The 72089-nt window shown below is 44.7% G+C and overlaps 1 long non-coding RNA gene across 1 annotated transcript; it reads right to left on the reverse strand.

Annotated features, from left to right (window-relative positions):
- Positions 1–8236: 8236 nt before the first annotated feature.
- On the reverse strand, positions 8237–16031 carry LOC116974973. The gene is made up of 3 exons (XR_004412496.1): positions 16021–16031; positions 12999–13000; positions 8237–8274 (listed from the first exon to the last, which is right to left on the reverse strand). It is a non-coding gene; the product is annotated as an uncharacterized LOC116974973 (long non-coding RNA).
- Between the last annotated feature and the right edge of the window lie 56058 nt (positions 16032–72089).

Genomic DNA, 72089 nt, shown 5'->3' on the forward strand with positions numbered 1-72089 from the left:
CAAGAAATCAAATTAAAATAGACAATAAAACACAGCATTTTTAATTTATATTTGGTCAATGCAAAGTTCCATTGATTATGCTGTTAATCAAATCTTGCCTGGTTTCCCTTGAAAACTGACTGTAATTTGAGGAAAAAATACAATATACCACATACAGAAAGGACAACCTAGATACCGTTATTGACTTTTTCAGCAGAAACACATGGCATACAGGAGAAAATAAACCACCTTCCTGTGCTGCAGCTAACCAAAAATATCTACTTAATTTAAACTAATTTTTCTGAATTTGAGAATGCTTTTTTGAATAAATGTGTTGAACAGGCAACAGTATAATTCAACTACAATGCAAATAGACAATAGACAATGGGTGCAGGAACAGGCCATTTGGCCCTTCGAGCCAGCACCGCCATTCAATGTGATCATGGCTGATCATCCACAATCAGTACCCCGTTCCTGTCTACTCCGCTATTTTTAAGAGCCCTATCTAGCTCTCTCTTGAAAGCATCCAGAGAACCTGCCTCCACCGCCCTCTGAGGCAGAGAATTCCACAGACTCACCACTCTCTGTGAGAAAAAGTGTTTCCTCGTCACTGTTCTAAATGGCTTACTTCTTATTCTTAAACGGTGTCCGCTGGTTCTGGACTCCCCCAACATCGGGAACATGTTTCCTGCCTCTAGTGTGTCCAAGCCCTTAACAATCTTATATGTTTCAATGAGATCCCGTCTCATCCTTCTAAACCCCAGAGTGTACAAGCCCAGCTACTCCATTCCTTCAGCATATGACAGTTCCGCCATCCTGGGAATTAACCTTGTAAACTTATGCTGCACTCCCCTCAATAGCAAGAATGTCCTTCCTCAAATTAGGGGACCAAACTGCACACAATACTCCAGGTGTGGTCTCACTAGGGCTCTGTACAACTGCAGAAGGACCTCTTTGCTCCTATATTCGATTCCTCTTTCTATAAAGGCCAACACGCCATTCACTTTTTTCACTGCCTGCTGTACCTGCATGCTTACTTTCACAGACTGATGTACATGGACTCCCAGATCCTGTTGTACTTTTCCCAACTTGACGCCATTTAGATAGTAATCTGCCTTCCTGTTTTTGCTACCAATTTGGATAACCTCACATTTATCCGCATTAAACTTCATCTGCCATGCATCTGCCCACTCCCCCAACCTGCCCAAGTCACCCTGCATTCTCATGGCATCTTCCTCACAGTTCACACTGCCACCCTGCTTTGTGTCATCTGCAAATTTGCTAATGTTACTTTGAATCCGTTCATCCAAATCATTGATGTATATTGTAAATAGCTGCGGTCCCAGCACCGAGCCTTGCGGTCCCCACTAGCCACTGCCTGCCATTCTGAAAGGCACCTGTTAATCCCTACTCTTTGTTTCCTGTCTGCCAACCAATTCTCTATCCATGTCAGCACTCTACTCCTAATACCATGTGCCCTAATTTTGCCTACTAATCTCCTTGTGGGACCTTATCAAATGCTTGTGTTATAAAAGATAGTATTGCCTTTATTAAGGCCAAAACCCAGCAGCAGTTATTAGTGACACATGTGAGGGTGGCACTGCAGCAGAGATGCTGCCTTACAGCGCCAGAGACATGGGTTTGATCCTGACTGAAGGGCCTGTCCGACTTGGGCGACCTAATCCACGAGTTCTGGTGTGTTTGCCCTCGACTCATACTCGCAGCATGGTCGACATGAGGTCGTAGGAGGTCTTTGTAACTCTCCTTCATGCTTGAGAGTGGTCTCTGTGTACTCGAGGCCTCAGCTAGGTTGCGGCGTTTTTTTCAATCTGTTAAAAAATGCCCGTGAGTAAAAAAAGGTCGCCATGGAAAAAATCTATACTTTTTTTTACTCGCAGGTTTAGTCGTAGTAGGTCATAGTAGGTCGACATGTTAGTCGTAGGTAATTGAGGGTAGTCACAGGTAGTCGTAGATAGTCTTAATCATAGTCGAAGGAGATCAAAGGAAGTCTTCTACACTCTCCACTATTTGGTGTCTAATTTTCCCGAAGTTAGTTGTAACTAGTCGAAGCTGGTCTTCAACATAGTCGAAGGAGGTCGAAGGAGGTCGAAGGAGGTCTTCTACATAGTCGAAGGAGGTCTTCAACATGTCATTTTTTTCAAACTCTTCTATACTCGCCAATTGGGTTGCCCAAGTGGGACAGCCCCTTAAGGGGACTTGGCTGTACGACGTTTGTACATTCTCCCCTTGACCTGCATGGGTTTCCGCCGGGATCTCCGGTTTCCTCCCTCACTCCAAACAGGTACAGGTTTGTAGGTTAATTGGCTTGATATAATGTAAATTGTTCCTAGCGTATGTAGGATAGTGTGCGCGGATTGCTGGTAGGTGCGGTCTTGGTGCAGGATAGGCGGAAGGGTCTGTTTCTCCAAACTAACCTAAACTAAATTAACTAAACTAAATACAAATCATTTTGTTAGGAATGGATTGTTAATGAGTGGTTTTATTGATCACCAGTGACCAAACAGGGAATACATTTTCAAAAGTCTGCCTATCATGGTTGCATTAATAGTAATTCACAGAAAAATAATTTAGTTTACCTATTTTTCTTTTCTAGGTCATCTAACTGTTAACTGAGATCGGTCTTAATGCAGATTCTCAACTCAAAACATCAAACATTCCTCCCCCCATCCCCCTCCCCTACTGATGCTGCTTGACCCGCGGAGCTTGCTCCAGCAAATTGTTTTTTTGTGCCAGATTCCAGTATCTGGTGTCTCTTGTGACTACTTCCGACTATTATGTTCAGCCAAATGTTCTGTGTGACATCTGTCAAGTAGTATAATTTGTGATATTAGAAGGGGCTTCCTGTGCTGTCAGATAATGATACTGCCCATTATGTAATTTAAGGCAGGACAAATTCAAGGAATTTTATGCTGAGATGTTTTACTCCCCAATGATAGACCCAGACAGGATGTTTCTATTCCAAAAAATTGCAACCATACTCGTAAATCACCCTGAACATACCCAGGCCAACCTCTTGAAATTTCCAACCTCACTCCATGTCCAAAGTCCTTTCCCTAGTCTCTCCATCCCTGTAGTATTCCAACCTCTTGCCTATCCCAAACTTTCCCACCCTCCACTCTGATTATGGTACCCACAATATAGTACAGGCCATCCCGCGAAACACCTGCCAATCTGGGTGGCTTCCTGCTGGGAAATAGAGAAAGACATTTGAATTTTGAAGAACCTTTGTGCCACCAGCCTTTGCTTTCCGCTGCTACCACCCTTTGGGTTTGACCTGTGATCCCAGATGGTCTGACAAAGACAGTGTATGTGGCAAGAGGCTCAGATCTCAAAAGGGTAGCACAGTGGTGCAGCGGTAGAGTAGCTGCCTTACAGCGCCAGAGAGCTGGGTTCGATCCTGATTATGAATGCTGTTTGTATGGAGTTTGTAGGTTCTCCCTGTGACCATGTGGGCTTTTTTTGTGGCTGCTCCGGTTTCCTCCCGCTCGCCAAAGACATACAGGTTTGTAGGTTAATTGGCTTTGCTAAAATTGCAAATTGTCCCTGGTGTGTAGGATGTTACTTGTGTGTGGGGTGTGATCGCTGGTCGGCATGGACTCAGCTGGCTGAAGGGCCTGTTTCCACACTGTATTTCTAAAGTCTAAAGACTGAAGTCTAAATCTGGATGAAACAGGCCAGTGTGGTGATTGGCAAGTTTGATTGAGTTACACAGCCAAAGTATACAGCCCTATGACTCTCCCACTATAATAGGGGGGGGATGCTGTATTACTTATTATCCAGTGGACATATTTGTACATTCTATGCCCTCAGTCATGAAGGTCTTTCTGATTCTTGATGGCTCTGATACGAGGGGGGGGGGGGGGGGGGGGAGGAAACAATGGGCGGATATCTTTAATATGTGATTAATGTATCAGTATATATGTAATCCGCCTTCCCAGAAAATATAGAAAATATTCCGGAATGAAGATGACATATATCTTTTCTTTAACTCTGTGGAATGTTCTTTAAATCTTTGCTCGTTGTTCTGAAAAGTCCATTTGCACATTAATTTTCCCCTCACAGGGTTCTTCATCTAAAATATATGCCATTATTTTAATGCTTCAGTTCATAATTGATCATACATGAATGCATAAAAGAGGAAAGGAAATGTCTGCCTTCTGGTCCAAAGAAAGTATATTTTAAGACAACCACTGTAAAATGCCTGAAAACGATTTCCTTTCCCATCAGCAATTCAACTTTGTGGAGAATTAACATTTTGAATACATCATAATAAACAAAAAGATCTTGTAGATTTAACCGGTATCAGAATTGTCTTTGTTGCATATCCTTGGGTTTTACATTGAGAGTGAGATGCTTTATTTTGGTTACCAAGCATTGTCGGTGAACACGATTTACCACACATTCCAAATGATTATCAGTTTTCACAAGAAGTCGTCGGTGACATATCTCCAGATTTAATATATCTTGTTTTCTTCCATTTTTCTTCACTGTAAACCCAAAGGACACAGTGCGGTCTACATAGTACAAAACTGTCCAGGCAGAACTAAGCAAATCTACAATTGGTTTCAGCTGTGCTGGGATAAGGGGACTGAGGAATCAGTCACAGTTCTTACTGCTGTCTTCAGTCCAACATATATTAAACATCTTTATTCCCCAGGTTTGTCCCCGGTGCCCAGAGCTGACTCGTGCTATCATCGTCTCTCTATCTCAAAGATTTAGGATGAAATGGACCTCAATTAACCCCAAGGCTGTTGTCAAAGTCAATTTGTGGCTGGGTGACTAGCAGATGCTCTGGTAGCTGGTGCTGCTCATGCCATTTTCTTCTATATAAGGTGAAGCAACCGCAGCTGTGCCAATGTAACATTTATATAATCTGCTGCTTGATGAACTAATTGCCAAGACCAGCATGTAATTCAAGACCATCTGTCTCACTTACATACTTTAATGCTGGGAGCAGCTAGACATCACATTAGATCACAACTTGTTCCATAACGCCACCTCTGACCTCATTAGGTCTTTCCAAATGGAAATCCTATCATAGAGTCATACAGAGTTGAAACAGGCCCTTTGGCCGAACTTGCCCACACCGACCAACATGACCCATTTACACTAGTCCCACCTGCCTGCATTTAGTCCATATTCCTCTAAACCTATCCTATCCATGTACCTGTCTAATTGTTTCTTCAACATTGCAATAGTACCTGTCCTAACTACCTCTTCCAGCAGCTTGTTCCATACACCCACAACCCTTTGTGCAAAAGGTTACCCCTCAGGTTCCGATTTAATCTGTAGCCTCTCACCTTAAACCTATGTCCCCTGGTTTTCAACTCCCTTACTCTAGGCAAGAGACTCTCTGCATTTAAACAATCTATTCTTATCATGTTTTTGTGCACCAGATTTATTCATCTCAGGATTTTGTGCACAATTTTGTATCAAAATGCTTTTATCTTTGGTTAAGCCAATCCACTCAGGCTAAACAGATTGTCAAAAATTGTCAAAACAGCTTGAATTAACCATTTAAGAGTTTATGACAACGATTAAAAATTAATGAAAAAAACTTTAACTATCTTAGAAACTCTTAAAATCAATTATATAAATTTAAATAAACTCAATTAAAACTGAAGTTGCTGATACATTTATCTTCCCCTCGTAGCCCTTCCCTTTGAAATAAGATATCATAGATCCTGCCGGATCTCCTGGATGCTAACTATTTTACCTCCCCTTCCCATTTCCAAACTGACCTTTGTGTCCTGGGTCTCCTCCATTGCCTGAGTGAGGCCACACACAAACCGGAGGAACAGCACCTCATGTTCTGCTTGGGTAGTTTGAATTCACCAATTTAGGAAACCTCTAACAATCACCCTCCCCTCTCCATTCCTCTGTGCCCCACCTGGACTCCCACCTATTTCTCCCCTCGAACACCCTCTTCAATCCTTCACAATTTGCAACTCTTCAGTCCTGTCTCACATCTTCTGTTTTTATCTCTGGTCTTTGTTTCAACCATCTGCCTATCAAAAACCCTCTTTGCCTGTGTCCAGCTACCATGCTTTATCCTGCCTCCTCTTTTGCAACTTCCCCACCCCGCCCCAATCAGTCTGAAAACATCACCCATCCATGCTCTCCAGGCACGATGCCTGACCTGCTGAGTAACTCCAGCACTTTGTGTCCTTTTCTCTGAACCTGCAGCAGGTCTAACCCGAGTGCCATAAACCCATGGCATGATGGGTCCTCCTTTGTTCCTTCCCTCAGCAGCGGTGTCCTCACTTCCACGTGTCCATCCTTGACCATCGGTCGGCACCATCATTGACCCTCGATCCGCGAGGCTCCGACCCTCGATATAAATCGACACAGTTGTCGCTGTTTGGAGACTTGCTTAGTAAAATTAATGTTTGTTATTTTAACAATGTAGAGTAATTGTAAAATATAGATGGCGCTGAAGCAAGGCAAGTCTTTGCGTGTTGGTCCCAGAAGTGGATCTGCGATCGTTCATTACAATCGCAGCACTCTTCTCACTGTCGATGGCTTAATTGCAATCAGATACAGTCTTTTCGTTGACTGGTTAGCCCCCAACAAAAAAGCTTTTGCCTGTCCATTTTTCCTTTGTAGCTGCTGCCTGCGCTGCTGATCACTGCAGCACTTTGTTTTGGGGCAAGATTCCAGCAACTGCAATCTCCATTGTCTCTCGTAAAATTCCTCCACTTTACTTAAATACCAAACACTTGAAATTCTTTGGGAGCGCCAAGAAGAGAAGTAGATAACATATTTCCTCACCACCGACCTTTTTTGCTAAGCCTTGGTCAAGGTCAGTTAAATATTTTAATAGAGTATTTGTAACATTTCCAATCTTGCAGTAGCAACTGAAGAGAAGATTCTAACCAAGGCACATTATTGTAATGTTAACAGATTCAAGGATTCTAAGGGGAGGAGCTAAAGAACATCATGTTAAACTGGTCAGCTTTTTCCTGCTGCTTATAGATGATATTTGATTTCATCCACAGGTTTGTGTTGACATCAACCTCAAAGATTGCTTCAGATTTCCTAATACAGCCGGCTCCCTCCAGCACAGACCAGGTATGTTGGGCACCAAGACTGATATGTTTCTGGCAGGCATGAAGCATTAAATGTATATTGAAGATGTCGTCCTTGCGATTGGGGGGCTTTGTAGTGAAGAGAGTCAAAGGTGTTTAATTGTCATATGTGCCGACAACAGCGGAATGAAATTGTTACTTGCAGCAGCGTATCAGACCTGTTTATGCAATATCCAAAGATAATACATCCAAAAAGATATCATAATTATCACAGTGATCAGGCCGCAGGGCATGGGTCAGGCCTCACTAATTTCCAGGCTCTCACATTGCAAGGAGCTGGTGCATCTGTCCTTCCTCTTCAGCAACTCTTCAATCAACAATGGCTGTCTTATTTATGTCGTAATGGATGCCATTTATTTGAATAGGGTTGCAAACTGATTGAAAAGGCATGTGCGGGTAACTGAATTGAACGTTATCAAAAAAACAGCAGTCCTGGTCATCTGAAATTAAAGGAGACAGATGCAAATTGTCAATAGGTTTGGCAGCAACTGCAGAGAGAGGAGCAGAGTTAATGGTTCAGGTCAGCAACCTTGCATCAGAACTAGAAAAAGGGACTGGCTCGATTGTAATCATGAATTGTCTTTCCGCTGGCTGGTTAGCACAAAACAAAAGCTTTTCACTGTACCTGGATACGTGTGACAATAAATTTTGGAACTTGTCCAGAATCGAGCATTTCGCAGCAGGAATCATTAGATAAAGAGAAAGAGTGGAGCCCTTAGCTTATTATTACATTCTCCAACCACTTGTGAGATCTTGCTACAAAATCAAAACATGAAAGGCAACAATGACCTCTCTACCATCTCTTAGTCCAGCATCCTGATCATGAACCGGGTGCAAACAGTGAGATACTATTCTTTCAGTTTACTGCTGTCTAATCACCGTTCATGATGGAATCTTCTCTGAAGGATGAGACCAAACACAAATTGATTAACCAATGACTTCACCCCTGTTGAAAAGTTGTAGAGAGTGTTGGAATGTGCATCCTTGTGCTTGATCTATTCCTAGGCCATTTACATGAACTGGTTCTTTTGTAGTTACTGTACTACAGACATATTAGCTGATGACAGCAAGTTATGAGAAGTCACATGGAGTCTGTAAAGAAATATAAACAGGTTAGGTGAGTGGCCAATCAATCGTCACGAAGAAAGAATGAAAAGCAAATTACTATCCAAATGGACATAAAGTTCTGGAGTAACTCACTAGGTCAGGCAGCATCTCTGAAGGACATGGATCCTCACTATCCATTATCATGGAAAATTATGGCAATGTTAGCAAGTTTGCAGATAACACAAAAGTGGGTGGTTTTGCAGATAGTGAAGATGGTTGTGAAAGATTGCAGCAGGATCTTGATCAATTGGCCAAGTGGGCTGAGGAATGGTTGATGGAATTTAATGCAGAAAAATGTGAGTTGTTAGTGCTCTGGGGAGTGTTGTGGAGAAGAGGGATCTAGGAGTACAGATGTACCATTCCCTGAAGGTGAGGACGCAGATAAATTAGGTGGTCAAATTGGATGTGCTTTTGGCACATTGGCCTTCATCAGCCAGAGTAGTGAGTATAGAAGTGGGAGGTCATGTTCAGTTGTATAAGATGTTGGTGAGGCCGGAAGTGGCGGCGCAGGGAACGGCTGTGGCTCGCCGTCAGTCCGTTTGTCTTTTACTTTATTGTGTTGTTTTTTTCATTTTGTCTAGTTACGTTATTGGTTTTTAGGTCGTGTTTATGTGGGGGGGGGGGGGGGGGCGTGGGGGGTGAAACGGGGCTTGCTGTCTCTCCTTTCGGGGGAATACGACCTTTTTGTCATATCCCCCTTCTCTGCCTCCGTCTACGCTGAGGCCTAATGGCGGAGCTGGCGACCTCGGGACTCTGGAGGCAGCTGACAGGACTCGCCCTGAGCTCGCTCCCGTGAGGGTGGCCGAGCCCGGGGCCGGAACTGCGCTCTCGTGAGAGCGGCCTGGCGAGGGGCTGAGAGACTCTCCCGTGAGGGGCTGTGGCCCGTCGGAGTGGCCCAGCCCGAGGGAGGAGCGGCACTCCCGTCGGAGTGGCCCAGCCCGAGGGTGGAACGGCACTCTTGTCGGAGTGGCCCAGCCCGAGGGAGAACGGCACTCCCGTCGGAGTGGCCCAGCCCGAGGGAGGAGCGGCACTCCCGTCGGAGTGGCCCAGCCCGAGGGAGAACGGCACTCCCGTCGGAGTGGCCCAGCCCGAGGGTGGAACGGCACTCCCGTCGGAGTGGCCCAGCCCGAGGGAGAACGGCACTCCCGTCGGAGTGGCCCAGCCCGAGGGAGAACGGTACTCATGTGAGGGCGATCCGGCTCGGGGCTGGAACGGTGCTCCGGTGGCTGGGACGGCGTTCTGGCGGCGGTGACCTGAGTCCTGGGTTCAGCCGCGGGCCAGCGGCTGCGTGTGCTGGACTGGAGGGCGGCAGCTTCGACCACCCCCGGGCCGCGGTGTTTGAACCGGCCCGTTTGCGGGGTTCGGTGAGCCGCGGGACTGTTGTGCCATCGCCCGGTGGGGAATCGCCTCAGCGCAGAGGGAGAAGAGGAGGGAAGAGACAGTAACCCTAAGATTTTTGCCTCCACCACAGTGAGGAGGTGCTTGGAGGATACACTGTGGTGGTGTTAATTTGTGTTTATTGTTGTTTATTATTGTATGATTGTATGTATGACTACAGGCACGAAATTTCGTTCAGACCGTAAGGTCTGAATGACAATAAAGGTATTCAATTCAATTCAATTCAATTCAATTCAATTCAATTTAGAGTATTGTGTTCAGTTCTGGGCACCGTTTTATAGGAAAGATGTTGTCAAGCTAGAAAGGGTACAGAGAAGAGGGGTGATCTTATAGCAGTGTATAAGAATACAAGAACTGGTTCTTTTGTAGTTACTTGTGTGGGACCTTGTAGACAAGGCCCCACACAAGAGATTAATGTGTAAAATTAGAGCACATGGTATTTGGGGTAGGATATTGACGGATAGAGAACTGGTTGGCAGACAGGAAGCAAAGAATACGAATTAATAGGTCCTTTTCAGAATGGCAGGCAGTGACTAGTGGGGTGCCGCAAGACTTGGTGCTGAGACCCCAGTTATTTACAATATATATTAACGATTTAGACAAGGGGATTAAATGTGACATCTCCAAATTGGCGGATGACACAAAGCTGGGTGGCAGTGTGAGCTGTGATGAGAATGCTATGAGGCTGCAAAGTGAATTGGATAGGTTGGGTGAGTGGGCAGATGCATGGTAGATGCAGTAAAATGTGGATAGATGTGAGGTTATCCACTTTGGTAGCAAGAACAGGAAGGCAGATTATGGAAAAAGGAAGGTGCAACGAGACCTGGGTGTGCTTGTGCATCAGTCGCTGAAAGTAAGCATGCAGGTACAGCAGACAGTGAAGAAAGCTAATGGTATATTGGCCTTCATTGCGAGATGATTTGAGTTTAGGAGCAAGGAGGTCCTACTGTGGGTGTTCAGGGCCCTGGTGAGACTACACCTGGAATATTGTGTGCAATTTTGGTCTCCTAATTTGAGGGAGGACATTATTGTTGTTGAGGGAGTGCAGTGTAGGTTCGCGAGATTAATTCCCGGGATGGCGGGATTGTCATATGATGAAAGAATGGGCCTACTGGGCTTGTATTCGCTGGAATTTAGAAGGATGAGAGGGAATCTTATAGAAGCATATCAAATTCTTAAAGGAATTAAGAAGGCTAGATGCAGGAAAAATGTTCCCGGTGTTGGGGAAGTCCAGAACCAAGGGTCACAGTTTAAGAATTACGGGTAGGTCATTTAGGACTGAGATGAGGAAAAACGTTTTCACCCAGAGAGTTGTAAATTTGTGGAATTCTCTGCCACAGAAGGCAGTGGAGGCCAATTCACTGGATGTTTTCAAGAGAGGGTTAGATTTAGCTCTGAGGGCTAAGGGTATCAAGGGATCTGGGGAAAAAGCAGGAACGGGTTACTAATTTTAGATGATCAGCCATGATCATATTGAATGGCGGTGCTGGCTCGATGGGCCGAATGGCCTACTCCTGCACCTATTTTTCTATATTTCTATGTGTCCAAGCTGTGGAGACCGAGTCATTCAATTTACCCATTGTGGTGATTGGCCCAACCACAACAGAGGCGAGTGGTGAGGGATAGAGTTGGAAGATGGTACTTAGATTAAAATTGGAGCAGTTATTGAATGTAGATTGAATATTGAAATGTATTGAATATTGAAAGCTGTCTTGACAGGTTGACTTTCCTATGCCTACTTCAATTTTCTTTGTCATTATACCAACCCACAGATGCTTCCAACAAAATGCTTCATTTACTTGTTGGAGTCATTAACTTGGCCAATGTCATTACAACTTTACATTCCTCACGTTTGCCTGGTTGCTTGTTGGAGCTTGTTATCAATGCTGTTTTATCTTTGTTGATTTCACCGATTGTGCTGCCACTGAGCAGCAAGAGGGCATTTTAAGCCTATCTACTTCAACGTGGACTTTGCCCTGATGTTGTGTTGGCCCTTGTCCATTTGGCTATGCAATGCACTTGGTGATAGACACAAAAAGCTGGAGTAACTTAGCGGGTCAGGCAACATCTCTGGAGAAAAGGAATAGGTGACGTTTCGGATCAAGACCCTTGTTCAGACTCTGAACTTTGCACTTGTGATTGGTTGCTTTACAGGGTTTGTGAATCAATGTTTCTTTATGGCTTAGAGTTTTTAGTTATTGATAATTCAGGCAAAGTATATCCTGCCCTTACCCTATTCTCTCACTTTTAAACGTAGACACATATTTCTCAAAATGGATTTTGTACGGTACCATGACCAGAAACATTGTTGGATCCTCAAGGAGTTGAAACAATACACTTTGGATTAAAATGTTGGAACTTAAAGATATAGATTTGATAATGTTAGCTAATTGTGTGGTTTGTATTAGGGTTGACTTGTATATCTTGTATGTTGATAGGGGACTGGTACTAATGTATTTACCATGGACAGATATTAAAACTAATGCTCTCGGAACCTCATAGATACAGTATAATATCATCATGGAGACACAGGAGACTGTAGATGCAGGAATCTTGAGCAAAAAACAAATTGCTGAAGGAATTCAGAGTCAGGCAGCACCTGTGGAGGGAAATAGGCAGATGATGTTTCCCTTCCTTAGATTGAAGGGTCCTGAACTGAGCTTTAAATCTATTTCATTCCACAAATGCTGCTTGACCCATTGAGTTCCTTGACCAGTTTGCTTTTCTCTTACAGTAATATCGTCATAAGAATATTGTGTGTGAAAATTTGAATTTTGATACTGTTACGATTATGTCATGTCCATTTCTGAGTCAATGAGTACATGGCCTGTCCCACTTACGTGTCCTTGGCACGCAAATTACGCAACCTCGTGTCGCGTTGAGGCACACGGGCATCGTATGGCCGCGCGGGGCCGGTCCCACTTAGAAGCGCGGATGGGTATGTAGTTGTGCGCGACATCACGCGGGGCTCAGAACTTTTTGTAGTGAACAAAATCTTCGCGCGCCAACAGCCTGTCGCAGAACTGACGGCCAAAGTGGGACAGGCCCAAGACCCTGGCGCAATGCAACGTCTCACCTCCAACAGCAGCAGAAGCAGGCAAACGATCGCCAAACTCAGCCTGGGGCTCACGGCCGTTGCGGATCTGGATCCGCCCCCACTCCTACTCCCAGAGCGGGGCCAACAAAATTGAAGAAAGACACAAAATGCAGGAGTAACTCAGCGGGACCGGCAGCATCTCTGGAGAAAAGCAATGAGTGACGTTTTGGGTCAAGACCCTTCTTTTCAGACTGAAGAAGAGTCCCGACCCGAAACGTCACCCATTGCTTCTCTCCAGAGATGCTGCCGGTCCCACTGAGTTACTCCAGCTTTGTGTCCATCTTCAAATGACATCACGCACTCCAGACGGCTGTGCATACACATGTAATCGCGCGCGACCATCGCGGTACAACGCGGCCGCGAGGTCGGGTAATTTGCGTGCCAAGGACATGTAAGCGGGACAGGCCCCTACCTCTGCGATTTGTGTAAATTCTCTTAAGCTGTGATTGGGATAAACAGTTCTTCATGGCTTTGTAGAAGTATAATAGTGTTTAAGGAAGGAATTTATCCAATATTAATACTAACATTGCTTTGGTTAAGATTAATTGCAACCTTCATAGTTCTTATGGATCAATTTGAACCTACTGAACATTTACCCACTGAAATGTCAAAGAATCTCAAAGATTAGCCATAACCGTACCAGACGTTTAATTTTATGCATACCTTATAACATGCTCTACAATAGAGCACTCTATACTATTGGGGATGTTGGGGAAGTCCAGAACTAGGGGTCACAGTTTAAGGATAAGAGGGAAGTCTTTTAGGACCGAGATGAGAAAGTCATTTTTTACACAGAGAGTGGTGAATCTGTGGAATTCTCTGCCACAGAAGGTAGTTGAGGCCAGTTCATTGGCTAGATTTAAGAGGGAGTTAGATGTGGCCTTTGTGGCCGAATGGCCTACTACTGCACCTATTTTCTATGTTTCTATGTTTCATTTGAATTATCATCACGCCGAAACTGTGATGTTAGTTTAGTTCAGAGATACAACAAGGAAACAGGCCCTTCGACCCACCGAATCCATGCTCATCTTTGATCACCCATTCACACTAGTTCTATGTTATCCTACTTTCTCCCATACCCTACACATTAGGTGCAATTTATGGAGCCAAATAACCTACAATCCTGCATGTCTTTGGGATGTGGGAGGAAACCGGGGCACCTGGAAGAAATACACACAGCCGCAAGGAAAGAGTGCAAATTCCACACAGACAGCATCTGAGGACAGGATCAGAACAGTTACGCTACTTTACCATCTTATCCTTCCATCTATTTGTCATATTCAGAAGATATTATTAATTAATCTTCAAGTACTTAAGATTAGAGTCATAGAGCCAAAGAGGCTTACAGTGTGGAAACAAGCCTTTTGGCCCAACTTGGCCACACCGGCCAACATGTCCCATCTACACTAGACCTTGCCTGCATTTGGCCTATATCCCTCTGAACCTGTCCTGTCCACGTACCTGTCTAAATGTTTCTTAAAACATTTGTTCTCATCTTTTTACAAATTGCTGGATCGGAAAATGGAGCTGTTTGGGCTGAATGACATTCCTGAAATTTAAACCTATTTTTATTAAACCCATTTAAAATGTTATAGCATCAAAACTACTTAAAGGACAATTCACTTCATGAAATTTATAGCACTGAATGAGGTTATGTGGCGCATTGTTTCTATCTCGCCGAAAGAGAGCTTTTGAAATGAATCCCACTTTCCATCAGTCCCAGAACAATGTTGCCAGATCTGAAGTCTTAAATCACAATATATCCAGAGCTCACCCTGGTATTTCTTAAATTTGCTGAAAGTTTCAGTCTCGGACACTATTTTAGGGAAATATGTCCAGTTCCCATCACCCTGGCTTATAAACTCTTCTTCAGCATGGATAGGTTGACATTTTCGTGACATTAAATGATATATGTAATCTTTGGACTGTGGCTTTACCGAACCATAACCACACAATGAATAATTTCGCAACAACAACTCAGAACTATTAGAATACTTAACATTTAGGAAATAGCAACACAACGTTGCCACCGCCACATTTAAAATGATTAGAGCGTCAGCAGAGCATGAAGCTGCAATCTAACCCAGGGCTATATAAACACAAAATACCACTTATTGATAAATCAGCCTTTTACTGTCATAGATTACCATTTCCATTCTCAGTGCAATTTAAATGTTAATAACCCTATCATCAATCACCAGGAACAAATAAATCCAACCGTTTCCCCCAAGCAAGACTGTCATTCACTAAGTCTGCACTTATCAGTTCCAAAGCAGCTTTAAGCCTACTTGGTATGAATCACAGAAAATGTTTTCCATATTCATTCACTGAGAGCAGGTATTACTGGCAGGGCCAGTGTTTATTTTCCATCCTAATGTTCCTTGTACATGGTAGGGAGCTGCCTTCATTGAATCACTGGATCTTTTAGTGCAGTGTAGATGATATATACTACAGTCGTCAGGAGTATTTAATTGTCATTTGTACCAACAACAGAACAATGCACATGCAGCAGCTTGACAGACCCGTAAATGCAATACACACAGATAAATATAATAATGAAATAAATTAATAACCATAACGCTCTTGCAAAATAAAAACTTCAGGTCCGTAGTGCAACCAAAGATATAGTCCACAGAAGTCCATAATTGCTGATGTTAGTGTTGTACAGTGTTCAAGTGCCTTATGTTTGCTGGGAAGATGCTATTCTTGATCACAGTTTACAGGCTCCTGTACCTTTTTCCCTGTTAGGATTGAAATGAAAGCATAGCCAGGGTAGTGTGAGTCTTTGCTGATATAAGCAGCTTTTTTTGAAGCAGTGTCTCACATAGATCTCTAAGATTTCCTGGTGCGGAGGTCAGTAACCGGACTAAGCAAGAAAGAGGAGGGGATTAAAATGGAACTATGGGTCTCGGGGATGCGAAATGGGCATAGGGAGGAAGGGAAATGGGCATAGGGAGGGAGGGAAAGGAGCAAGTTGACAAGGATGTTGAAAGTTGGAGGGAGAAATGTGTGCGCACAAGAGCTCTGATATGCCATGGGCCCAATCACATAATTATGGTGTAACAGGGAGAGCTGCTGCCGCACAGCACCAGAGACCAAGGTTCATTCCTGATCTTGGGTGCTGGTTGTGTGCACATTCTCCTTTCCTCAGGGTGCTTCGGTTTCCTCCCATATCCAAAAGACGTGCAGGTTTGTATGTTAAATGGACTCTGTAAATTGCCCCTAGTGTGTCATGGGAAGATGAAATGTGGGATAACATAGAACTGATGTGGTCGGCATGGACTCTGTGGGCCAACAGGCTTGTGTCCTTGCTGTACCTCTAAACTAAACGAAAAGGGAAATGTGTGTGCTATGGTGAAAATAAAGTTTGTATTACTGTCCTGATAGTTTCAACTGAGGGAAAGGTTGTAAAGATTTGTTTATGAACACTAACCTATTTATATGAAATTAAGATGGAAGTTTGTGAATCAAAGCAGAGAGGGAGGAAAAAAAACCTACTGAAAGCTTTGATTTAATTCCACCTCTATTTGCATCACATACAAACAGAATAGCTGTTATTAACAAACCTGCATAATGCCTCTCTCAGTTGACACCCATTAATTAATGTGGCAGCAACGACTATGTTAGATCAGAAGAGCAAATCACCGCTGATGTTGCCAATCTGGAATAAGAACAGAGCTGCTCAACAAGCCAGGCGACACATTAGTTTAGATTAGTTTAGTTTAGAGATACTGCGCGGAAACAGGCCCTTCCGACCACTGAGTCCGCATTGACCAGTGATCCCCGCACATTAACACCACCCTACCCACAGTAGGTACAATTTTACATTTACAGCAAGCCAATTAACCTACAAACCTGTACGTCTTTGGAAACCGAAGATCTTGGAGAAAACGCACGCAGGTTACAGGGAGAACAAACAAACTCCGGACACACAAGCACCCATAGTCAGGGTTGAACCCGAGTCTCTGGCACTGTAAGGCAGTAGCTCTACCACTCTTTGGAGAGAGAATTAATTCTTCAGGTTGATGGCCTGTAATCAGGACCGGTTAATCCTGATGCAAACCAGGAGGGCTTGTTATCTGAAATTGTTGAATTCATTGAGATCTCTCAGGTGTTATGTCTGACCGGATCTGGAGGTGCTGTTCCTTGAGGTTCCATTGGGTTTGATTAGAGTACTGTAGATAAGGCAGACTGGTCCAGGTTGCAGTGTGGTGGAGAATTAAAGTGACAGGGTCACCCTAAAGGGGCTGTCCCACTGCGGCGACCTAATCTGCGAGTTTAGACGAGGCTGCGCTCGGCTCAGTCGCAGTCGAGGTCCTAGGAAGTCCTATGAGGTCACTGGAACTCTCCTTCATGCTCGAGGGAAGTTCCCGAATACTCGTGGCCTCAGCTAGATCGTGGAAAAATGTTCAACATGTCGAAAACATTTCCACGAGTAAAGTTTTCTCGGCATGGTTCTTTTTGACTCGTAGTGCGTTGGAGTGGGGTCGCTATTTAGTTACAGGCAGTTGCGGGCAGCGGTAGGCAATCTCCTTCGCTGACCGGGCATTTTGATTGGCTCATTGCAGTTTTCAGGACCTGGGAAAACTAACCAGTAGGTTAAATGCCCGCTAAACTTTATTATACGTCTTAAAAGTGTCTCCACTCCTTCTCTCCCCCCCCTCTCCCCCCCCCACCCTCTCCCCCCTCTCCCCCCCCTCTCCCTCCCCCCTCTCCCCCCCCCTCTCCCCCATCTCCCCCCTCCCCCCTCTCCCCCATCTCCCCCCTCTCTCCCCCTCCCTCCTCCCCTCTCCCCCCCTCTGTGCTCTCTAAAATACATACCTTACAGTGTGGCAGCTGTTTACCTTTCTCTTCATCACTGGTGTGAATTTCAGACAGCGCTCCCATGCTTTCCCTGGTCTCCGCCTTTTGTGTGTGTGTTTGTGTGTGTGTGTGTCAGCCCGCCCCTTTATGGACCAAACAAAAGCAAACTGTAAAGTATGATCTCTTTGAGTCCTCTGGAATGATCCTGATTTACACTGCCAGTGACACTTGCATTAGAATGCTCCTGGTAACGATTAAGACGAATTATACTTGTGTACATTAAACAGATGAAGGACAACCCCCACATACACCCTTTGAAGTCTGCATGGTTCCAGGAAGCTGCGTTTATTTCTGTAGGGAAGGGTTCCCTTTTCTGAGTTTTAATATTTCAAAACTTAGAGACAAAATAATTCTCAGAATCCAAAGCCTGAGGCTCTTTAAACTGTAGAAACACATTTGGCCTATATTTTTCGCCATAAATAAATAGTGGTCATAATATTGCCCATAGCTAAGAATAAATATTGGACATACATTAAACAATGGTGCTTGAGAAAATGTATGGGAAGAATGACCAACAGAGTCCAGGAAAACAAGTATAATAGTGGGAGTGTGGGGAGTAGCAGCCAGGGTGCCAGGGGAGTAATGTAGAATGACTGGTGGAGCATGGGGAATATGGGGAGTAATACAGAATGACCAGCAGAGCTCAGGGAGTATGGAGAGAAATGCGAATGACCGATAGAATATGTGGAGCAATGCATAATGTTTATAAAACCATGAGAGGAATAGATAGGGTAAATGCACAGAATCTTCTACCCAGAGTATGGGGATCAAGAACCAGAGGACATGTGTTTAAAATGAGGACGGAAAAAGATTTAATAGGAACCCGAGAGGCAACTATTTTTTACACAAAGGGTGGTAGGTATATGGAGGTAGTTGAGGCATGTACTATCACAACGTTTAAGAAATGTTTAAACAGGTACAGGCTAGGATAGGTTTAGAGGGATATGGGTGAAATGCAACCAGGTGGAACTAGCGTAGTTGGGGCATGCTGGTCAGTGTGGGCAAGTTGGGTCAAAGGGCTTGTTTCCATGCTGTATGACTCTATATATGACCAATAGAGCACAGTAAACATGGGTAGTAATGCAGAATATCCAATAGAGCAAAGAGTACATGGGGAGTAATACAGAAGAATGTGAGGCAATACAGAATAAGCAGCAGAGCATGGATAAATGTAGAGAATGATCAATGGGGAAAGACACACGAACGTCTCACTGATCATGGAGCATTACAAAGAATGACCAACAGAATATGGAGAAATGCAAAGGATATCTGACAGAGCATGGGAAAATACACAAAAATACTAGCACACATGGGGATATATAATAACCAGCAGAGCAGTTGGATAGAATAATATTGATCTAAAATTGGCAAGCGACCCATTTCCATCATCATATTTTCACAGAGATACAAGGAACTGCAGGTGTTGGAATCTTAAGCAAAACACAAAGTGGGGGAGTAAATCAGCAGCTCAGGCAGCATCTGTGGAGGGAATAGACAGACGATGTTTCGGAGATCTCAGGTCAGGACCGTTCTTCAAACTCAGTACCTCTAGTTCCGTGTGTCATCATATTTCTTCACGGTTTAAGGACACCCTGTCATTAACCTCTCATGGCAAGCTGAGCTGGGTAAAATATATAATATTAGTGATGATAGCCACTATCTGAAAATGACTAAAAACATTACCCTTACCTCCCTATCCACCCACATCTAGAAACTGGGTATCTCACCACAAAGCTTTCAAATATTAGGAACATTTCAAAAGAAGCAGGGTACTGTTGTACTTTTGTGCCAGTTACGATGGATGATGTGAATAAATGACATTGTATAAGCAAGATGATATTTTCGATTTTCTGGGTTGGTGCACAGAACAGCTAAATGCCAGAATTAATGAAAAGTATAATTCGTGCTGCTGCAGTTGCCCAGGGCTGTTTTATTTGCCAGCCATATCAACTTGCGTTGACTTTTAGGCACCCTTTCTAATTTCATTGAAGTTAATAGATTGTCGACATTAATCATTTATTTTTGCAATTGTGGTGAATATCACCTGGACTAAAGGTAACAAATGCAAAGCAAACAAAATGCTTATAGCTCTGTATGTCTTTTTAGTCATAAAACTTTTCCTGAAATCAAGCATTTCAAGTCTTTGATCTGAGAACCGAGATTCCTTGCTGTGATCAGAGTTCTATGAGCATTACCAAGTCTTTGATCTGAGTATTTTTGACAGAAGCAGCAATAATAGATTAATTTTAATGCTTTTAGAAGTTTAGAAGATATGTTGATTTAAGCACTTGAATATATAGCAATATTGGTTTGATGTATAAGTTTTTGATTTCAATGTGAAGACACCAAAACCTTATTATTTTTTGGTGGGATGACAATGGTCTCACACGAGAGGTACTGTAAATCATTGGGAATGACTTTATCTTTATGGTTTGTTTAAGAAGGAACTGCAGATGGTGGAAAAATCGAAGGTAGACAAAAATGCTGGAGAAACCCAGCGGGTGAGGCAGCATCTATGGAGTGAAGTAATAGATGACGTATTGGGTCGTGACCCTTCTTCATATGATTTAATCAGTTTACTCCGCCACCACTTTTTCTTTCGCTTGGGGACCTTCAACTTCAAGTAACAGCCCCTCTTTCTTTCCCCAATCTCCACCCTGGTGTGGTCTCACTTCTCCCACCATCTAGGCAACACAGTGGGACAGCAGTAGAGTTGCTGCCTTACAACGCCGAAGACCCAGATTTGATCCTGACTATGGGTGGTATCTGTAAGGAACTTCTACGTTCTCCCTGTGATTGCGTGAGCTTTCTCCGGGTGCTCTGGTTTCCACCCACTCTCCAAAGACGTACAGGTCTGTAGGTTAATTGGCTTTTGTAAATTGTCCCTACTGTGTAGGATAGTGCAAGTATACGGGGTGATTGCTGGTCAGGACGAACTTGGTGGGCTGAAGGGCCTGTTTTCATGCTGTATTTCTAAAGTAAAGCAAAGTCTATCTCCCACTGCTCCTTTCCCCTGCTTCGTACATTCACCTCACATCACCGACTCAGATTTCCCTTTTATACTCCCTCTTTATCCTCTCCCAGTCCCCTTTCACCCACTTCCCTCCCTCTGGCTTTACAAATTAACTTCTCTCCTTTCCTCACATGCCACCCTTTTGTCTCCTTTTCACCTCCAGCCTTGGTCACCTGCTCCACCTATTTGCCACTGAAAGTAAGCATGCAGGTACAGCAGGTAGTGAAGAAAGCTAATGGCATGTTGGCCTTTATTGCGAGAGGATTTGAGTTTAGGAGCAAGGAGGTTCTACTGCAGTTGTACAGGGCCCTGGTGAGACCGCACCTGGAGTATTGTGTGCAATTTTGGTCTCCTAATTACAGGAAGGACATTATTGTTGTTGAGGGAATGCTGCGTAGGTTCGCCAAGTTAATTCCCGGGATGGGGTGACTGACATATGATGAAAGAATGGGTCGACTAGGCTTGTATTCACTGGAATTTAGAAGGATGAGAAGCTATCTTACAGAAACATATAAAATTCTTAAAGGATTGGACAGGCTAGATGCAGGAAAAATGTTCCTGGTGTTGGGGGAATCCAGAACAAGGCATTACAGTTTAAGAATAAGGGGTAGGCCATTTAGGACTGAGATGAGGAAAAAACTTTTTCACCCAGAGAGTTGTGAATTTGTGCAATTCTCTGCCACAGAGGGCAGTGACGGCCAATTTGGTACCCGGAAGGGACGTCGAAGGTCGAGAAGCCGGAGCGAAGAAATGGAATCCAAGATACCGAACGGACACGACTCCGGAAGGATACGAAGCCTAACGGACACCGTGCCGATAGGACAATACACAGAACGGACATGACGTCGAAAAGCCGCCGAACGGGCATGACGTCTCCAGGGACAGGATTTGTCTGAGACCTTGTCAGCGATTGGTCCAGACTCCCGCATCCATCACATCACTGACCGGGTGGAGACAGGAGGGTGGGGGAGGACCAGTCACTGCCACCATGTTACAAATGCAAGGGCAAGCTCAAGCTCCCCCCCCCACCCCACCCTCCCGACTCCACCCGACCAGTGATACACATCACTGCCTCTATGGCAATCACAGCAGCTTAGAGTCACTGCCACTATTTTACAAACGGAAGCTCAAACTTACTGGATCGTATTGAATGGTGGTGCTGGCTCAAAGGGCCGAATGGCCTACCCCTGCATCTATTTTTTTAATGCTAATATACCCCCCACCTATCCCATCACTTGCTAGGCTTTGTGCTGCATCCACCTCCCTTTTAAAGCTTTCTCATTTCAACTCCAACCCTATCAGCAACATCACCTGTCCATTCTTGATCTATCGAGTTCCTCCGCTACTTTGTGTTTTGCTCAAGATTCCAGCAACTGCTGCCTCGTGTATCTCCAGTTTTTCCTCCCTTATCTAATCTTCTATTGACTCCTGAAGACATTTACTCCTCACTGGAGAATGACTGGGCACTGGTTACACCCCTGGAAATGAAACTTTTAATTCAATTAATTTGTAAAGACCATTAACATGCAACGATGTACTAGAAATTTACATCTCGCTATAAAAGTTATGATTTGAAGTCAAACTTATTTAATTCAACTGATTTTCTGCACATGAATGTCAGCAGAAATATTATCTTTTTATTCTTGTGTGTAACTTTAGAGTTTAAATTGATGTAATCTGGTTAGGTTTACTACAAATTAACTGTTGACCCTAATTAAAATAGCCACTTAAATGTCACTAAGCATTTAAATTGTGATCCATTTGTATTTAAGTCATGCAAATATATCCCTTGCTCAAATATTCATTGATACTACATTTGTTTGTAGATGTAGGATGTCCAATTCAGAGGATTTTCTTTGCAAATTTGTTATGGTGGTGTGCCACTAGCCATATTGATGAACTATAGGCATCCAGAACCCATGACTAAAGCAGGCATTATGTGTGTGGTCCTTACACCGAGCTCAAGCACTGCTTCAGTAAATAGGCTTTCCTTGTTGCAGTCAACGATGAGCCAACTACAATATTTATAACTAACTTTGCACCGTCCTAACGATTCACCTTAAAAGTGATTACTAAATGCCATTATAAACATGTACAAATGAAATAACACATTTTTCAAGGTGGAGCCTGTTGGAGTAGGATTATTTCTCCTCCCACTTCTGCAGTCCAGATTTTGGCTGTCAGCTTCCAAGGATGGGTACTTCGTGGCCCCACATCATTCGTTGTTCTTGCACCTTGTTTGCAGTGACCAGTTTGCATGATCATAGTAAGACATGCTGGAGTCACTCAGCGGGGCTCATGTTGTCGACCTCCCTGTGGTGAGCCCTGCCACCTGACCTCAGTCAGGTCGAAGACAACAAACAGAGACAGCAGCAGCGCCGCAGCTTGGCGCCAACCCTGAGCATGCGCCCTTTTTCGTGTGGGCACCTACGGATTTCTAACCGGATGGCATCACCCTGTTGCAGACTTCTGCTGCCCCAAACACAAGAAGAAGAAGAAGCGGTTCAGGTAGCATCCTGGAGAACATGGATAGATGACATTAGAAATGTCACCTTTCCATGTTCTCCAAGGATGTTGCTTGACCCATTGAGTTACTCCCGCACATTGTATTCTTTATAAACCGGCATCTGCAGTTCCTTGTTTCTTGCATAATCGTATTGTAGCCTCTCAACTGTCTAACCTTGCTAATGCCTGACCTTAAGACTGAGTTAAGATGTATTTGGTCTGACAGTTGGACTTACTGCCTATAATGCATGCCCACCAACGGTTACCTGGACAAGATGTGGAGGCAGAACCTATTAACCCTCTGCACCCAGGAGGTGTCTGGTGTGTCCTCAGAATTCAAGCAGTGTACCCCGTCCCCTGAATCCACAGATTGGTTTGACAGGAGGCAAGGTTGGATTGGAGCCACAGGAGTTGCCCATGATTTTAAAGGGTATTTAGACAGTTTAAACAATTAAAAAAGTAAATTCTAGTTTTACGTGAAAGTTTAGGCATATTATTGTCACATGTACCATGCAAAACTCAGTTTTGCATGCAATCCAATCAGATCAGATGATACTATATCTGGACTTTCAAAAAGCCTTTGACAATGTCCCACGCAAGAGATTAATGTGCAAAATTAGAGCACATGGTATTGGGGGTGGAGCATTGACATAGACAGAGAACTGCTTGGCAGACAGGAAGCAAAGAATAGGAATTAACCGGTCCTTTTCAGAATGGCAGGCAGTGACTAGTGGGGTGCCGCATTTACAATATACATATTAACGATTTCGACGAGGGAATTGTGACATCTTCAAGTTTGCAGATAACACAAAACTGGGTAGCAGTGTGAACTGCGATGAGGATGTTATGAGGCTGCAGGGTGACTTGGATAGGTTGGGTGAGTGGGCAGATGCAGTATGTGGATAAATGTGAGTTTATCCACTTTGGTGACAAGAACAGGAATCAGATTATTATCTGAATGGTGTCAGATTAGTAAAAGGGGAGGTACTACAAGACCTGGGTTTGCTTGTACATCAGTCACTGAAAGTAAGTTTGCAGGTACAGCAGGCAGTGAAAAAAGTAATAGCATGTTGCCCTTCATTGTGAGATGATTTGAGTTTAGGAGCAAGTAGGTCCCACTGCAGTTCTACAGGGCCCTGGTGCGACCACATCTGATGTATTGTGTACAATTCTGGTCTCCTAATTTGAGGGACATTATTGCTATTGAGGGAGTGCAGCGTAGGTTCACCAGGTTAATTCCCGGGATGGCGGGACTGACATATAATGAAAGAATGGGTCAACTGGGCTTGTATTCACTGGAATTTAGAAGGATGAGAGGGTATCTTGTATGCAAACATATATAATTCTTCACGGATTGGACAGGCTAGATGCAGGAAAAAGGTTTCCGATGTTGGGGATGTCCAGAACCAGGGGTCACAGTTTAAGAATAAGGGGTAGGCCATTTAGGACTGAAATGAGAAAAAAACATGCTCTCCCAGAGAGTTTTGAATCTGTGGTATTTTCTGCCACAGAAGGCAGTGGAGGCCAATTCATGTTTTTAAGATAGTTAGATTTAGATGGCCTACCCTTGCACCTATTTTTCTATATTTCTATGTTTCTATACTTAAATACAATCAAATCAAACTCTAGTACAACAGGTGGAGCAAAGGAGATATAGAATGCAGAATATAGTTTTCATTGTGGAACCCGTCAACCTCTCAGCCATTCTACCCCAAATGTCTGCAATGGGGTAGAAGTTAATTGGACAGTACCATAGGTTATACCCTAGGGTGGCACAATGGCATAGCTAGAGCGCCACGGTGGCACAGCGGTAGAGTTGCTGCTTTGCAGCTCTTGCAGTGCCGGAGACCCTGGTTCAATCCCGACTATAGGTGCTGTCTGTATGGAGTTTGTACTTCTTCCCATGACCCCATGGATTTTCTATGAGATATTTGGTTTCCTCCCACACTCCAAAGACGTGTAGGTTGATTGACTTGGTGTCTGTGTAAATTGTCCCTAGTGTGTGAAAGGTAGTGTTAATGTGCGGGGATCGCTGGTTGGCGTGGACTCGGTAAGCTGAAGGGCCTGTTTCTGTGCTGTTTCTCTAAACTAAACTACATTAACTATGATAGGACATTTAAGAAACCTGATAACAGAGGGAACGCGCAAATACAAAAGTACAAAAAATAAGTAAAAAATAAAACTAAAACATCCAGGGTAATAGAAAGTATTAAAAAACACACAATTTTACTTCGGAGTCACGTGAGTGACTACGTGAAGAACCCGCCAGGATGCATGCGTGTCATATCGCTTCACACATTGCGAAATGACAGGCGGGGTGGAGCGTTCCCCCGCAGCGGTAATTTTGAAACCGAGACCGACAGGTAAGTGAATTACTCTGCGGTCGTTTTTTGTTTCCCGTGCTGTTTTTTTACAGGGGGAAACTATGGACAAAAATAGAGTCCACAAGGGCTGCGTCTAAGCTGGCTGGGGAGGACTGCGGAGTTGCGGGCAGCCAGCAGCAGCTGAAGGCACCAGCATCACCGTGAGTGGGATCAGCTGTGCCCGACTTGGCACCCGCGCCGGCCAGATCAACACCACGGCCGGGCGGGAAGCCTATACAGAACAGAGCCGTTGACTCTGACAAGTCGAAACGGCAGGCGGAGGGAGCGTTCCCCCGCAGCGGCAAGTTTAAAACCGAGACCAACAGGTAAGGGAATTACTCTGCGGTCGTTTTTTGTTTCCCGTGCTGTTTTTCACAGGGGAAACTATGGACAAGAGTCCACAAGGGCTGCACTGGCTGGAAAGAACTGCGGAGTTGCGGGCAGCTAGCAGCGGCTGACGGCACCAGATCACTGTAAGTGGGATCAGCTGTGCCCGACTTGGCACCCGCATCGGCCAGATCAACTCCACGGCCGGGCGGGAAGGCTATACGGAACAGAGCCGTTGACTCTGATAAGTCAGACTGCAAGAAATGCCGTGGGGACCAGCGTTACTGGGGCCAAATGGAACGGCTTATGGAGCAGATGCTCCAACGTGACAGACTCCGGGAGATGGTGTCTAGTCACCATGGGTTATACAAAACACCCACAGCAGCACCTTACGTAGGGCTGCACAGTGCATCTCCCTCGACAGAGGGGAGTACTGGGGGTCAATTCTGGGCTGACCCTGAAGAGGGGTTTGCTGAACAAACAACAAGTGTGCAGGGGGTGCAGGAAGGAGAAAGAAATGTCGCAAGAACAACAGGATGCACTGGCACTCTTCTGCAATACGCAGTATGAGATCAATAGTATCAGAAAGAATGCCATCCGACCTGCCTTAAGCGGCCTTTTCACGGGGCGACTTGACGCAAGAGTTAACCGGAGTTTAACATCGTGGGAACCTCGTGCGATAACAGTACGGCATTCGTGGACCACCGTGGACCACCGTAGCGCTAACGGCAGGTAGTCGTGTAACTTGGTCACTCGGGAGAAAATTCAAGAAAGTTTGAATTTCTCCAAGATTGACTTGTACACTTGTGGTTGAGTATTGCAACATTATATGAACGTAGTGGCCAGTGCGATATCCGTAATAACTCTTGCGGGTACCGTGGGAACTCCTGCGAACGGTGAACCCGGAAGCTGGACAGAGGGAACAGAAGGTGAGTAAAAATTATCTTATGTGGGATTGAATTTAAAAAATAAATAAAAATAAAGATATGCATCCGCATATGGACATCAACTTATTCATGAGTTATGTTAATGAGATTCAAGAAAATAACTATAATCTTTAAAAGGGACTTTAAAAGGGACTTTACTGAAAGGTTACGCATTTTTATGGTCCGTGAGAAATTTTCCACATGTACTTCTTTGAGAGATACAGGTCGGAGTCCTCGGGTCCAGGGGTCCGGAACGCTACCAATCAATGTTGTACAGAGACCCGTGTAAGGAATGAACTGTACATGCTGGTTTAAACCGAAGACAGACACAAAAAGCTGGAGTAACTCAGCGAGTCAAGCAGCATCTCTGGAGAAAAAAAGCTGATGTTTCGGGACGAGACACATCTTCAGACTCAATTCCGATCAGGCTGTCTGAAGAAGGGCTCCGATTCGAATCGTCACCAATTCTTTTTCTCCAGAGATGCTGCCTGACCCGCTGACTTACTCCAGCTTTTTATGTTTTTCTTCCCAGATCTGACTTACCTGCTGAGTTACACCAACATTTTGTGTCCTTCTGTGCGTATTAACCAGCATTAACCAGCGTCTGCAGTTCCTTTAGACATTACCTAACTTCAGATTTTAGAGATATAGCGCGTGGGAACTCCTGCGAACGGTAAACCCGGAAGCTGGACAGAGGGGACAGAAGGTGAGTAAAAATATCGACAAGGGAACATGTGTCCTTCGAGGACGTCCCACCTAATTGTCATTGTTGGATAATCTTTTTAACAGGAACACTTGCAGAGATGGCTCCCAGAAAATCTCAAAGAAAGGGGGTAAAGCGTGTCAGAGATGTTTTTGCCATGTTGCGCTATTCAGTTTCTATATTGTTTCAGTTTCTATATCTATATTGTTGCTCTATTCAGTTTCCCAGGGGGTCGGGACGGGACTGGAGTTGGGAGGGAAAGGTGGGGGAGTCGAGGGAGAGGAGGGGGAGACAGATGGGGGTGTCTTCATTTACTGGCGGCGGGTGTCTGTCACTGAAACAGGCAGGTGAGATTTCACATCCACCTTGTGTGTGCCTCTCTCTCTCTCTCTCCCTCCCTCTTACACAGGCTGAGAGACTCTGCCTCTGTGAGTGTACGTCTCTTTCTCCCCCTCTCCCACACACAGTAAGACCGAGGTACTGTGCTCAGTCCATCTGTGTCTCCCACATACACAGTAAAATATGTCTCCAAATGAGCCAATTCAACCAAGGGAGGATATATATAGTGTGTGAAAAAAAAGTTACATCATTTGTGTCACGTGTAGTTCACGATGTTCATTCAAGATTTAACGCGAAAGCTCGGGAAACGGACAAGTCACTCGCACAAATAACAGAAATGCCGAGTACCGTGGGAACTCTTTATCTACCCCCGTTATATCGTGCGAGACTCGTGCTGGACCACGACCTCTTCACTCTGGTGACATCTTGCGTCAACTCGCCCCGTGAAAAGGCCCCATTAAATCCAAAGTTCGCAGGCCTGTGCAAACCTGGAGACACAAAGCCACCAATATTATTATTTGGGGGCAACCTGTCCAAACAGGTTAAGGAGCTCAATGAGGAGGCAAAAACCCTGGGGCTCATAAAGGCGACAACAGGAAGGACCTCCTACACTCAAAGACAGCACCCTTACGCACCCACCAGCCGAGCAGGACAATCAGAAGCTGGTGAAAGCTCAAAGGCCGGACATACAGGACAGCGGTCTTTTTTAGGCCATGGCCCAGACCGGCCTTCATGGAAAATGCACAAACCCCAAACCCAAACACAGACACCGGCGCCTCAACCTCCTCGAAGACTACACAGGAAGAAGTAAACTTTCCACTGGTAACCATGGAGGTAGGTGGGTCTGGTCCCTTACAAATTATAGGAAGTGTGGATAATACACATATCGGTGGGAGATTACACTTCTTTTGGGAGGCATGGAGTGCATTAACAACAGACACTTATATCCTAAACAGTATCCAGGGATATACCATTGAATTTGTGCACAAAAATAGCCCCCAGTTCAGCATGTACCGAACCGAACGTTCGTACTTTCACGAAAAGAAAAATTGGAAGCACATGCTGAACTGGTGAGACTCCATGCTAAGGCGGTTATTGAAAAAACCCAACACTATTCTCTGGAATTTGTGTCTAATATCTTTACCAAAAACATAAAAGATGGTCGTTGTCGCATCATCATAGATTTGACCAAATTGAATACATTTGTGCAGTATATTCATTTCAAAATGGAAACCTTTGTTACTGCCAAACAATTGATTTCCACAGGCTACTTCATGGCTAGCACCGACCTAAAAGATGCTTACTATTCAGTGCCTATACGGACTGATCACAGACGTTATTTAAAATTCAACTGGATGGGGCAGAGTGGGCAGTATAGAGCTCTACCAAATGGATTACCATCAGCCCCCAGGCTGTTTACAAAAATTTTGAAACCAGCCCTAGCGTTTCTTCGGAAACAAAAACATATGATCATGGCCTATCTAGATGACATATTGATTGTGGGCTAAACTTTGGAATTAGCCAATCTAGCTATATCAGCCACCAAACAATTGTTTGAGAAACTGGGGTTTATCATCCATCCAGTTAAATCTAAACTAACGCCTTCCACCATAATGGATTACTTGGGGTTCACTATTGACTCAGTTCACATGTCGGTGACTTTACCAAAGGACAAGGCTACAGTCTTAACTGAGGCCTGCAACAACCTCATTGACATCAGTGAACCATCTATCAGATTGGTAGCAAGGGTGATTGGCAAAATAGTGGCTGCTTTTCCAGCCACACAATTTGGACCTTTGTATTATCAAAATTTACAAAGGGCAAAAATACAAGCACTCAAAATTAATGCTGGCCATTTCGACAGACCAATGAAGCTACCAATCAAAGCATTTATGGAATTAAAATGGTGGAGGGATAACATTCGGCATTGTTCCAGCCCTATTATTATCAGCAACCCCTCAGTGGTGCTACAAACTGATGCCAGTGCACTTGGTTGGGGTGCTACCAATTCCATCGCCAGCTGTGGAGGTAGATGGAATGCACAGGAGGCATCATTACTACAGACACTTGGCATAAACTACCTGGAAATGTTGGGTGCGTTCTATGGCCTAAAGTCATACTGTTCTGGAATATATCACCAGCATGTTAGACTACAGATTGACAATACCACCGTGGTGGCATATATTAACCATATGGGTGGAATCAAATCGACACCATGTGACAATCTGGCTAATACAATTTGGCAATGGTGTATCCAGAGAAATATTTGAATATCAGCTACTTACCTACCAGGTAACTTAAATTTAGTGGCAGACACCAGGTCACGCAAATTCAATGAAAACATCGAATGGATGTTGGATATAAAAGTATTTGCTGATATTGTAGCACGGTATGGATCACCAGATATCGATCTATTTGCATCTAGACTCAATCACCAGTTACCAAACTATGTTTCTTGGGAACCAGACCCTGGGGCATCAGCGATAGATGCTTTTTCGCTGCATTGGGGGAAATTGTTTTTCTATGCATTCCCTCCTTTCTGCCTCATCAGTCGGGTATTACGTAAAATACAACAAGACTCGGCATCTGGTATTTTGGTAGTGCCCGATTGGCCTACTCAACCATGGTTCCCTGTGATACTCGACATGGTCTTAGAACCATGTATCATCATCCTGAAACGACCAGATTTGTTGGTTCATCCCGTAACTGGGGATAGCCATCCATGTCATAATACGACAAACTTATTAATTTGTAGAGTCTAAAGAAACCTCTACTGGAACTGGCACTGACGGACCGAACATTGAACATTATCTCAGCGGCTCACAGGCAGTCCACCAAAAAACAATATCTGGTATACATCAGGAAATGGGAGATATATTGTCACAGAAACAACATCACTTACAGCTCGATGAACATAACGTCTGTTCTGGAATTCCCGGCAGGCCTCCATTATGATGAGGGGCTCAGTTACAGTGCCATTAAAAAATGTACCAAATACCGGTACCAAAAAATGCCTCCCCAGCCTGTCTGAATGACTACCGTCCAGTGGCCCTTACCTCGGTAGTCATGAAATGCTTTGAGAGGCTGGTGAAGAAACACATCTGCGCCTTCCTCCCTCGGAACATGGACCCGTTGCAGTTCGCATACCGTCCGAACAGATCCACAGACGATGCGGTCTCCCAGGTCTTGCACACCACTCTCTCCCATCTGGACAGCCAGAAGGGGGGCTACGTGAGGATGCTGTTCATAGACAACAGTTCAGCCTTCAACACGATAGTCCCCACCAGACTGGCCGGGAAGCTAATGGAATTGGGGCTCAACACCTGCCTGGGTCCTGGACTTTCTCACCGCCAGGCCCCAGGTAGTCAAGATGGGAGGGAATACTTCGAAGTCCCTCACCCTGAGCACAGGATCGCCCCAGGGTTGCGTCCTCAGCCCCATATTGTACTCCCTGTACGCACATGACTGTGTGGCTAGGTTCAGCTCCAACTCAATAATTAAGTTTGCTGATGACACTGTGGTGGTGGGCCTGATCTCAGACAACGACGAGAAGGCCTACCGGGAGGAGGTGGCTGATCTAGCACTCTGGTGCCAGGATAACAGCCTCCTCTTGAACATCAAAAAAACGAAGGAGCTGATCATGGACTTTAGGAGGGCACATCATCCGAGGACGTACACTCCATTGAGGATAAATGGGGATCCTGTGGATAGGGTGAACTGTTTTAAATATCTGGGAGTCCACTTCTCCGAGGATATGACATGGGCATCACACGCCTCAGCACTCGTGAGTAAGGCAAGGCAGCGCCTTTACCACCTCAGGCAATTGAGGAAATTCAGAGTGTCTCCGAGGATCCTCCAGTGCTTCTACGCAGCGGCGGTGGAAAGCATCTTGTCCGGGAACATTACCATCTGGTTTGGGAATTGCTCTGCCAAGGACAAGAAGGCTCTGCAGAGAGTAATGCGTTCGGCCGAACGTACTATGGGAACTTCACTTGCCCCCCTGCAGGTCTATATATCAGGAGGTGCAACTCCAGAGCCAACACTATCATGAGAGACCCCTTCCACCCCTGCAACGGACTGTTCCAGCTGCTACGGTCAGGCAAACGCCTCCGTTGCCATACGGTGAGAACGGAGAGGTTGAGAAGGAGTTTCTTCCCAGAGGCCATTCGGACTGTAAACGCCTATCTCACCAGGGACTAACTCTACTGAACGTTTTTCCTTCCATTATTTATTATGTAAAATAATATGTGTGTTATGATTGTATGAAGGTTGAACAAGTTAGGGCTTTATTCTTTGGAGCGCAGAAGGTTAAGGGGGGACTTGATAGAGGTCTTTAAAATGATGAGAGGGATAGACAGAGTTGACGTGGATAAGCTTTTCCCACTGAGAGTAGGGAAGATTCAAACAAGGGGACATGACTTGAGAATTAAGGGACAGAAGTTTAGGGGTAACATGAGGGGGAACTTCTTTACTCAGAGAGTGGTGGCTGTGTGGAATGAGCTTCCAGTGAAGGTGGTGGAGGCAGGTTCGTTTTTATCATTTAAAAATAAATTGGATAGTTATATGGACGGGAAAGGAATGGAGGGTTATGGTCTGAGCGCAGGTATATGGGACTAGGGGAGAATACATGTTCGCCACGGATTAGAAGGGTCGAGATGGCCTGTTTCCGTGCTGTAATTGTTATATAGTTATATGGTTATAGTTTGTTTGGTTGTTTGGTTGTTTGTCTTTTGCACAAAAGTCCGCGAGCATTGCCACTTTCATTTCACTGCACATCTCGTATGTGTATGTGACAAATAAACTTGACTTGACTTGACTTGACTTGACTTGATTAACTGTGCCAGAAGTGCCCTTTCAGCATATCTATGGCGAGGATCAGAGCATCATTCCGTTGGGACTCACCCCGTGGTAACCAAACTTATGAGGGGAATTTTTAATATCAATCCCCCAAGAACCAGGCACTCTCAAATATGGGATGTGAGTATTGACCTAACGTTGCTAAGGAACTGGTCTCCAGCAACAGCACTGTCCCTGCAAAAACTGACGCATGAAACGTCATGCTGATGGCTTTGGTCACAGCACAAAGGGTACAGTCTTTACATAAGTTAAGGCTGGACAATATGACTTCTTCAAAAAGAAATATAACTTTTCATATTCACGAATTAGTCAAACAGAACAGACCGGGACCATCAGGCCTCAAAATAGAATTTAGGGCTTACCCTATAGATGATTGTCTCTGTATAATAAGACATTTATTGTTATACTAGACCAAGTGCAGACCCGTTGGGTCTGTTTCCCCAACGGCGTTTGCGGGGGTGGGTGAGAAGAGGGGAGGGAGGGGAGAGGAGGAGGAGGAAACGGGATAGATTTGGGAGGGAAAGGAGAGCGGGGTAGGGGGTGAGAGATGGGGAGAGAGATGTGGGGGAGGGGGGATGGGGAACATGGGGAGGAGGGAGGGAGGGGGAGAGGGGTGGGGGAGAGAGGGGAAAGAGTGGTGATGGAGAGTGGAGGGGAAGGGGGAGAGAAGTGGAAGGGTGGGGAGGGAGGAGGAGAGGGGTAGGGGGAGTGATGGAAGAGGGATAGGGGGAAGGGGGTGGGGGGGAGAGGGAAGGGGTGGGGTAGAGAGGGAAGGGGGTGGGGGGAGAGAGGGATTGGAGAGGGAGAGGGGTGAGGAGAGGGAGAGGGGGAGGAGAGAAGGGGGAGAGAAGTGGAAGAGCGGGGAGGGAGGGAGGGGGAGAGGGGTAGCGGGAGTGGAGGAAGAGAGACTGGGGGAGTGGTGGAAGAGGCACAGAGGGTAGGGGAAGGGGTGGGGGAGAGAGGTGAAGGGAGGGGAAGAGAGGGGGGTGGGATAGGCGTGGGGTAAGGGGATAGAAGTGGAAGAGTGGTGAGGGAGGGGTAGGGGGAGTGGTGAAAGAGGGACAGAGGGGTAGGGGGAAGGGGGTGGTGGTAGAGAGGGAAGGGGGGCGGGGGAGAGAGGGATGGGTGGGAGAGGGAGAGGGGTGTGGAGAGGGAAACATAGAAGCATAGAAATTAAGTGCAGGAGTAGGCCATTCGGCCCTTCGAGCCTGCACCACCATTCAATATGATCATGGCTGATCATCCAACTCAGTATCCTGTACCTGCCTTCTCTCCATACCCCCTGATCCCTTTAGCCACAAGGGCCACATCTAACTCCCTCTTATATACAGCCAATGAACTGGCCTCAACTGCCTTCTGTGGCAGAGAGTTCCAGAGACTCACCACTATCTGTGTGAAAAATGTTTTCCTCATCTCAGTACTAAAGGATTTCCCCTTTATCCTTAAACTGTGACCCGCTTGTCCTGGACTTCCCCAACATCGGGAACAATCTTCCTGCATCAGACAAATGCAATTCAGGACTTTTCTCTTCACAAGCAAAGTCAGAATGACGGTTAGTGAAGAATTCGAATAGTCGCTGAGCATTCAGATGCTGCGCGCGTCTCCTGCACCAAAGGGGGGGGGGGGGCGTGTGTCGTCACACACAAAGATCTTGTAGCGGAGAGCTCCGCTATAAGATCTTTGGTCACATACTAAGCACGCGCCTCCACAAACAGATGAGCATCTTCTTGAATGGAGAGCGCGTGGCCGCCTCCACAAACAGTCACACACACTGTGGACCCGCCCCCACAAAAAATATTTTGTGAGGAAGGGGAGGAGGAGGGTGGAGAGGGAGAGGGAGAGGGGGGGAGAAGAGGATGGGGGAGAGAGGTGAAGGGGGGGGGAGGGTTGGAGTGGGCGTGCATGAGTCGAGAGAAGAGAAAAGGGCAGAGAGAGAGAAAGGCTGGTACAACAACAAAAAAGCAGGATAAACTCAGCGGGTGCAGCAGCATCTATGGACCGAAGGAAAAGGGCAACGTTTTTGGCCGAAACCCTTCTTCCGCGTTTCGGCCAAAAACGTTGACCATTCAATTCGCTCCATAGATGCTGTTGCACCCGCTGAGTTTATCCAGCTTTTTTTATGTCTACCTTCGATTTTCCAGCATCTGTAGTTCCTTCTTAAAGACAGAGACTGTGCACTGGTAAGGGAATGAGGAGGGAGAGGGGAAGAGTGTGGAGGGAGGGGGAGAGTGGGATTGGAGGGGGAGAGGGGTGGGGGAGAGGGGTGGGGGGGAGAGAGAGTGGAAGAGAGGGGAGGGAGGGGGAGAGGGGTAGCAGGAGTGGTGGAAGAGGTACGGGAGAGTGGTGGAAGAGGGACAGAGGGGTAGGGGAAGGGGTGGGGGAGAGAGGGAAGGGAGGGGGGGTGAGGGAGGGAGAGGGGTGGGGTAAGGGAAGAGAGGTGGGAGATGGAGGGGTAGGGGGAGTGGTGGAAGAGGGACAGAGGGGAAGGGGGCGGGGGAGAGAGGGAAGGGGGTGGGGTAGAGAGGGAAGGGGTGGGGGAGAGAGGGAAGGAAGAGGGGTGAGGAGAGGGAGAGGGGGAGGAGAGAAGGGGAGAGAAGTGGAAGAGTGGGGAGGGAGGGAAGGGTAGCGGGAGTGGTGGAAGAAGGACGGGGGAGTGGTGGAAGAGGGACAGAGGGGTAGGGGAAGGGGTGGGACAGGGAGGGGTGAGGGAGGGAGAGGGGTGGGGTAAGGGGAGAGAAGTGGAAGAGTGGGGAGGGAGGGGTAGAGGGACTGGTGGAAGAGGGACAGAGGGGTAGGGGAAGGGGGTGGGGGGAGAGAGGGAAGGGGGTGGGGTAGAGAGGGAAGGGGGGTGGGGGAGAGAGGGATGGGTGGGAGAGGGAGAGGGGTGAAGAGAGGGAAACATTGAAACATAGAAATTAAGTGCAGGAGTAGGCCATTCGGCCCTTCTAGCCTGCACCACCATTCAATATGATCATGGCTGATCATCCAACTCAGTATCCTGTACCTGCCTTCTCTCCTTACCCCCTGATCCCTTTAGCCACAAGGGCCACATCTAACTCCCTCTTAAATATAGCCAATGAACTGACCTCAAATACCTTCTGTGGCAGAGAATTCCAGAGATTCACCACTCTCTGTGTGAAAAATGTTTTCCTCATCTCAGTACTAAAGGATTTCCCCCTTATCCTTAAACTGTGACCCCTTATTCTGGTCTTCCCCAACATCCGGAACAATCTTCCTGCATCTAGCCTGTCCAACCCCTTAAGAATTTTATACGTTTCTATAAGATACCCCCTCAATCTTCTAAAATCTAGCGAGTACAAGGCGAGTCTATCCAGTCTTTCTTCATATGAAAATCCTGACATTCCAGGAATCAGTCTGGTGAACCTTCTCTGTACTCCCTCTATGGCAACAATGTATTTGAGCATTGGGCATTGTGACATCACACGATGGAACGTTCACCAGGGGCTGGGGCTCTTGCAAAGGCATATGTAAATGAATCCATTCCGATTGGACATATGTGAACATTGGGCATTGTGACATCACACAATGGAACGTTCACCAGGGGCTGGGGCTGGTGCTGATTCTATGGGTGAGAAGCCAGTTTATTTTTCAAATATTGGGGGAGGGGGGGGAAGGATTTGATTAAAAACGTGTACTTAAACACGACGAAATGTAATGAGGAGCGGATACTTATAAAGAAAAGTGAAATCTCTACCGAAATGGAAAAGATGTCGGCGATTCTGCGTCTGGTTTCGGAGTTGCAGTGAATCAAAGGAAGAAATGCAGTCGGAAGCCGTACATGTAAATGGATCCATTCCGATTAGACATCTGCGAGCATTGGGCATTGTGATTGGACATCTGCGAGCATTGGGCATTGTGACATCACACGATGGAAACGAATCAAAAGGCAGAAAGGCAGCAGGACGGACGGCAGGCGACATGCACAGACTTTTATATAATAGATAGATAGATATGGAGAACACCAAAAATATCAGAGGCAATGAGATGGCACTACCAATCAGCCACAAGCAACCCCACAAAAAAGTGTCGGTTCAAACTATTTCCAGATGGCTGAAAGGGGTTTTAACAACAGCGGGGGTGGATACTAACATATTCAAATCTCATTCCACCAGGGCTGCAGCTACATCGGCAGCTATGGAGTTGGACGTACCGATGGACCAATCCTGGAGACAGCAGGATGGTCAAGGGAAAAAACATTCCAACAATTCTACCATAAACCAGTGGTTAAACCTGGAACTTTTGCAGAATCAATTTTAAGTTCTGTAATATGATTTCACCCCATGAAATAGGGGCTATAATTTGTTGTTAATGAATTTATCATGGATTTCAATGTCAGATTCATGTTTAAACATGTTAACACAATTCCTCCCTTAGTCAATTAAGGCAGATGTGATGCATGGACTCGTTTCCACGGCATGAAATCACAGAGCTTTGAAATCTTCACGTAGTCACTCACGTGACTCCGAAGTAAAATAGTAAGATTAAACGAGAACTTACCAGTTCGAAGTTTGATCGTTATTTCATGAGGAGTAACGTTGAGGGATTACGTACCCTCCGCTCCCACCCTTGATCATAAAGTTCAACTGGTACCCTCTTCTCTAATCTTACTATGTTCAGTCATTACTGTTATCTGTGATTTCACACCGCTGCTTTGAAGAATGACACGCATGCATTCTGGCGGGTTCTTCACGTAATCCCCCAACGTTACTCCTCATAAAATAACGATCAAACTTCGAACTGGTAAGTTCTCGTTTAATCTTACTATTTATCTCTAGTTCCGGATGAGTGGGAAATTCATCACTCCAATCCTGCACCATCGTGGAATCGCAACACAACCAAGCTTCACTATTAAGCTCCAGTTGGAGTTCAGCAGTGGGTAGTGTTACAGACTCGCTGACATTCAGCATGTTCTGAATTTGCAACAGATCCATGTAAACCTGGGATTTATCTACCCAGGAAATGCCAATGGATTCTTTCAGAACCGCCAACCACAGTTTGGCCCTTGGCCCTTAGTTTCATGTCTGTGAATCATTCACTGCACTGACTGAAATATACAGAATCCCATGCTGTCAGTCAGTAATAGTCAGTGGGCTTGACGTCATGTTTATTTGCAATCACCCCATGATAAGGGCCAAGAAAGCCCCAGAATGTTTTTGACTGTCATTTTCTTGTATGAACAACATGGTTTTATTTCAAAAGAAACGTTGCATTAAAAGTTAAAATCAATCTGACCTTTGCTGAGAAATTCATGAGCATAAAAGTGAGGCAGTAACATTGATTTTACTCAAAAGTATTGTCAAAATGGACCATTCTGCCACCTGATAGTTTACAGTCCTGCAAACAAATTTGGAGAACAAAATCCTCGTAAATTAAATTTACAAAATTTCACAGGGATGTTATTCTGTAAAATATTAGATGCAAAATGTTTTTGAGAACGTGCCCACATCAAAAAAAATTGGCGAACATTTCAATCCCGTATGTAGAAGTATCATTGGTATTTAATTGGTTGTGGTTTGTATGTATGTTCTACATCTGTTTTCATTGTCATGGCTGCAGTATATGTCTGCTTCCAATGTTTTAGCTGCACCAACCTCTTTACAATATAGTCAAACGTGTGTGAGTAATTTCATTGCAGATATGACTTTAAAGCCAGGCATCATCTACCTGATACCATGCAAATCAGTTCAGCATGTTCTTTGATCAGTGACTTAAGTCAGAGTCCCATTTGATCCAGTCTGAGTGAGCACAAAGCATGACTGAAAACTAGCCTCGTTTCCAGATCAGTCAAGGATCAGATCAATAATTCTAGCCAACTACAGGCTAGAATAGGGGACTGCTGTTACATCTGAGAAGGTTTCCTAATGATCACCACAAATGCGATTGTAAAGGGCCTGTCCCACTTAGGCGATTTTTTTCGGCGACTGCTGGTGACTGTCACAGTCATAGCAGGTCACCGTAAAAGCGGCAACTGGACCCCCCATACGACAATGTCTATGACAAGCTACGACAACCTACCACCTAGTCGACGTCAAGCTACGGCAAGCTACCGACAACCGGCGACACATTAGGACGTCCACCTATGATCACACATAGACAACCTATGACCACACAAGCGACAACCTAAGACATCCAAAGTCAACCTAGGTCCACCAGCGACAAGCTACGACAAGCAATGACCCTGTCAGCGACAACTGAAGACAATTCAGTCGCTGGTACCTGTTGTCAGTTGAGGTAGGTTGACGTAGGTAGTCGCCAATGGAATTCACAGAAGTTAGCACCCGTCGACAACCAACGTCACCTGGTGACAGCCTGCATCATCCCGGCGACAACCTATGACAGCACCTACGACAGGAGAAGACAAGTTACGTCAAGCTACGTCAAGCCCATAGCCGCTGAAACGTTTTGAACATTTCAAAATCCAGCGGCGACCAGAAAAACGTTATGACTCTTTAGGCAACTTGTGGAGACTACTACACGACCATACAGGCTTCACCCCGCGACCATTTGGCGACAGCCTAGTCGGCAAAAAAAGTGTGTAAGTGGGACAGGGGCTTAAGGGGCAAGTTGCCGGCAGTTGCCTGAAAAACCGGCAACTGGAATGGCGAAAATCAGAGTGGAACACACACACACACACACACACACACACACACACACACACACACACACACACACACACACACACACACACACACACACACACACACACACACACACACACACACACACACACACATTGCTTCCTTCACCAGCCTGTTATGCAGGCAGGGGACAGGGCAAGTGGGGCAGGCGCTGTCTGAGTGAAATTCACACGGTGCAAAGCCAAGGTGAAACAAGCACACACCGTGATGGACAGGAAGGTTGGCACTGTAATTAAGACGGCTTAAGCACAGTGTATGGTAAGTCCTTTAAAAGAGGGGGGGGGAGGGGGCGGGAGAAGGAGTGGAGAAGTGGTGGAGACAACTTTTAAGAAGCCGGAGATACGGCTGTGAAGCTCGGCAGACATTCCACATTAACGGTTGGTTATCCTTGATTCTGAAAACTACCCTTCACGTTTTTTTTCCCAGTGAGCCAATGAAATTCACCGGCTACAACCTACGAGAACCTTCAGCTTCCTGGCAGCCCACAAGGACCTCCTGGCGACCGACCTACGGCACTAGAATTCTCGCTACTCTCCATGGCGGCTTCATTCTAGTCGCCGCTAATTTTTCAACGTTGAAACTTTTGCGGCGACCATAATTAGGCTGTGACTAGTTCCCAGAATGCAGGAACTCTTCACGACCATGAAGGCGACTCCAAGGCAACCACATGTGGCGACCATGTGGCAACTGCATAGTCTCCTGTAGTCACCTAAAACGTCACCTAAGTGGGACAGGCCCTTAACTCTTTCCCTGTTTCATAGAAGAAAGAATGCAAATAGTTTTTTTTAATCTGCTAAATTGGGCATAACATATCAACCGCTGAAGCACTAGAAATGCCCATGTATGAGGCACTTGTGTCCCCGTAAGTCTTCACATACTAGAGAGGTGGTGGATGCCCATTGTGCTTGATCAATCTGAAGGGCAATCAATACATTGTCTTCCTTTAACTGATTGGAGTCTTTCGTTTTCTTCTTGAATCATTTTTCCAACTGCTTCGAACTGGTTGGTTGCTTTTAAGTTTTACTAGACCAAGTGCAGACCCGTTGGGTCTGTTCCCCCAACGTGCGGTTGTGGGGGGGGAGGCGGCATGCAGCGTCACACACACTAACTCCCCCCACCCCCCCCGGCCGCACTCACGCTAATTACCCCCCTTGATATTATATTAATATTATTAATTTGCTCCTTTTACCCCATAACCACCCTATCTACTGACGCATAGTCCCCAACTTGCAGTCACATCTAGAGAGGGAGGGGGGGGCGGGGTTAGAGAGTGAGGGCAGAGAGAGAAGGGGCAGAGACAGACAGACAGAGACACAGAGATGGGCAAGAGGGATGGGGGGTGGAGAGGAGGAGAAGAGGGAGGTTGGGTGAGGGGGGAAAGGTGGGGGAGGAGGGGAGGAGAGAGAGGGGTGAGAATGAGGAGGAGAGAGAGGGGTGCTGAGAGAGGAGAGGGGGGAGAGGAGGGGGGGGGGAGAGGAGAGGGGGAGAGAGGAGAGAAGGGAGGAGAGGAGGGAGGAGGGAGGGAGGAGAGGAGGGAGGAGGGGGGGAGAGGAGGGGGAGGGAGAGAGGAGGGGGGGGGAGAGAGGAGGGGGCGAGAGAGGTGGGGGTGAGAGAGGTGGGGGGAGAGAGGGGGGAGGAGGAGGGGGGCGATGGGGAGAGGGGGAGAGAGAGGAGGGGAGAGAGAGAGAGAAAGGGAGAGAGACAGGGGGGGAGGGGGAGAGAGAGAGAGAGAGAAAGAGAGAGGGATAGGGAGGGAGAGAAGTGGGGAGAGAGAGGAGGGGAGAGAGAGAGAGGGTGCCTTTTTACTTCAACCCAAACAACCATTTGCAGGCAGTGCTTTTTTCCTCAATAACCATATTTTCATTTTTAAACCACATTATGGGTACTCACAGCTGTGGAGACATTTGTTCAGTGTTATTCATAGCTCTGATTGAGGCACACCACTTGCAGAAACTGATTGAGGCACACCACTTGCAGAGACTGATTGAGGCACACCACTTCCTGGTTTTATAGTCCCTCCCCCTCCCTCCAGCAGGGGCAGCAGAGAGAATGGGGAATTTTGTAAAAACATTAATATATCTATCATTTTTCATCGATGGGAAAAATCCTCAGCACACATGCGGTGGAGGGGGGCTCTGAGCGAGGTGGCCGAAAATTACGGCCGTAGGTGGCGGCGTTCTCTCGGAAATCGCAGCACAGAAGGCCAAAAGCGGTCAAGAACAGAGATTTAGTAATATAGATTTCTGAATTAAGTGTTATGCTTTGTGCCTCGTTTTCCCCTATATAGTAAAAATGTTATGACATGCAGAAAGTGCCGCATATAAATTATTCCAACTGTTTGTAAAGAGATTTTAAAATAGTGCTTTCCTTAAAAAAATCAACATTTATGTTGTCAGCGTGAATGCACAAAGAGAGACTAGATAGTTGGCAGAGCTTTTGCCAGCTATGTTAAAGGTTCTACACGTGACCTAAAAACCTGGTACTCTGTAAATGGTTAATGAGTTGCCCTGATATTTCAGTGGGTTAATGTACTGTCCAAGAATCTCAGTGGGTTAATGCACTGAGTCACAAGAACTGGGGTAACTGCCAAATTTGCTCAACAGCCTTTTCTGAATCGACTGATATGGATCTGGACAAATGTGGGGATGCAATAATTTGTCTTCTTTGGCTAAACAAAAAATCAACTAAAGACTGAGTCCTTGTTGCTATATAATTGTTTCTGCTGGCAAGTGCATGTGTTTGAAATTGAGTGCGGATAGCATTCGTCAAATTGGTTGCCAAGATTTATTGCCGTGGATTGTGTTGGAAAATAGCCATTAAGATGACATTTTCAAAGCGCTGTCAACACATGCATTCCAACATGACTCATTAGGAATGATATGATGATCCTACAATTCCAAGTGGTTGAAATGTAAGCCAGGGAACAGAGGATTAAAGTATTAAAATCTTGTTTCCTTTAGACACAGCATTAATGCTGCAAAACCAATGCAATAAGGCTGCAACACATTTTTGAGAGCAATATGAGTTAGTAGTAAAGCATTGTCGGATTGTGCTGGACTCAGGAAAATGACAATAAAGATATACTTGATACTTGATACTTGACTATGTCTGAGTCTCACTGTGTCTCTATGTCTTGTGGAATGCCCAGGTGGTGGAGGGCATTTACCCCTACTAACATTTATTTAGAGGGGACTAGAATATAAAAACATTGATGCATTGTTGAAGCTTTATAAGGCACTCATCTGACCACATTTGGAGTGTAGTGAACAGTTTTGGGCCCATATCTGAGGAAGGATGTGCTGGCATTGGAGATATTCCAGAGGAGGTTTAAGAGAATGATTCCAGGAATGATTGGGTTGACATATGATGAGCGTTTGACGGCACTGGGCCTGTACTTACTGCAATTGAGAAGGATGAGGAGAAACCTCATTGAAATTTATTGAATAGTGAAGGGCCTGGATAGAGTGAATGTGGAGAGGGTGTTTCCTCTAGTCTAGGACCAGTGGCCATAGCCCCGGAATAAAAGGATGTACCTTGAGGAAAGAGATGAGGAGGAATTTGTTTTAATAAGAGGCTGGTGAATCAGTGGAATTCACAGAAACATAGAAACATAGAAAATAGGTGCAGGAGTAGGCCATTCGGCCCTTCGAGCCTGCACCGCCATTCGATATGATCATGGCTGATCATCCAACTCAGTATCCCATCCCTGCCTTCTCTCCATACCCCCTGATCCCTTTGGCCACAAGTGCCACATCTAACTCCCTCTTAAATATAGCCAATGAACTGGCCTCAACTACCTTCTGTGGCAGAGAATTCCGCAGATTCACCACTCTCTGTGTAAAAAATGATTTTCTCATCTCGGTCCTAAAAGACTTCCCTCTTATCCTTAAACTGTGACCCCTAGTTCTGGACTTCCCCAACATCGGGAATAATCTTCCATGAAGGTCATGGAGGGCAAGTCGATCGAGTCCTGAGATTGACATATTTTTGATTAGTATGGGTGTCAGAGGTTATGGGGAGAAATGCAGGAGAATGGGGTTGAGAGGGAAAGATAGATCAGCCATGGTTGAATGGTAGAGTTGACTTGATGGGCTCAATGGCCTAATTCTGTTCCTATAACGTGAGCTCATGAACTTTGTGATCATGAAACTCCTACAGTTCCATAGTTCAATGTTAAATGATAATTCTTTTGCCTTGCAACTGAACTCTATGTTTGAGCATTCCCACCGTGAAAACATTTCACCATCTACCCTTCATGCCCCTTCAGAATCTTACATGCTTCTGTAGGATCACCTCTCTTAAACTTAAAAGTGTTCAGATACAAACTCTTTAGGCAATCATGATAGCACAGCCTTTCATATAAATAATTAGTCTTGTGAATCTCTTTTGGATTGTTCCTACTGGTAATTTATCATTTCTAAACTCAAAACCTCATGCAAAATAATGGGCAGTAAATAATGGGCAGTAAATAATGGGCAATATATTTGCCTTCATGATTCATACACAAGGATATCTGGACCCTATGTACTCCACTCATTGTACGCAACTATGTACTCCACTATGCACGCAACTTCTCTCCAGATAGATTATAATCTACCTTTTGATCCTAATCAAAGTGTATGACCTCACACTTTCACACGTTAGACTCTTCATTTGCCAAGTTTTTGTCCGCTCTTTCAAATTAGCTATGTCCTTTTGTGGAACCTAAATATTCTAATTGCAACATGCCCTGCTTCCCACATATTTTTCTTTACCTCACCTTTACTTCACGAATATCAGCTGCTACCAATACACCAGGATGGCTAACATAGAGCTGCAGTTAAGCAGAAGAAGGTCCAATGTGCCATGATCTGATTCCAGTATATCCCATACATTGTGCAAGCACAGAAGTCTGACATGTACACTCCAGTTACAGAACCAGCATCTAGCCATTAGTGCAATTTGGCTCAGCACAATTGAAAATGAATGCAAGGTGGACACATGCTGGAGTAACTCAGTGGGACAGACAACATCTCTGGAGAGAAGGAATGGGTTGACCCTTCTTCAGACCTACTTTATAATACGGGCTCCGCAAGTTTGGATTTTTTCCCCTTATTTTGCAGTTATCCTTTTTTTGTATAGGTTGTTGCAGTTGAGTGTTGAGAAAAAACTCACCTCAAGCATAGGATGAGTGTGGGAAAGCTCATGTCATTGATTAGCTGATTGTGTGGAAAATTCATTTGTTCAATGGCTGAAGGTGTGGGAAACGCATCTCATTCATTGGCTGAGTGGGTGGGAAAACCCAGCTTATTCATTCCACTGCTTATTCATTGCATTCGTCTGAAGAAGGGTTTCGGCCCGAAACGTTGCCTATTTCCTTCGCTCCATAGATGCTGCTGCACCCGCTAAGTTTCTCCAGCTTTTTTGTGTACCAGCTTATTCATTGGCTGATTGTGTGAAAAAGCTCACCTCATTGGCTGAGTGCATAGAAAGCTCACCTCATCCATTGGCTAATTGACTGAAGCAAAAGGAATAGGTGACCTTTCGGGTTGAGACCCTTCTTCAGACTGGAAGAAGGGTCTTGACCTGAAACGTTAACTATTCCTTTTCTCCAGAAATACTGCCTATACCGCTGATTTACTCCAGCATTTTGAGTCTGTTATTAGTTTTAATGTATAATTGCACTTTATCAAACTTCAGTGTTATATCTTTCACTGAGTACTGTACCCTTTATCCTTTATCTATGCACTCTGGACAGCTTGATTGTATTCATGTGTAGTCTTTTCATTGACTGGATAGCACGCAAACAAAAAATTTTCACTGTACCTCGGTACATATTATAATAATAAACTAAACTAATTGTGTGAGGAAAACTCACCTCATTCATTGGCTGAGTTTCATATAGCTCCCCTTCCCCCTGGTATGTTTTTATTAATTTAGATTTGTTTTAATGAAGGGTTGACACATATCTTGGAGAATCTGGGTAACTGCGTCTACTTGAGAATGCTTATTGAAAGCAGTGGCTATAATCAAAACCAGTGAATGTTTTTTTTTACTTTATTTGGTCATATAAGTAACGCAACAGTATGATTCCTCTCCTGTTGAACTAAAATCAATCTTCTCCGAGAGCTAATGTAAAAATATTGAAAAACCAAGCAAGTTTCCATATGGTGCCAAATATTTCCATTTTGTATTTTACTCTTACTTATAAAGCATGTGCACTTGGTGATGTGACAACTTCAAATGTTGTGTGGTGATTCTTTGCAGCTGACAGTAGTGTACTTGTTCATGAAGTACAGCAGCGGACAGTATGCTTTAAAATCACACCCCAGTCTTTGTTTGTTTAATGGAAGTTTAAGTAAATGTTGTACATCTGGTTTGGAGGAATGTTTCACTTACGGTGGAGAAAAGTAGCAGGAGTAGCAACAGCCAGGAAAAGCAACTGCCTGTCATCCTACCACAAAAAAAAAAACAGGGAGGACTGAGGTCCATATTAATGTAAAGTCTTTGAGAAAGAGAGAATGTTTGCCTGAGTCAGTTCTGGGCCTTGAGGACCAAACTAAGGAATAAAGATGTATAATTCATGTTGGAGAAAAATTAGAAGCAGGAACTTGGGTTCGCATTTTTTAAATCAATTTTTTAAATCAATTTTTTATGCATCGCAGAGTGGAAACCTGAAGCCAATTGTAATATTCCCAACTTGTTTGCTTGAGATTGGCAAACAGTACATAGAACAATAGCCATTGCTTGCTGGGTCTATCTGGTTCAGAACTGTATCCAGCGATTAACCGGCCAATACAAAATTTCAGGATTTTTTTATATTTATGCTGGAAGGCCTGTAACTACAGCTATTTAATTATATGTTTAAATATGAGTAATGCTGGAGAATTATTCAACGATGGAGTTAAATGAAGCTGTAAACACAGAACTATTTTGGTGAAAGCCTATTAAAATTCGTAAAATTATTTTTATTTGAAAGTATAATGGCAAATGTCAATTAGACTTTGGTATGCAACAAAATCCAGACTCAATATGCTAAAAAAAAGTGTGGTGATTATAGAACCAAGTGGTTGTAAAGATTCCCCACAGTTTAAGTGACTTGTAACGTAAACAATCTTCCCAGGAAAATTATTTATAGGAATTTTACAGATGATGGAACGTCAACATTTTGGCTGCGTTTAAGGTAACAAATATTCAGCAAATAATAGTGAGATTAAACGAGAACTTACCAGTTTGAAGTTTGATCTGTATTTTATGAGGAGTTACGATGAGGGATTACGTGAAGAAGCCCGCCAGGACGCATGCGTGTCATTCTTCAAAGCAGCGGTGTGGAATCACAGATAACTGTAATGACTAAACATAGTAAGATTAGAGAAGAGATACCAGTTGAGTATATGATCAAGGGTGGGAGTGGAGGGCACGTAATCCCTCATCGTAACTCCTCATAAAATACAGATCAAACTTCAAACTGGTAAGTTCTCGTTTAATCTTACTATTTTACTTCGGAGTCACATGAGTGACTACGTGAAGATTTTAAAGCTCTGTGATTTCATGCCGTGGAAACGAGTCCATGCATCACGTCTGCCTTGATGACTGTAGGAGGAATTGTGTTAACATAACAGCCGATGTAGCTGCAGCCCTGGTGGAATGAGATTTTAAAATATTAGTATCCACCCCAGCCTGTGTTAGCACCTGTTTCAGCCATCTTGAGATGGTCTGGATCGTCACTCTTTTGTGTGGTTGCTTGTGGCTGACCAAAAGTGTCTTCTCATTGCCTCTTTAGGATTTTCGTTGTCTTCATGTATAACGACAGATGTCTTACTATACAGAGACGGTCATCTGTTGGGTATGACCTAAATTGTATATTGAGGCCTGCTGATCCCTGTCTGTTCTGCTTTACTAACTCATAGATATGAAACGTAATATTTTTTGTTGAGGAAGTCATGTTGTCCAGTCTTAGTTTATGCAGTGACTGTACCCTCTGTGCCATGACCAATGCCATTAGCATGACTGTTTTTAATGTCAGTCTGTGTAGGGACAGAGCTGTTGCTGGAGACCAATTCCTGAGCATCTTCAGGACAATACTTACATCCCATATTTGGGAGTACCTGGTTCTTGGGGGATTAGTATTAAAAATTCCCCTCATAAGTTTTGTTACCAGTGGGTGAGTCCCAACAGAGTAACGCTCTGTCCCCTGCCATAGGTAAGTCGATAGGGCACTTCTGGCGCAGTTGATGGCACTGTAACTGAGCCCCTCATCATAGTGGAGGCCTGCCAGATATTCCAGAACAGACGGGATGTTCATGTTTCTGTAGGTGATGTTGTTTTTATGGCAGTACATCTCCCACTTCCTGATATAGACCAGATACTGTTTTTTGGTTGACTGTCTTTGGGCCGCCGAGATCATGTTCACTGTTCGGTCCATCAGTCCCAGTTGTAGTAGAGGTGTTTTTAAACTCTACAAATTAATAAGTTCAAATGTTTATGGCATGGGTGGCTATCCCTTGTTATGGGATGTAGCAATAAATCTGGTCTATGTGGGATGGTGATACATGGTTCTAATACCATGTTTAATACCACTGGGAACCATGGTTGTGTAGGCCAATCGGGTACTACCAAAATACCAGACACAGAGTCTTGTTGTATTTTCCTTAATACCCGACTGATGAGGCAGAAAGGAGGGAATGTGTAAATAAACAATTTCCCCCCAATGCAGCGAAAATGCATCTGTCGCCGCTGCCCCAGGGTCTGGTTCCCATGAAACATAATTTGATAACTGATGGTTAAGTCTGGATGCGAATAGATCGATATCTGGTGTTCCATATTTTGCTGTAATATCAGCAAATACTTTTTTATTCAACATCCATTCGGTGTTTTCGTTAAATTTGCTTGACCTGGTGCCTGCCACTAAATTTAGTCTTCCTGGTAGGTAAGTGGCTGATATCCAAATATCTCTCAGGATACACCATTGCCAAATTGTATTAGCTAGATTGTCACATGATGTCGATTTGTTTCCACCCATGTGGTTAATGTATGCTACCACGGTGGTATTGTCTATCTGTAGTCTAACATGCTGGTGATATGACCCAGTATAATATGACTTTAGGCCATGGAATGCACCCAACATTTCCAGGTAGTTTATGCCCAGTGTGAGTAATAATGATGCCTCCTGAGCAGTCCATCTACCTCCACAGCTGGTGATGGTATTGGTGGCTCCCCACCCAAGTGCACTGGCATCAGTTTGTAGTACCATGGAAGGGTTACTGACAATGATTGGATTGGAACAAAGCCAGATCTATCCACTATTTTAGTTCCATTTTAGCTTTGATTGGTAGTTTCATATGACTGTCAAAGTGACCTGCATTAATTTTGAGTGCTTGTATTTTTGCTCTCTGTAAGTTTTGGTAATGTAGAGTTCCAAATTGTGTGGCTGGAAAGGCAGCCACCATTTTGCCAATTACTTTTGCTACCAATCTGATGGATGGTTTGCTGATGTCAATGAGGTTATTGCAAGCCTCTATTAAATCTCTAGCCTTTCCCTTAGGCAGAGTCACCGACATGTGAACTGAGTCAATGGTGAACCCCAAATAGTCCATATTAGTGGAAGGCGTTAGTTTAGATTTAACTAGATGGATAATAAATCCCAGTTTTTCAAATAACTGTTTTGTGGCTGTTACAGTTTGTTTGGCCAATTCCAAAGTTTTGCCCACAATGAGTATGTCATCTAGATATGCCATGACCATGTGTTTACGTTTCCGTAGAAACGCTAGGGCTGGTTTCAAAATGTTTGTGACCAGCCTGGGGGCTGATGATAAACCATTTGGCAGTGTTTTATACTGCCACAATTGTCCCATCCAGTTGAATTTTAAGTAACATCTGTGGTCACCTCGTATAGGCACTGAATAGTAAGCATCTTTTAAATCGATGCTGGCCATGAAGTAACCTTTGGAAATTAATTGTTTAGCAGTAACAAAGGTTTCCATTTTGAAGTGAATATATTGTACAAATGTATTCAATTTTGTCAGATCTATGATGATGCGACAACCACCATCTTTTTTGTTTTTGGTAAATATATTGGACACAAATTCTAATGGTTCGTGTTGAGTTTTCTCAATTACACCTTTTACGTAAAGCCGCTCCAGTTCAGCTTGCGCTTTTGATTTTTCTTTATCAGAAAGCACGAACATTCGGTTCGGTATATGTTGAACTGGAGGGCTGTACTTGTGTATAAACTCTATTGTATATCCCTGGATACTGCTTAAGATGTAAGTATCGGTTGTTAACATGCTCCATGCATTCAGAAAAGAGTGTAATCTCCCCCCAACCTCCATGCTCCCTGTATTTTGTAGGGAACTAGACCCACCTACCTCCATAGTTACCAGTGGCAGGTTTACTTCTTTTTTGTAGGTTCTTCGCTGCTGTTGTTGCGCTGGTGTCTGGATTTTCGGTTTGGTTGGCGTTGGAGGTCCCCGCATCTTCCAAGAAGGCCGGCCTGAGCCATGGCCTAAAAAGACTCATGTTTTGAGTACCGGGCCTTCGAGCTTTCACCAGTTCTGCTGGTGGGTGCGTAGGGGTGCTGTCTTTGGCTGTAGTGGGTTTTTGTTGGAGTCCCTTTTATTAGTCCCAGGGTTTTTGCTTCCTCATCGAGCTCCTTGTCTTGCTTCGATAGGTTGCCTCCAAACAATAGTATTGGTGGTTTTGTGGTCCCAGGTTTGCACAGTCCCTGCACCCCTTGCACACTCGTCTTTCCTTCTGCGGACCCCTCTTCCAGGTCAGCCCAGAACTGACCCGCAGTGCTCCCCTCTGATGAGGTAGAAGCACTGTGCAGCCCTTCAAGAGGTACTGCTGTGGGTTTATCATAGGGCCCACAGTGACCCGACTCCATCTCCCGGAGTCTGTCACGTTGGAGCAAATGCTCCACACACCGCTCCATCCGGCTCCAGCGCTCTCGGTCGCTGGCCGCCCGCGGTTGTTCAAAGTCGCACTCCTCTGAGTCCACGACCTTGTTTGTTTTGTGTCTAGCCTAGGCGACATCGGGCACAGCTGATCCCACTATCGGTGATCCGAGTGCCGCTGGCTGCTGCTGGCTGCCCACTGCTCCGCGGTCCTCCCTCACCAGCTTTGTCACAGCCCCTTGGTTTCTCCACCTGTAATCAGCATGGGAAAACACAAAAAAGACCGCAGCTCTTACCTGCAGGTCCTGGTTTAAATTGTCGCTACGGGGGAACGTTGTTCCACCCCGCCTCCTCCGTTTTCGACTTGTCAAAAGTCGACGGCCCCATTCTGATAGTCTCCCGCCCGGCCGTGGTGTTCTGGCCAGCGCGGGACAAAAAGTCGGCACAGCTGATCCCTTACGGGGCTTGTGCCTTCAGCTGCTGCTGGCTCCCGCAACTTCGCGGTCCTCCCCAGCCAGCTTTACTCGCAGCACTTGTGGACACTATTTTGTCCAGCTTCCCCCCCTGTGTAAAAACAGCGCGGGGACAAAAACTACCGCAGAGTAAATCACTTACCTGCAGGTCGCGGTTTCAAACTTACCGCTGCGGGGGAACGTTCCACCCCGCCTGTCGTTTCGCAAGCGTGAAAGCGATATGACACGCATGCGTCCTGGCGGGCTTCTTCACGTAGTCACTCACGTGACTCCGAAGTAAAATCTTATTTTCTGTTCATTAATGGACAACCATAGAATCTTAAAAAAATATGTTTAGTGAAGGGAATATCATGGTGGGAATCTTAATGGAGAAAACTTGCTGGGGGAGTCAGGGGGGTAGAATTGAGAAACCAACCACTGCAATAAGAACCCCGCAGCGATCTTCCAATTTTATAGCCCTTTTATGTAGTGAACACATACTAAGGTCCTTCACAGGAGAGTTGAGTTTCTGGAGGAGTTCCTGGAAGTAGTGAGTGACAAAGTCATGGAGGGATTTGGAAACAAGTGTGAGAAATTTCCAAATGACATGTTGTTTAACTTGGAGACAGTGTCGGTCAGGAAGCACATGGAAGGGAGGTAAAATATAGCTGGTGTGAGTTAAGATTCAGACAGCAGGGATTTGAAATTTCACAAGTTTACAGAGAGTAGAGTGCTGGAGCTTCGCCATGAAAACCTTGCAGCTGTCAGAGGCAGCAAATATATAGACAGAAGTTCCCATAACTATTGAGCTGAAGAAGAAGTGTCATCAGGCAATATCAAGGGGGAGCAAAACAGAAAGTGCTCAGGTAACTTAGCAGGTCAAGCAGCATCTATGGAGGGAATAGATAGATGATGTTTTGAGTTGGGAACCTTCTTCTGACTGAAGAGTCCCAACCCGAAATGTTACTTATCCATTGCTTGTTTTGTTCAAAATTTCAACATCTGCAGTTCCTTGAGTCTCCAATATCAAGATAGACGTGGACAGCTTTTATGTATTTATATGTATAGGACATTTTTAAGAGCTAATTGGACGGACAATCTTATGGTTGAAGTTGACACTCATTGAATATGTATATGATTGAATCACCTTTAAGAGCCCTTTGTACTGACACTGTTTCATTCAGTTGTCAGTTAGCTGCCTTCATTAAAAAAAAAGGTCTATTGGTAGCTCTATCTATTATTTGCCTTAGAGGGCAGCAACACTAAAGGATCAACAGAAACCACATTGGTGCAGATCGGTGGGCGGCGTGACTCTCGTCAGCAGCGGCCTCTGCAGTCCGTCTGTGTTTTATTATTTTTTGTCTCGTTTTTATGTAGTTTTTGTTATTTTTTTTGTTGGGGTATGTGTGTGGGGGGGGGGGGGGGTGGGGGGGGAGGGGGTAACTTTAAAATATTTCCCCTGCACGGGAGACCCGACCTTTTCTTTGTCGGGTCTCCGTTGTCGTTGGGGCTGCAACGTGGAGCGGCCTCCAACAGGAACGACCTGGGGTTCCAGCTGCGGAGCTGCCGACTACTCACCGTCGCGGAGCTGGTCGAGTCCGGAGCGGGTGGGGCTGTGGTGGAGCGCTGCTGCGGCCCGACCTCCGGAGATTCGGAGGCTGCAACTGCGGGTTTGGCGGACGGTTTCACCGGGAGCCCGCGGGTCCCTGCTGGGTGACCGCTTTTCGGGGTTTCCGCAACGGCGACTTCTCCCGCCCGAGTTGCGGGGTTGAAGAGCACCTGAGCGGGGCCTTACACCATCGCCCTTGGAATGGCCGCGGGACTTTGCGAGCGCACGCCGGGGGCTCTAACACCAAGACCCGGTGCGCGACCTTGCATCACCCGGCGTGGCTTTAATGGCCGCGGGACAATCGCCATCGCCAGCCGGGGGCTTTGACTTTGACTCTGACTCTGACATCGGGGGGGAGAGTGCAGTGGAGAGATACGTTTTTTTTATGCCTTCCATCACAACGATGTGATGGATGTTTGTGTAAACTGTGTTGTGTCTCGGGTCTTTTTGTTTTGTAATGTATGGCTGCAGAAACGACATTTCGTTTGGACCTCAAGGGGTCCAAATGACAATAAATTGAATTGTATTGTATTGTATTGTATTGTATTGTATGAAGAAGGGTCCCAACCCAAATCCTTGTCTATCCATGTAGTGTATATAATGGTAACTGTAACTTTAAGAACTGAGTACTAGGATGGTATGATTTGCTTCATGTGATATATTCTATATCTTATCGGTCTCATGAATATGTGTGAGTATGCGCAGTGTACTTTTGCAAAATAAAGAATACCCACACTGGCAACAGAGTGTACTGGAAACCTGTGTTTTGTTTATAATATCTGTAATATCTTACAATGGCGACGAGGATGGGATAGTGTTTGTGAACTCAACCTTTGAATACAGTGCAGGACTGTTTTGCAATATGCAGTATTGTTTAACATTTTAAACAGCAAATACGGAGCTGTGTCGCAGTTGTTTGCGAACTGGACATGATAGGCCGCAGTTTGTCAGGCTATATTTGTGTTGTGTCTACGGGGCAGGATGGTGTCCTTGGGATACATAGGCCGACTAGAACCGTGAAACCTTTACCTCGTACTGTGAGCGAATGGAAATGTGTTTTTATTGCAAATTACATTATTGAAACTGAAGAAACAGAGCATGATGATCAAGTGCAGGAGAGAACACAAAACAAGGCCATCCAGGAATGAAAGAAAGCCATTCTATTCACTGAAATTGGTCCTGAAGTCTATGAAACTCTCACCAACATCCTAGCCCCAGAGAAAGCAAGGAATGTTTCATTTGAGACCGTTCTTTCAAAACTTGATGCTCACTTCAACCCTGAGCCCAGAGAGATTGCAGAAAGTTACACATTTCACACAATAAACCAGAAGTCTGGTGAGACTGTGGGTGAGTACATTAACTCATTGAAGAAGTTGTCTCTACACTGCAATTTTGCCACATTTCTGGTTCGAACTTTGCGTGATAGATTTGTATGTGGGATGCTGGAAGGGCGAATCCAATCAAAATTACTGAACACACCAGTCCTTACCTTTAATTTGGCATGCAAAACTGCTTTGGTCATGGAGATGGCATGTCAAAGTACACATGAGTTTTGACCAACACGTGCTGGCACAGTCAACAGTCAAAAGGCAGTTCCAAAACACAAGCATGTCAAGACAGGGAAAAGGCTTTCACAGCAAAGTTCTGGGAAAAGCGCAGATATGTGCTATCGATGCAATGGTCACCACAAAGCAAATAAGTGCCAGTTCAAGGATTCTATGTGGTACAACTGTCAAAAGAAAGGACACATTGCATCAGCATGTAGAGCACCATCACAGGACAAAGCAAAACAAAAGGCTCGACAAAACCAAACGTGTGGGATTCACAGTCTTGAAGAACAGTCAGAGAGAAATGAACTTGGACAGTAGGGCATCTATACTACGAAAGGTGGGTCTGGAAGAAAACTTTCAGACAAAGGTCAAAGTGAACAATCAATACAATACTATGTATTAATACCGCTGCTGATTGCACAATTATAAGCAAAGACACCTGTGAATCCAAGTTGCCAATCACAGAAACAAATGTTTAGCTGAAAATGTACTTTAGAGAAGTATTGGAGACATGCGGAGAGATAGTTTGTGATGTACAACACAAAGGCAAGACTTTGAAGTTGCCAATAGTTGTCGCGAGATACATCAATAAGCCAACGTTGATGGGCAAAAATTGGCTCAGCTTAATGAAACTAGGCTGGAAATCTGTATTCCAAGTTGAAGCACAAACACAACTGGATCAGTTGTTACAGAAACATCATGCTATGTTCAATGACAGCTACGATGGCATAAAGGGTGAGCAAGCACACATCAGGATTTGACCCGATGTGGAACATGTCTACTGTAGACCGCGACCAGTGTCATATTCGCTGAAAAGTAAACTGAAATCAAAACGTTGGAACAAAACGGTGCACTGGTTAAAACAGATTACAGTGATTGGGCTACTCCAATAGTAGTGGTTCTGAAAGCGGACAACTACGTGAGATTGTGTGGAGACTACAAAGTGAGCATCAACCAGGCAGTAGATGAACAGTATCCACTACCAACCTCACAAGATTTATACGCTGAACTTGCTGGTTCCAAGGAATTCTCTAAGCTAGATCTGTCACATGTATATGCTCAGCTAAATGTTGATTGTAAGAGCCAGCAGTACCTCACAATAAACACACACATGGGGCTGTATTTCTACCCAAAACTACCCTATGGTGTGAAGTCAGCACCAAAAAACTTCCGAGCTACAATGGACAAGATTCTGTCAGTAACATTACATTGTTTCAGGAATCAAGATGACTTGCTGATTGCGACTGCTACTGAGGAGAATCTGGAGATACTCAGTGAAGTGTTGAAATGGCTTGATGTACACAATATAAAGCTGAAAAGAAGCAAATGTGCATTCTTACAGACCGAAGTAGTGTATCTTGGTTTGAAAGTGGATCCACATGGACTACAACCAGTGAAGAAAAAGATTGAAGCTATAGCAAACGCCAACACCACAGAATGTGTCTCAACTCTGCTCCTTCCTGGGTATGGTACAGTATTACTCACGCTTCTTACCAGAGTTAGCAACAAAGCTAGCTCCTCCTCACAAGTTGGTGAAAAATGATTAAAAATGGGAAAGGCCCAAAGAGCAACAAAATGCTTATGATACTTGTAAGAAGATTTTGAACAGTGATGCAATACTTGTTCACTACGATACAAATCACGAGTTAAAGTTAGCTTGTGATGCGTCTAGTTGTGGGGTAGGAGCTGTGATTTCACATGTAATGGAACATGGACAAGAAAAGCCTATAGCATATGCATCACGCACACTTACCAAGAGTGAGCGTAATTATGCACAAATCGAGAAAGAAGCCCTTGAATTTTGAATTTGAATTGATTTTATTAGGGACAGTGCATATTAATAAACATTTGCATGTAATATGCAAGATTATAGCCAGTAGCTAATTTCCATCTTTAGTCCCAACACAAGGTAAACACATCCCAAACAAGGTAAAAACAAAAGACAAAAACAAAAACAAAACAAACAATAAAGTAAAAAAGTAGCAATAAAAGAGTACCATAGGATAATTTTAAGGTAGATTATGATTGCAATTTTGATTTTGCAGTAACCATATTTTTAGATGTTTGGTAAATGAAGTAAGGGTTGGCAGATCCCGTATGACGCATGGTATCGCGTTCCAGGTCTCCTTGGTATCATCTTTGGCATCAAGACATTCCATCAGTGTCTGTTGGGTAGGAAATTCACCGTGGTTACTGATCATAAGCCATTTCTTGCTATTCTTGATCCTTGGTCAGCAATACCTACAATGGCTGCCTCGAGGATGCAGCGCAGGGCAGTTCTCCTGTCACTGTATGACTACAGCATTGAGTACCGCAGCTCAAAAGAAAATGCTATCGCTGATGCATTGTTGTGTTTGCCTCATGAGAATCAGATGCAGGCACTGAAGGCGCTATCTACATCACAGAAGCAGTGGACAATGACTTTTCAGTCTCTGCAGCTGAAATTGCTGCTGAAACTCAAAAGGACACAGTGCTAAAACAAGTATACGAACGCACATTGTGTGGATGGTTTGAAATAAAACATAGTACTAATTACCTAAAACCTTATCACAATAGACACCATGAACTGTCATGAGAGCAAGGGTGTATTAAATGGGATCACAGAGTAGTTTAAGACAAAGATTACTTAAAGAACTCCATAGTGAACATACAGGTATTGTAGGAATGAGATCTACAGCCAGAGGCTGCATGTATTGGCCATGATTGGACAATGACATAGAAGCAATGGCAAGCAAATATAGCACCAGCCAGAGTTGTAGAAGTAGGCCTCCCAAACCCCTTTGCAAACATGGTCTTGGCCTATAAGACCTTTTCAGAGGATTCATGTTGATTTTTGTGAAAACGGGAATAATAATTATCTTGTTTTGGTAGATAGCCAGACAAAGTAGATTGAGGTGGTACATATGGGTACAAACACAACAGAAAGAGCAATAAACGCATTGCGGTCTATCTGCGTGTCATGGATTAACATAGAAACATAGAAAACTGAAGAAACTGAAGAGATGGTCTCTGACAACTGCCCCCAATTTCGTGCTGCACTGTTCCAAACTTTCACAAAGCTAAATTTTATCAGGCATACCTTAGTGCCAACTTACCATCCGACATCTAACAGCGCAGCCGAAAGGTCAGTGAGGATAGTCAGAGGAGCTCTCAAGGAATAAGTTCTTGAAGGGAATTCAAAATTCAGTATGTCACAGCGGCTAGCTAGTTTCTTACTGAAATTCCGTACCACGCCACAATCTACCACAGGGTATAGAAACATAGAAACATAGAAAATGGGTGCAGGAGTAGGCTATTCGGGCCTTCGAGCCTGCACCGCAATTTAATATGATCATGGCTGATCATCCAACTCAGTATCCTGTACCTGCCTTCTCTCCATACCCCCTGATCTCTCTAGCCACAAGGGCCACATCTAACTCCCTCTTAAATATAGCCAATGAACTGGCCTCAACCACCTTCTGTGGCAGAGAGTTCCAGAGATTCACCACTCTCTGCGTGAAAAATGTTTTTCTCATCTCGGTTCTAAAGGATTTCCCCTCTATCCTTAAGCTGTGATCCCTTGTCCTGGACTTCCCCAACATCGGGAACAATCTTCCTGCATCTAGCCTGTCCAATCCCTTAAGAATTTAGTAAGTTTCTATAAGATCCCCCCTCAATCTCCTACATTCTAGCGAGTACAATCCGAGTCTATCCAGTCTTTCTTCATAAGAAAGTCCTGACATCCCAGTAATCAGTCTGGTGAACCTTCTCTGCACTCCCTCTATGGCAATAATGTCCTTCCTCAGATTTGGACACCAAAACTGTACGCAAAACTCCAGGTGTGGTCTCACCAAGACCCTGTACAACTGCAGCAGAACCTCCCTGCTCCTATACTCAAATCCTTTTGCTATGAATGCCAACATAACATTCGTTTTCTTTACTGCCTGCTGCAACTGCATGCCTACTTTCAATGACTGGTGTACCATGACACCCAGGTCTCGTTGCTTCTCCCCTTTTCCTAATTAGCCACCATTTAGATAATAGTCAGCTTTCCTGTTTTTGCCACCAAAGTGGATAACCTCACATTTATCCACATTATACTGCATCTGTCATGCATTTGCCCACTCACCCAGCCTATCCAAGTCAACTTGCAGCCTCCTAGCATCCTCCTCACAGCTAACACTGGCCCCCCAGGTTCGTGTCATCCGCAAGCTTGGAGATGTTGCATTCAATTCCCTCATCCAAATCATTAATATATATTGTAAATAGCTGGGGTCCCAGCACTGAGTCTTGCGGTACCCCACTAGTCACTGCCTGCCATTCTGAAAAGGACCCGTTTACTCCTACTCTTTGCTTCCTGTTTGCCAGCCAGTTCTCTATCCACATCAATACTGAACCCCCAATACCGTGTGCTTTAAGTTTGTATACTAATCTCTTATGTGGGACCTTGTTGAAAGCCTTCTGAAAGTCCAGATATAACACATCCACTGGTTCTCCCCTATCCACTCTATTAGTTACATCGTCAAAAAATTCTATAAGATTCGTCAGACATGATTTACCTTTCGTAAATCCATACTGACTTTGTCCAATGATTTCACCATTTTCCAAATGTGCTGCTTTAATAACTGACTCTAGCAGTTTCCCCACTACCGATGTTAGACTAACTGGTCTGTAATTCCCCATTTTCTCTCTCCCTCCCTTTTTAAAAAGTGGGGTTACATTAGCTACCCTCCAATCCTCAGGAACTACTCCAGAATCTAAAGAGTTTTGAAAAATTATCACTAATGCATCCACTATTTCTGGAGCTACTTCCTTAAGTACTCTGGGATGCAGCCTATCAGGCCCTGGGGATTTATCGGCCTTTAATCCATTCAATTTACCTAACACCACTTCCCGGCTAACCTGGATTTCACTCAGTTCCTCCATCTCATTTGACCCGCGGTCCCCTGCCATTTCCGGCAGATTATTTATGTCTTCCTTGGTGAAGACGGAACCAAAGTAGTAATTCAATTGGTCCGCCATGTCCTTGTTCCCCATGATCAATTCACCTGTTTCTGACTGCAAGGGACCTACATTTGTTTTTACTAATCTCTTTCTCTTCACATATCTATAAAAACTTTTGCAGTCAGTTTTTATGCTCCCTGCCAGTTTTCTTTCATAATCTATTTTCCCTTTCCTAATTAAGCCATTTGTCCTCCTCTGCTGGTCTCTGAATTTCTCCCAGCCCTCTGGTAGGCTGCTTTTTCTGGCTAATTTGTACGCTTCATCTTTTGCTTTGATACTATCCCTGATTTTCCTTGTTATCCACGGATGCACTACCTTCCCTGATTTATTCTTTTGCCAAACTGGGATGAACAATTGTTGTAGTTCATCCAAGCAGTCTTTAAATGCCTTCCATTGCATATCCACCGTCAACCCTTTAAGAATTAATTGCCAGTCAATCTTGGCCAATTCACGTCTCATACCCTCAAAGTTACCTTTCTTTAAGTTCAGAACCATTGTTTCTGAATTAACAATGTCACTCTCCATCCTAATGAAGAACTTAACCATAGTATGGTCGCTCTTGCCCAAGGGACCACGCACAACAAGACTGCTAACTAACCCTTCCTCATTACTCAGTACCCAGTCTAGAATAGCCTGCTCTCTCGTTGGTTCCTCTACATGTTGGTTTAGAAAACTATACCGCATACATTCCAAGAAATCCTCTTCCTCAGCACCCCTGCCAATTTGATTCACCCAATCTATAATCAATCTGATGTAATCAATCTCCTGCCAACCATAGCCATATGTTTTGGTCTTGCCCTAAGCTAGCAGCCTTTTGGAGGAGTGCTTTCGACTTGATAAGCAGAGCCTACGGCCAGACTATTCCTCCAAACCCACTGTCAGCCATTTTCGGTACCCCTCCCAACACCAACCTCTCTGTTGCGGTGAAACGGGTTCTAGCTTTTACAACCTTGTTAGCCCGGAGACTGATCTTGCTTAACTGGAGGCTTACCTGTCCCCCGACACACGCCTGCTGGATTAAGGAGGTGCTTTACAATTTAAAGCTTGAAAAACTTAGGTTCTCTCTCAAAGGCTCTACCAAGACATTCCTAGATACATGGAACCCTTTCTTGGAACTTGTTAACTCTCTCAACTTGTCCCCGGACTCGGAAGAGGACTGAGTGCTCTCCACCATTGTACTGCTCTACTGCAGCTGCTCTCCCCTTAACCCACCCCTCCCCACACTTATTTATTTAATTACTTACTTATTTACTGTTATTAGTGACCCTTTTTTTATTTTATTTTTTTTTAGTACTCTTTGTTTCGTTTATCTTACCATATTTGTGTGGATGTGTATGTATGTGAGTGTTGTTTGTCCCCGTTTGGTTCCGACCTGATTCGGGTGGGTTGAAGGTGGGTAAGGGTAAGGGCTTTGAGGGTCGCTTACACACTGTTGCACAATTATGCCTTGACTGTCATGTCTGTTATCATTGTATGTATGCAAATTGCTTTGAAATTCAAATTTAAATCGGAAAAAAAACAAAACCAAAAAAAAAACAATGTCACTCTCCATCCTAATGAAGAACTTAACCATAGTATGGTCACTCTTGCCCAAGGGGCCACGCACAACAAGACTGCTAACTAACTCTTCCTCATTACTCAGTACCCAGTCTAGAATAGCCTGCTCTCTCGTTGGTTCCTCTACATGTTGGTTTAGAAAACTATACCGCATACATTCCAAGAAATCCTCTTCCTCAGCACCCCTGCCAATTTGATTCACCCAATCTATATGTAGATTGAAGTCACCCATTATAACTGTTTTACCTTTGTTGCACGCATTTCTAATTTCCTGTTTGATGCCATCCCCAACTTCACTACTACTGTTAGGTGGCCTGTACACAACACCCACTAGCGTTTTCTGCCCCTTAGTGTTTCGCAGCTCTACCCATATCGATTCCACATCCTCCAAGCTAATGTCCTTCCTTTCCATTGCGTTAATCTCCTCTCTAACCAGCAACGCTACCCCACCTCCTTTTCCTTTCTGTCTATCCCTCCTGAATATTGAATATCCCTGGATGTTCAGCTCCCAGCCTTGGTCACCCTGGAGCCATGTCTCCGTGATCCCAACTATATCATAATCATTAATAGCTATCTGCTCATTCAACTCATTTTACACCCCTCTGTCTCTCTGCTCACACATTTAAGAACTCCACCACCTCTTATTCTCGGTTTATTATTGTTTTCTTCTTTCCCCCCAACATGTTGGGTCTGAGTGCTTCCCTTCTCTGCCTCCTGCCTCACACACTGTCCACTAGCTTTCTCTATTTGAGACCCTCCCCCCAACCGTTCTAGTTTAAAGTCTCCGCAGTAGCCTTTGGAAATCTTCCCGCCAGGATATTGGTCCCCCTCGGGTTCAAGTGCAACCCATCCTTTTTGTACAAGTCGCACCTTCCACAAAAGAGGTCCCAATGATCCAGAAAGTTGAATCCCTGTCCTCTGCACCAGTCCTTCAGCCACGCATTTATCCTCCACCTCACTCCATTCCTACTCTCACTGTCGCGTGGCACAGGCAGTATTCCCGAGATTGTTACCTTTGCGGTCCTTCTCCTTAACTCTCCTCCTAACTCCCTAAATTCTCCTTTCAAGACCTCTTCTCTTTTTCTACCTATGTCATTGGTACCTATATGTACCATGACCTCGGGCTCCTCTCCCTCCCATTTCAAAATATCTTGGACACGTTCAGACACATCCCAGACCCTGGCACCAGGGAGGCAAACTACCATCCGGGTCTCCCGACTGCATCCACAGAATCGCCTGTCTGACCCCCTAACTATAGAGTCCCCTATTACTAATGCCCTCCTCTTCTTTTCCTTACGCTTCTAAGCAACAGGGCCCGTCTCTGTGCCGGAGGCCCGGCTGCTGTTGCTACCCTCAGGTAGGGCCCCCCAACAGTACTCAAATAGGAGTACTTATTGTCAAGTTGTACAGCCACCGGGGTACTCTCTAGTCCCTGCCTGTGCCCATTGCCCCTCCTAACCGTGACCCACCTGCCTGCCTCCTGTGGTCAGAGTGACCACCTCTCTGTAACTCCTCTCAATGACTTCCTCGCTCTCCCTGACCAGACGGAGGTCATCGAGCTGCTGCTCCATGTTCCTAATACGGTCCCTTAGGAGCCCCATCTCGACGCACCTGCCGCAGATGTGGACGTCTGGAAGGCTATCAGATTCCTTGACCTCCCACATCTGACATCCAGAACAGTAAACTGCCCTGGCACTCATACTCCCCTCTTACCTAGGATACAATACAATACAAACTGCTGGTAGAAATCAGCAGGGATTTGTCTCCCAATCAGCTGCTCCCCCTTGTCCGCTTCCACCAATCAGCGGCTTCCTCAAGCCCACTTGTTTTGAAATGCGAGCGGGACGTTGGAACGTTACAGATTTTGGCACTCCTCCCTCTGCGACTGCTCCAACGGCTCTCGGGCCTCTGCAAAAAACATGCCCCGCGCATGTGTTTTAACTGCTACCGCTCGGGTGTAGCTCCTCCCTCTGCGACCGCTGACAAGACCCACACTGGCAGCAGCGTGTACAGAAAACCTAAGCTTGTTTCTATCTACATGCTGAAGCCGTAATATCTTACAGTACAATCCCACCCACAGATGCTGCCTGACTGACCTGCTGAGTTACTCCAGCACTTTGAAGAATATTTTGAAAATAGAAGAATATTTCCACAGCTAATGAGCTGAGGCAGAAGAGGAATGCACCAGCTGGACATCTCATGAAAAGAAGGCACAGAACTAGAATGAGTTGGGTTCTACCTAACCTATCTCCCTAGGTTGAATGCAAACAATCTGATCAGAAACGTCATTATGGTGGAAGTAAAAAAGAACATACATTCAATACACATGATCAGGTTCGTGTTCTCAGCCCCCTTTACAACGCAAACAAATGGGAGGTGGGAACAGTAGTTGAAGTCTGTGCTACCAGGAGAATTTGGTAGAAATTGGAGGATGTGTTAAAAGTGTGCACATAAACCATATGATCCTAGCAAGGGATGAACTGGTACAAGAGCACAGCATAGACAAAGAATCAGATCTGTCAGACTTTGGTATTATTCCAAGTTCAGATGTAAAATCAGAATCTCCAAAGAAAGTAGAGACAAAGGTAAATGATCTGAACTTGACTCTTTAGAACCACAACCTGACACTACCCCTAAACCACTTAGGAGATCAGGAAGAGTGCGTAAACCAGTCGTCAGATTAAATTTATAAAATTATTCTTGTTTGTCTAATTTACGTTATGTTATTTTCTATGGGGAGAGCAGCATAGTGTATATAATGGTGACTAACTTTAAGAACTGAGTACTAGAATGGTATGATTTGTGTCATGTGATATATTCTATATCTTATCAGTCTCGTGAATATGTGTGAGTGTGTGCAGTATACTTTTGTGAAATAAAGAAGACCCACACTGGCAACAGCGTGTACCGAAAACCTAAGCTTGTTTCTATCTACATGCTGAAGCTGTAATATCTTACAGTCCATTTCCACCCACAGATGCTGCCTGACTGACATGCTGAGTTACTCCAGCACTTTGTAACTTTCTCAGAGTTACACAATTGGTACCTGCAACCACAGACCAAAGGAAAGTGTGGTGAATTTATAGCCAGGCCAAAGACCCTGGCTAAAAGGTACAATAATGCAGCCATTTTTAGATTGGCTATTTGAACCTGAGTCTATGGCCTAATGAATGAGAGAATCCACATGAGGTGATTTGATACATTAGACAATATTCAAGAAAACACACAGTGCTGCCTGAATGAAGATAACTTGTGAGGTACTACATCTCACGGCATGGTTCCAAGATCCATGCAGAGAACAAGCCCTAAGACTTATGTTCTGTTATGTTGTCTGTTTATGATGTCTTGTTTGTTCTTCTGTACAGCACTTTGGTCAACATTGGTTGTCTTAAAGTGCTTAACAAATAAAGTTGGATTGGATTGGATTGGATAAGACAGCATTAATGTGGTTTTCTTCCTGGCCAAGTCACATAAATGCTACAAATGCATTTGGTGGGAAGTTTGTCGGCTCTCTAAGTGCTAAGGGCAGACGGTCTGTTGTGAATGTAATGGGCGCTATATGGCACTAACGCCGGTGGTGATGAAGTGCTTTGAGAGGCTGATCATGAAGCAAATCAACTCCTACCTCGACAAAAACCTGGACCCACTGCAGTTCGCATACCGCCACAACAGATCAACGGTGGATGCGATCTCGCTGGCCCTTCACTCCGCACTGGACCACTTAGACAACAAAAACTCATATGTCAGGCTGTTATTCATCGATTACAGCTCGGCATTCAACACAATCATCCCCTCCAAACTGGTTACCAAACTCGCAGAACTGGGTCTCTGCGCATCCCTCTGCAACTGGATCCTCGACTTCCTCATCCACAGACCACAGTCTGTTCGTATTGGTGGAAATGTGTCAGCCTCGATAACAATCAGCACGGGAGCACCTCAAGGCTGCGTGCTCAGCCCCCTGCTGTACTCACTCTATACGCATGACTGCGTAGCCAACCACAGTGCGAACTCCATCATCAAGTTCGCTGACGACACCACTGTTGTGGGGCGTATCACTGATGGTGATGTCAGAATATAGAAGGGAGATCGAGCAACTGTCCATATGGTGCCAGCGCAATAACCTGGCCCTCAACACCAGCAAAACCAAGGAACTGATTGTGGACTTTGGAAGGAGTAGGAGGGGGACCCACAGCCCCATTTATATCAACGGGTCGATGGTTGAAAGGGTCAAGAACTTCAAATTCCTGGGCGTGCACATCTCTGAAGATCTTTCCTGGTCCGAGAACACTAACACAATTATCAAAAAAGCTCATCAGCGCCTCTACTTCCTGAGAAGATTACGGAGAGTCGGTTTGTCAAGGAAGACTCTCTCTAACTTCTACAGGTGCACAGTAGAGAGCATGCTGACCGGTTGCATCGTGGCTTGGTTCGGCAATTTGAGCGCCCTGGAGAGGAAAAGACTACAAAAAGTAGTAAACACTGCCTAGTCCATCATCGGCTCTGACCTTCCTTCCATCGAGGGGATTTATCGCAGTCGCTGTCTCAAAAAGTCTGGCAGTATCATCAAAGACCCACACCATCCTGGCCACACACTCATCTCCCTGCTACCTTCAGGTAGAAGGTACAGGAGCCTGAAGACTGCAACAACCAGGTTCAGGAATAGCTACTTCCCCACAGCCATCAGGCTATTAAACCTGGCTCGGACAAAACTCTGATTATTAATAACCACTTTCTGCTATTTGCACTTTATCAGTTTATTTATTCATGTGTGTATATATTTATATCATGGTATATGGACACATTTATCTGTATTGCAGTAAATGCCTACTATTTTTTGTGTGCTTAAGCAAAGCAAGAATTTCATTGTCCTATACAGGGACACATGACAATAAACTCACTTGACTTGACTTGGCCTTGGAATGCTTTTTTAAGATGGTCGAGTACTATAAATGTCACAGACGGGGGCTCATGTACTTAGGAAATGAACAGGATATGCATGTTATTGCCCATTTTCTCAAACACCCAAAGGGAGATATTTGGAGAGGTCCCACTGGGATTACATTAGATTTGGACAAAGAAGAGGTGGAAATGGAAATGCTGTTTGGTGTCCAAGGAGTCTGAAGAAAGGTCTCGACCCGAAACGTCGCCAATTCCTTCTCTCCATAGATGCTGCCTCACCCGCAAAGTTTCTCCAGCATTTTTTGTTTACCTTTGATTTTTGCAGCATCTGCAGTTCTTTCTTAAACAGTCTGATAAGGACAACATGTTCAAGGCCACCTGATTGATTGAGGATGTATCTATGAATATGATCATTGGTATTGTTTCACTTAGCTGTGCTGTGCACCATCTTAGGCAGCTGTAGCACTTCAACTACACGCTACTGAGATGGACCAAAATGGTATTGGGCATTGATGCAAGATGGTATGTCTGAGTTAGTGAAGAGGTGGGTAGTTGGTTTGCTTGTGGTGACAGGTGGGTGTGGTTTCTTGATGTACTGATTTTCTATAAGTATGAGCTGGTGCATGAAGTGGCATCACTTGGATGACTCATCAGCTAGAGCATGGTCCTGACCTCCCATCTACCTCATTGGAGACCTGTAATCAGACTTTGTGGAACTCCAATGTTATATCTTGCACTAAATGTTGTTCCCTTTGTACTTTATTTGTGCATTCTGAACAGCTTAATTGTGTTATATAGGGAGAAATTACAGATGCTGGTTTACATCAAAGATAGACAGGAAATGCTTGAGTCACTTAGCGAGACAGGCCGCATCTCTGGAGAGAAGGAATGGGTGACGTTTCGGGTCGAGACCCTTCTTCAGATCGGGTCTCGATCTGAAACGTCACCCATTCCTTCTCTCCAGAGATGCTGCCTGTCCCGCTGAGTTACTCCAGCATTTTGTGTCTATCTTCGGCTTGATTATGTTCATGTATAGTCTTTTCTCTGACTCTATAGCATACAAGCTAAAGCTTTTCACTGTATCAGTACACGTGACAATTATACACTAAACTAAACTAAACTAAACTAAACTAAGTTGAGGAGCTGGGTATTTGAAGTGATCATGCTGTTGCATAGTGAAGAGATCCTTGGACCACTCATGTTTTGGGGGCAGTGAAGCAGCTCTGGCCAAGAGGGAAGAAGACTCTAGTTGGTAGACCCTGGTAAACCAAGGGTTACAGACAGCAGCCTCAGCGAAGTAGTTACAGAAAACCACAATTCTTCACAAGGGCACGAGTTGTGATTAAGGAAAAGATAACAAAATACTGGCACCAGTGTAATTAAAAATTGAGGAATATCCATCTGAATGTGAAGCTTGTGGTCAAAGAAGAATTAAGCGGTTAAACACAAAACTTTCCTGAGAAGCAGTAGCACGGCAGATTGGCCAAAGCATATGGATGTGTTGTGAGCTTAGGGAATGTGACCGCTTGGATCAATAATCATTCATGCCACTCAGCATTGCTAAGGGCGTATCTAAGGGAATTACCTTGTGTGACATTTTTCCTTTAATCGTTTAATAAAATGCTGTTACACCTGCAGAATCGGGTTGTCGGGAGAGGTCATTTTGAGCCACCTGCCCTTGAAAATTTCTAGATTTCGGTGGGCTTGTAAACTGATACAACCCTAAAGTGCCGCTTCTAAATTGTAGCAGATCTGCTGGCTGCCAACCTGCCGGATAACTAGTCAAACAGGACAAGGGATCCAAAGGGATTTCTCCTGCATTTCCTTTGACCTTAATACAACCTGAGCTGCATTCATTTTTAACAAACACACTTGAAATGCTTTGGTTATCAAAGACAGCAGTTATAAAATGATCCATTTTAAAGATATTTTTGAGAATTTCTTTGTGCGAGGAGAGTCATGCATGAAACAAACTGTTATCAGGTCTGTAGGCCTGGTGCTGGCGCCATGCTTGTAGTGAGATCACATCTTTGACCGAATAATGTAAATACCGTGAAATCACATGATTCATTAAACAAAAAAACATTTCTTGCATAACAAAAATATCTTCAATAACAATAAATTAAACGAGTGAAGGTAACTTTTGCTTCAAGAAGTTGATGAGAAGTTGATTTGCTCATTTCTTTAGCATTCCTTTACTCTTATCACACGTTCGGTTACAAACTGGAACCATTACAGTGAGCGTTGACCTGCTTTGTCTTGCGTTTTTTAAATTTTTGCACATCTATGCTCAAAAGTAGCATGATGTACGTGGTTTTGTGGAGATGCCAAATAACAGAAACAAAGGAAACATCAGTTAGAATTAATTCTCTCCAAATGTTGCTCTCAATGCGCTCAGAGTGGTTAATAGCATTAAATTAGACCTTTGGCAAAATTTCCTTTGGCCATTGCATTCATTTATTGATATCCACTCTAAAAAATGTTTGGATTTCATGATTCAAAAAGTTGTAAAGAAATAATTTCTTTCATAAAGTATCTCTGTGCTGTTAGTTACTACTTTTCATTCCTGAAAAAAATTCACTACCCATGATCGATTGTAACAGTATATATGGCGTAATTTCGAATAAAGTGCATCATTGTCATATTTGTACGAGTTTTTATTGCAGCCTCTAACTCACAGACTGTTCATCACATCTTGATTTATAACAGAAAAGCATGCTTTGGAAACACTGTAAGATAGATTGGACTGAACTGCTTCAGGATTGTCTGGAAACCACACTGTGTATTGCAGTAGGACAAAGTGAATACATCTCCGTGATCATGTGTTAACAGTGTACAATGTGGTTTCATTCCAAAATCAATACAGGAGTTCTTGCAGCTTCTATGCATCTTCTGAGTTAAGAGAACACGGTACCAAAGGCTTTATGTTTGTCAAAGGATAGCTGAACAGTAAGAGCTTCCTGTAAGATTTATTTTCAGATGTATTAATACTGGAGTTTCAGTATTAAAAACAACATCACTTCTTCTTCTTGCGTATGGCATGCACAGCCTAAATTTGTAGGACAGCTTGTTCTATTTGATCTTATTTGATTGTGCACAGGTTGATTGCATTCGTCGAAACAGGGCGGACCACGTGAAGGTTGTAATCTCCCACCCCACAACATTACAAAAGCAGTGTAATTATAGCTACTGTGAAGAACTTTTAGATTTAACCCCTTAGCATTTAACTGCAGCAAATACACAAAACTAATTGTACACATAACGTGTTTGCAAGATTAGATTTTAGACTTAGAGATACAAATTTAGATTTTAGTCCTTCAGTCCACTGGGTCCACGCTGACCAGCGATCACCCCGTACACTAGCGCTATCCTATACACTAAGGACAATTTAAAATTTAAAGAAGCTAATTAACCTACAATCTTGTACGCCTTTGGAGTGTGCGAGGAAACCGGAGAAAGGAAACACACACAGGTCATGGCGAGAATGTAAAATCTCCGTACAGACAGCACCCATAGTCAGGATCGAATCTGGGTCTCTGACACTGTAAGGCAGCAACTCTACCGCTGCATTGTGAAACTATCCCACAGCATTGTGAAACTATCCCACAGAATTTTTCTGGCAGTTTTGTTAATAACATTTATTTTTTTTATGTCATTGAAAGCCATAAGTTATAAGGCAAGTATCCACAATTTGTGGGTGAGGGTAAAGCAGAAAGGAGATAAAGCCTGGACACTACCTCAACAGTGTTGAAAGCAAGAAACTATTTTGGTCTCATGTGACTAGATTTTCTCTGGTACTGAGGGGAGAGCATTATTTCCACCATTTTTCTTCAGGCACGGCTTTACTCTCAGCTGGTGAGGGAGGGGGTTGGGGATGGAAGGGATGGAGGGAGAGGATGCCAGAGTCCATTCTGTTACTCAGTGGGATTACATCAGGTGCCGGAGGCACATTTTCCTCTTCGATGCGAGGAGGTAGTTTCGCTGGCATCTGAGATGAGAATTATTGTACATTTTCTTGCCTGCTATTTCACTGCTCAGTGGGGAGGGATGGCGATCACTCACAGCCCACTTTCTTCCTGAAGGATACGAAGCCTTCATGATCTGTTTTGCGGCTGACTGGAAGGAAGCCACGGTCTATTAAGCATTTCAGTCGGGGCAAGGGAAAGCACACAATCTGCTCAATGGCTCAGTGAGGGGAGAAGTGCAGATTAGCGAAAACTGACAGAGCAGGCTGGTTGTCATTAAAGAAGGCCAATGATGATGGGAAGGTTGAAACATTAAAAAGGGATTTTCTTGTCCTGAGGGCAGATGATAATTGCAATGGTGAAGTTAATCACTGAGCACAAAATGATTGCATCTTTTACTGCAATGGAGAATAGGACTGGAGCACAGACACAACAGGAACTGCAGTTTGCTTCAGAAAAATGACAAGAATGGGAGAAAAAGGAACCCCATTGTCTTGATATTAAGTCTGCTTTGCCATGTGAGAAGTAGCCACAGGACTGGTGGATGTAACATAAAGAAAGAGAAGTTCAAATATATATCAGTGGCAATGGAGGGCATCGTTTGTGCTCAGGCATTTGAACTGAAGAAGTGTCCAGAGCTTGGCAGGCGTGCTTTGAAGTCAGGAGTCACAAGAGTCTCAGGGGCTGAATCTACAGCTGTGTTCAGGTGCTAGGCTCCACATAGGATCCGATGATGGGACTCATTCTTCATCAGATTCAGAGGGTGACAGTACAGAAACAAGCCTCTTGGCCCAACTGCTATGAACCCTTTTGTTCTAATCATAATAAGCGAGCTCAGTATTCTGAAAAACGCAAGGAATCATGAGATTTGTCAAAGGTCATTCACCATAAACAAAAAGTGAACGAAGCGCTGGCTGAGGAAACTGTGCATAAATTCTTATCTTTATTCATAATATATGTGTAAAAGTATATTTAATCTGAGGAACGGGTGTGCCGTGTGGTCACATTATAGGAAAATTAATGTATTCCACACTGGAACACAACGATGATAGTTTCTGAGTCGAATTTCACTATTTTGCTAATTTTAAGGCAATGGAATTCTTCAGCCTCATCTATGAATATGAATCAGCATGAAATTCTCGATTCCAGAGAGACTCCCATAAATGGTCAACTCCTCATCCCCCAAAGGAACAGGTAGTGGGAGAGCGGGGTGTAACAGCGAGAGAGAGAGGGGGCAGATGCGAGTGGGAGACTGGGGAGTGCGCACACACAGACCTGCACCTCATCCGCAGCCAGGATCGAACCCAGATCCCCAGCGCCGCAAGCGCTGCCGATCCACCACTGGACCACCCCGTTCCCCCCTTGAGTGTCCCATCCCCGTTTGGGGAGGCATCATCAGACATCCGGGGCGACCCCGGACTAATGACACCAGCGGCCCCAGGCCCACAGCCAACACGGAGAAGAAGCGCTAACTCCAGCCCAACCCCTCTCCAACTCCTGAGGAGCCTGCTCCCCGACGGGTCGGGGACTGCCAGTGGCCGCCGGCGCCGGGAGGATTGTGCCGTGCACCAGCCATCAACTCAGCTGCCTCTTTACCGCGCCAGCTGCAAGCCCAGCCCGACACCTCCGGCCGCCTCCGACCACCCCCGGACATGGACAGGACACCCGGGACGGGGCCGGCCCAGCAGCTGCTCAACAGGCCCACAGCGCCGGAGACCAGGGCCCGACCCAGACGACGGACGAGCACGATCTTGCTCACTCACCTAAAGCGATAAAAACGACAAAATAATCTTTGCTTTTAACAAAGAACAATAAATACAACTAATTCAAACTGAGTACCCGCAGGTATCCCACACGGTCAAAGGAAGAACATTGTATAATGCTCTTTGTATGTCAGGAAGAGCAGAACTCCCACAGCCACATGAAACATTAGAAAGGAGCAGGATGAGACTACCTAGACCACTCATGACTGCTCTACAATTCGAATGACAATGTGCCTAATCTTGTACCTGAGCAATGCTTACTCTTGATTCCCTTCATTTCTAAAATCAATCTCTTGTCTTCACCTTTTCTCTGACCCTCCAGAGACCCTCTTCATTGGCGATGAATTCCAAAGATTCACATCACTCTGGCAGAATAAATTTATTCTCAATATTGTCTTGAATGCCTGACACCTTATTTTAAGACAATGACCCAGGTTCTTGACACTCTGGCCAGGGAGGCAGCCATGAACTGTACAATAACTTGTAAGAATGTTGTACATTGCACTTCTGACTGTTCTGAACTCAAGAATGTATAGGTCCTTCGTCTTAAGAAGGGTCTCGACCCGAAATATCACTCATTCCTTCTCTCCAGAGATGCTGCCTGCCCAGCTGAGTTACTCCAGCTTTTTGTGCCATTCTTTGGTTCAAACCAGCATCTGCAGTTCCTTCCTACCCAGTTTATTTAATCTCTCCTCATGTGTCTATTCCCTCTTCCCACTAATCAATATGATGCCCCTAGGGAGAAACTGTCTCGCTGTGCATTTGAAGCACGTAGAAAATAAATGGTGGATATAAGGAACTGCAGATGTTTATTTACAAAAAAGACAAAAGTGGTGAAGTAACTCAGCCGGATAGGTGACAGGTGGATTTCAGGTGACGGGATAGGTAGATTTCAGATTAGGACCCTTCTTCAGAGTGCTTCATGTAAAAATAAATGGTGTTTGTCTGTATGTATGTGCTTTTGTTCAATAGAGCACTTTGTTTTTTTAAATAAAAACACTATTACTAATAAAAAATTATCATAAATTACTATAAAAAAGAAACTTAAGCAATATTTGATTTATCTTTAGCATTTAGCTAACACTTTTTAGGGGAGAAAAATTGTCCTACTGTTGGATTAACTTCCCTTGGACCTGTCCTGTTTGCTTCCCCTTTTTTAATATCATTTTTTAATGGAAATTTAAAAAAAAAA

Source organism: Amblyraja radiata, chromosome 1 (assembly GCF_010909765.2).
Source record: "Amblyraja radiata isolate CabotCenter1 chromosome 1, sAmbRad1.1.pri, whole genome shotgun sequence".
NCBI lineage: Eukaryota > Metazoa > Chordata > Chondrichthyes > Rajiformes > Rajidae > Amblyraja > Amblyraja radiata.